The following is a 72,089-nucleotide window of genomic DNA, read 5'->3' as shown; positions in this document are numbered from 1 at the left end:
AATTTTCTAATGTCAAAGAAATCACAATTTTATATCCTTGCAGTCAAATTTCTACGATTTAATATGATGTAATTTGTTTATTTATAGGTTGTAAATTTGGCAAGGTATGCTTCTTTGTTTTTATTTAGTTTATTAGTTTTGAGAGAAACTATAAAATCTCATAATTTGTAGCGTTCTATATGATTCACTTCTTCATCAGCTCATTAGTGCCTCGATTTAATTGAGCTTAGAGGCTTATTTTAGAGCTCAGTATGATGTAATTTAAATTTTATAGTCTTATTCTATCATTCAATATGATGTATATGACTCTGTTAGTTGAAATTTTGTTTATGAAGACTAATTTTAAATCGAAAAGTAAAAAAACTAAATAACTATACAAAACATTTAAATATGATTCACTCATACAAAAATATTTGAGGGTGAAGAAATTGGATCTTTCTAAATTCATATTAGATCTGTGTTTAAGATAAATCTATGATAGTAATATTTGAAATTGATGCGCAGCCATTGGGACGAAGGAGGCATTGGATGGGCCAGGGAAAATCTTGTTGCTGATATTTATGTTATGGCCATGGGACTTCGAATCTTAAGGCTGCATGGATACAGTGTATCCTTAGGTAAATGAAAATGTTGACACGAAGAGCTAAGTTTTAGCTGTAAACTGTGCCAACAGTGAAGGATTTGAGTTCTTTCATTTTGTTGAATCATCTGTAACCATCATTCTTGGAAGATGTTTTAAAAACTTTTAGAGATGAGTATGGCGAGTTCTTTCGCTTCCCCGGTCAAACAGAGAGAGGAGTAAAAGACATGTTAAACGTCAATCATTTCTCACATGTTGCATTTCCAGGAGAAGCAGTCATGGAAGAAGAAAAACTCTCCACCCAAAGATATCTTTGGAGTGCTTTGGAAAATGTGGATGAGAACACTCGGCGAGAGGTATATAGTATTTGCCGGCTCTTTTAACATCTCAGTCTTGCTGCTAACTCAACCTGACATCAATGAGTATATATTTATATATGTAATCTTATTTGCAGGTGGAGTACACCCTCAAATATGCATGGCTTAGGAGTCTACCAAGGCTGGAGGCCAGAAGCTACATTGAAAGTTACGAGGTAAACGATGTTTGGCTTGGGAAAACCATGTATAGGTAAGATTGTAAAACTTATAATATTTGTGTCCGATATAATACCGTTGAACCCAATAGTAAACCATTTGTATTTTAATATATAATTGAGGGGAGCAGCATGCCATATATTAACAACCGAAAATACTTGGAACTGGCCGAACTGGACTTCAATAATGTGCAGTCTATACACCAAAGGGAGCTTCGCGAGCTTCGAAGTTGCTAGTATTGTTTAATTCAACGTTTCAATCATTTAAGGCTATCTTACTTAATTTTTTATTCAATGTTTCATTCATGTGAGTATAAGCTAAGCTAGTGTATCTCGCATTGTTCAAAGGTGGTGGAAAACATCGGGTTTTGCGGAGCTCAATTCACGTGTCGTTGAAATATTTTTCTAAATCTCCTCTTCTATTTTTGAACCAGAGCTAGCTTCGCGTAGAGCCGCCTTTACCAAATCTACCACCTGCGCTATCATTTTAGGCGACCTATATGATGCTCATGGATCTATAGAAGACATCAGGCTATTCACAGAAGCAGTTAAAAGGTAGAGATTTAATCTATTAAATCTCTTTTGATCTAAAAGTAAATGAAAGTTTCTGCAATTATTGTGGCTGCTAAACTATGTATTCATGCCTATTCTTCGCCTTTGTTATAGATGGGATCACTCTCCATTAGACTGAATGGAAGACCACATTAAAATATGCTTCCCGGATCTATACAATCTGGTAAATGAAATAGTGGAAGAAGTCTGCAAGAGACAAGGGAGACAGGGGCATGAAGTGCTAGGCTACATTCGACACTTTTTTTTGTAAAGGTGGAAAAGCTTATCAAACTCAGTTGTCCAACCAACAGTTGATGCATCACTGTTATCAAGGAAAACCACGCCACCTGGAATAACCCGCTGGTGGTCTGTATGGTAGCAGGGTTTCACTCTTGCCAGATGCCTCTGGGTCCTGGGCCGTTAACCTGTTTTCTTACGTCCGAGGAAGACAATCTCTTAGCCAAGCAGAAACAGTTTTAGGGCAATGTCTGTTGACGCATCACTGTTATCAAGGAAAGCCACGCCGCCTGGAATAACCGGCTGGTGGTCTGTAAGGTAGCAGTCTTTCACTCCTGCCAGATGCCTCTGGGTCTTGGGCCATTAACCATTTTCCTTACGTCCGAGGAAGACGATCTCTTAACCAAGCAGAAACAATTTTAGGACATACTCCAAGCCCTCACTACATTTGGCACTTAGTACGTACTATGTTTACAATTTTGATGCTATACAAGTTTTTTTTTTATTTTCTACAAAGATACAATTAAATACAGACAATGAATTTATGGGTTATATAATATACGGTAGTTGGAGATCCAACTTGAAGCATATACGAAAGAAATAGAATGGTCTAACCTGAATATGTGCCGTCCTGCGATGAATACATAGAGACTGCTAATGTGTCAATACCACTGGTAACCATCGTTCTGATTGGTGTTCTTTTTATTGGAGAGGTTCTTACAGATCACATACTCTCTGAAATTGGTTACCGATCCAAATTTGTATATCTCATGTGCTTGACAGGGTGTTTGGTGAACGATATCAAAAGTTACTAGGCAGGGTGCTCAATCTCTTGTAATCTAATGTAGGGTCTATGTTTTGAACGGTTGCTAATTATTTGTAGGCGGAGAGAGGTCGAGGAGAGGTGGCTTCTGCCATACAGTGTTACATGAAGGACCATCCCAAATTGTCAGAAGAAGAATCTCTCGAAAATATTTATAGTCTCATGGAAAACGCCCTAGCAGATTTGAAGTGTGAATTCCTGAACACAAAAGACGTGCCAGACAATTGTAGTGTGAATTCCTGAACACAAAAGACGTGCCAGACAATTGTAGGAGAATCATTTTTTACAGTGCTAGATCAATGCAACTGTTTTACGCGGAAGAGGTCAGTTTAACACTTTCACAAACGAGTATTAAAGAACATGTCAAAAAGATCCTCTTCGAAATAGTTGCGTAGAATAAATTATTCAAATAAAGGTGTGTGGTGTTCTATTCACGGTGTAGTAACGCATGCGCTTGTTGATCAACAGTTGTTATAACTATTTTTTTTTTTTTCTCTTTCTCATGCCGACGATGAAATTCATGGTTGCCAACATGTTTTTGCTTTTCCCCATTCGTTAAAGCATATTAAATTTCATTGTATGTTAAAGACAAATTGTTTATCAATCATAGCCGAAGATCCTGATGAGAATCGTTTTGGGAAAAAGTTATTTGTAAATAATTAGGTGACCAGCCATTTTTATGATTGCAATTTAGATTTGACAATTGATATATCGTGTCGATGAGGTACATAGATTTTAAAACCAAAAATTAATATAGAGAACCAGATTCATTTACACAATCCATAAAGTTTATTGGTGGTATATATTATGGATGTAGCAATCTAGAGTTGGCCATTGATATATCGTGTCGATAAGGTACACAAATTTTAAAACCAAAAATTAATATAGGGAACCAGATTCATTTTACAAAGTCTATATGAAAAAGTTTATTGGTGGTATATATTATGGATGTGGCCGTCTATTTGCTTTATGTTTAATGTGATACGTAAATGGGAAAGTAACCAGGTTTTAAATCAAAAAGTTTATTAAGGTATATATTAGCACAATTACATTTACTAATGTGATTGATATAAGTCAATAGACATATATGAAGTATATATACAATCACATTTTCCAATGTGATTGATATAAGCCTATCACGTATATCAACCAAATTAATAATTATTATGTGTATTTTTTAAAAAACCAACTATTTGTAATAATTAATAACTATATAAATAATAACAAACGTATTCTTATATATTTATGATTATTATATTAATATTATAATAATAATATTAGCTCATAATAATATTAGTAATATTAATTAATAATAATAATATATTGTTATAATAATAATAATAATAATAATATAGTATTAGAATAATACAATATAATTATTATTATATAATAATAACATTAATTGATAATATTAAAAATATTAACAACAATATTTTAATAACGATAATTATAGAAATAAGACTTTTTGCTTCTTCGTTCAAGAATGGAGAGATATCAAATTGGAATCAGGTGATTTACTGGTTAGTTTTGACGACGTTTGCTTATACACCAAAATCCCCATCCAAGAAGCCATTGATATCATAAATCACATCACTCACAAAGACACTGCCAAGTTGGTTGGCCTCTGCCTCACCTCGACTTTCTTTAGTTTCCAAGGCGAGTTTTATGAGAAAACATGCAGTGTGGCGATGGGCTCCCCTCTTTCCCCTATCATCACTTACTTGTTTATGGAATATTTTGAGGCCAGGGCCTTAGCCACTGCTCAATTTTGTCCTAAAAAGTGGAAGAGGTTTGTTGATGATACCTATGGCATCTGGCCTCATGGTTGGGAGAAACTCGACCTGTTTCTCAACCACCTTAATTCTCTATATTACTCCATCAACTTCACGAAGGAAGTTGAGGTGGATGGGTTCCTTCCCTTTCTCGACATTCTCCTTTTGAGGATGGATGATGGTTCCATTTGTCACCAAGTATTTCAGAAAAAGTCTCACATGGAATAGTATCCCCATGCCAGTTCCAATCATTTCCTAGCTCAGAAATTCAAGGTTCTCAGCACTCTTGCTACCCGTGCTCTAAGAGTCTCTGATGATAGCCACCTCGAAAAGGAGAAATGCCATCTTCTTGAAGTTTCCAGAAATAATGGGTATAATAGATCTCAAAGCCTCAAGGCCTTTCACAAGGCATGTAAAATGCCTGGAGTTAAATCTTCTTGTGACGATCCTATCTCTAAGGTTCATCTTCCATATATCCAAGGAACCATTGATAGGATTTCCCATATCCTCAAGAATATTAATGTATCTTCTTCATTCAAGCTTCTCAATACCATTAAAAATTCTCTTAGATCTGTTAAAGACCCTATTGACCCTAAGGCTTTGAAAGGGGTCTACCTTGTTCCCTGCTCCTATGGTATCCCCTACATTGGAGAAAGAGGTAGATCTATTAAACAAAGGATCAATGAGTATGCAACAGACATCAGACACAATCACTCCCGCTCATCAACCTTAACTAAGCATGCAAAAAAATTGAAGCACCATGTCTGCATTGAAGAATCCAAAGTTATGCTAAGATATATCATTTCCACCAGAGGAATGTTAGTTAGGCGATTGAGATCGAAAGGCAGGCCGAAAATCTTAATAGGGATGATGGTTGGAAATTGAGTAAGAGTTGGATTCTAGCTCTCTCATCAGAATTCATCATTCCTTTTTATCCTTTCTCCTCTTTTTTTATTTCTGGTTTATTTTCTTATGTTTCTACCTAGTTCCCCTACTTTTATTTTTATCAATTTTTATTTATTTATTTATTATTATTTTTTTCCCCTATTTTTATTTTTAATATCAATTTTTTCTATTTTTATATTATTTTATTTTCTATGTTTTTATTTATTTTTATATCTTTTTTATTTTTTTTATCCCCTATTTTATTTTTATTATTATCAAAATTTTTCTATTTTTATATTCTTTTATTTTGTATCTATTTTTTTCACATTACAAAATTTTAATTTTCCTTTGACTCTGATTTGTTTTAATTTATTTTGGATTCCTTTTTTAGGGACTTAAGTGCCCCTCTATTAGATAATTTAAACATTATATTATTATTAAATAATCCGAAATTAATATTATTAATAATTAATGAATTATTTTGGATTAAATATATTTTCCAAACAACTAGTTTTCTAATATGAATAAGTCAACCCATAACAAACACGATGTTTTCTACATCAATCCATAATATTGAAGCTCTATTTTTATTTAACAACTATTTTTAACTAAATATAGAATATTTTTCCTTACCTCTAATCCCAAAATAATTAATTTCTTTACCTACTAACTAATCCACCAACAACTAATTTTTAATGGCTAACTCTGGGCAATGTTGCATCCTTACAATTTATTCCTTCTGATAAATGGATTTCTCACCTTGTCCTGAGGATGAACCACATTAGTTTGTTCGAAACGTCGACCAAATCCTAACAATGTGATTAATCCGAAAGACTTATTTCTACATTATAGATCAAAAAATTCTTAGATCTAACAACACTAATTATTTTAGTAAATGTAGTGGATATACCTATAAGGCTTTATTTCTCTATGACAGAAACAACTCATAAATAATAATAATAATAATAATAATAATAATTGTTTAGTAATCTTTGGCAAAATCACATAATCAATCTTATGTCGACGCGTTTCGAACCAACCAGTGTGGTTCATCGTCAGGACAAGTTGAAGAACTAATCTGGCTTAGCTTGATTAAATAGAGTGTGCAGAGACTCCAACGGCTATATTGCAACGACTAATTTTGACCTGATGATCAAAGTCAAACTAATAATTTTATTATTAATAGAGACATATTAATTAGTTAATTGAATAATACAATAAATTTATTGTTTTAAATATAATGGTCATTAAATCTACATATTTATTAAAAACCTATATTTATTATTATTCCTAAATTATTTAATTACAAATAAATAGTATTAAATTACTATCTGTGTATTTATTTTATAATAATTGTTTATATCTAGGGATCCAATGGTAAACTAGATACAATGGTCATTAATAAATTATGGTAAATTAATAATGGTAAACTAAATATAATGGTCATTAATCAATTATATCTTCCTAAAACCTATATTTATTATTATTCCTAAATTATTTAAATACAATCAAATATTATTAAATTACTATTGTTCTTAGAATTTAGTTACCATAGGTAAAAGTTTAAATCCAATAAATCATTTTAATTTAATATTTAAATGTAAAGGCCCATTCGAAATTAAAATAATAAGTTCTATACAATAATCTATATTTACTTAATAATTTATAGTTCTAATACTATTAAAAATAATAAATAGCATTCTAGTTAAACCATTAATATTCCTAGAATATAGTTACATTAGGTAAATTAAAGTACATGTTTATTAATAGTATACCCATTATCTCAATGTTATTGGTTTATCATATATTTTTAATAATTTCTTGTTTAGTAATCTTCGGCAAAATCACATAATCAATCTTATGTCGACGCGTTTCGAACCAACCAGTGTGGTTCATCGTCAGGACAAGTTGAAGAACTAATCTGGCTTAGCTTGATTAAATAGAGTGTGCAGAGACTCCAACGGCTATATTGCAACGGCTAATTTTGACCTGATGATCAAAGTCAAACTAATAATTTTATTATTAATAGAGACATATTAATTAGTTAATTGAATAATACAATAAATTTATTGTTTTAAATATAATGGTCATTAAATCTACATATTTATTAAAAACCTATATTTATTATTATTCCTAAATTATTTAATTACAAATAAATAGTATTAAATTACTATCTGTGTATTTATTTAATAATAATTGTTTATATCTAGGGATCCAATGGTAAACTAGATATAATGGTCATTAATAAATTACGGTAAATTAATAATGGTAAACTAAATATAATGGTCATTAATCAATTATATCTTCATAAAACCTATATTTATTATTATTCCCAAATTATTTAAATACAATCAAATATTATTAAATTACTATTGTTCTTAGAATTTAGTTACCATAGGTAAAAGTTTAAATCCAATAAATCATTTTAATTTAGTATTTAAATGTAAAGGCCCATTCGAAATTAAAATAATAAGTTCTATACAATAATCTATATTTACTTAATAATTTATAGTTCTAATACTATTAAAAATAATAAATAGCATTCTAGTTAAACCATTAATATTCCTAGAATATAGTTACATTAGGTAAATTAAAGTACATGTTTATTAATAGTATACCCATTATCTCAATGTTATTGGTTTATCATATATTTTTTTATTTTTTATTTTTAATAATCTAATTATTAAAAATATATGATAAACCAATAAGATTGAGATAATGGGTATACTATTAATAAACATGTACTTTAATTTACCTAATGTAACTATATTCTAGGATTATTAATGGTTTAACTAGAATGCTATTTATTATTTTTAATAGTATTAGAACTATAAATTATTAAGTAAATATAGATTATTGTATAGAACTTATTATTTTAATTTCGAATGGGCCTTTACATTTAAATATTAAATTAAAATGATTTATTGGATTTAAACTTTTACCTATGGTAACTAAATTCTAAGAACAATAGTAATTTAATAATATTTGATTGTATTTAAATAATTTGGGAATAATAATAAATATAGGTTTTATGAAGATATAATTGATTAATGACCATTATATTTAGTTTACCATTATTAATTTACCATAATTTATTAATGACCATTGTATCTAGTTTACCATTGGATCCCTAGATATAAACAATTATTATAAAATAAATACACAGATAGTAATTTAATACTATTTATTTGTAATTAAATAATTTAGGAATAATAATAAATATAGGTTTTTAATAAATATGTAGATTTAATGACCATTATATTTAAAACAATAAATTTATTGTATTATTCAATTAACTAATTAATATGTCTCTATTAATAATAAAATTATTAGTTTGACTTTGATCATCAGGTCAAAATTAGCCGTTGCAATATAGCCGTTGGAGTCTCTGCACACTCTATTTAATCAAGCTAAGCCAGATTAGTTCTTCAACTTGTCTTGACGATGAACCACACTGGTTGGTTCGAAACGCGTCGACATAAGATTGATTATGTGATTTTGCCGAAGATTACTAAACAATGTTATGGATCACAGAAGTCTAAATTCCTTAATAATAATAATAATAATTACTCATTTTTATAAAATGTAAATAAATAATTACTTATTTTTTAAAATAAAATAAGAAAATTACTATTGTTTTTAGAAAAAATATAAATATAAATATTTATATTTTATTTTATTTTATAATAATAATAATAATATTTAAATAATTATTTATTGTTAAATTTTTTTTCCGAAGGAAAAAATCGAAATTTTTTATTAAGTAGATAAAAAATTTACATTGCACATGCAAAAGCATCACTGTTTGCTCAAAGAGACTGTCAAATACGGGTTCAAAAATAGCTGACTGCCGGTTTTATATGTCCCTGTTTTGGAAACTGTAGCTGTCTGCCTGTTTTATCTGTCCCTGAATTGGAAACTGTAGCTGTCAAAGGAAGAGAAGCTGACGTTGAGGTCTAAAGCCAAACTATGACAAAAGAAAAGCACATGCGGCTGTCCAAAACGGATCTCCTCATGAGTGAGGAAAACAAACCGAGACTGATAAAAGAGTTAAAGAGCCATTTGTTTTGTGATATATATACACAGAAAAAAACGAGATAGCAGCAAAAAGAAATAAAAAACCCCAGCCATAAGTCAAGGCGGATGATAATATGGATGCTGATCTGATCTGCTAATTTGGCCCTGATCTTCTTCTTCTATTTGCCAACTGCCCAAAGCCTGTTGAAGGCCGTCTTTTGATAGCTTGTCTGCCACATCATTTCTTTCCCTGTAAATATGACCTATGGAGAACCTGTTAAATCTTGATTTCAGGCTTTGAACCTCACCCAGAATTTGAATTAAAAATTGATTGTTGCAAGCACGATGACCAGTTACCCATCTGATCACAATTTGAGAGTCCCCAAAAATTTGAACAGAGAGGATGTGCCTTTGAATGAGCCAGCATAAGAGGTGTTTGAGAGCAAGTAATTCGGCGAAATTATTTGAGCCAGAACCTAAACCCACAGAGGCTTTTAAGGAGTGGGTGTGAGATTCATGGATAACAATTCCAGCTCCTGCTTTGTTGTTTTGGGATGCACCATCAAAAAACGCCCAAGGGATTCCTTCTGCAATCAGAAGTTCAGGAACAATTCGATGGGAGGAAGAAACCTTTGGTTCAGGAATACTAGAGAAAATGGCTGCTCCCTGAGCTGCAGTGATTTCTACCGGAGTCTCTTTATCCTGAAAGATACTTTTGTTCCTTGCTATCCAGATCCCCCAGCTAATGATGAGCGGGAGATTTCTAAGGTTCCCGTCCGGATGCTCATTCCACCACTTCTGCCAGACTTCTTGGATATTGTCCCCTTCCCAGACAAACTGTTTGTTCAGGAGGTTCCTAAACTCGCCCCAAATCTTTTGAGCTTCCGGGCACTTTAAAAAAAGGTGGTTTATGGATTCTTCGTCTGCTTTACACAATGTGCATCGCCCAGGCCCGATCATAAATCTAGTCCGAAGAATGTCCCAAGTTGGGAGTTTGCTCCTTAGCAAGCACCAGAAAATTTTTTTTGCTTTTGGTGGGCACTTTAGTTTCCAGAGCAGTTTTGACCACCACTCCGGATCTCCCCAACCCTTCCTTGACATAAGGAAAGAGTATCCATTTTTGGGGTCATATGATCCGGAGTCTGCATGCGCCCAAATTAATTCATCTTGCCTGTCAGACAATCTTACATTTGATCTGCTAAGTTCCTGAGTGTAGATATGCCAATCATTCCACCATCTCTGATCCAAATCCAGCTCTTCTCCATTCTTCCATGCCTGCCCCCAGATGGATGAGTGGCCAATCTTCTCCACTTGGCTGAGGAAACGAAGGCCTTTCCTATCCAAATGCTGGATCAGATCAGGGGAAAGGGCAAAACTCTCATTGCAGCCCACCCAAGGATCCTTTCCAATCTTTACCTTTTCGCCATTCCCAATCTTCCATGCAAGGCCTTGCTCTATCACCTTAAAAGATTCAAGAGTGGCTTTCCAGATAGCAGAAGCCCGCTTTTGAGGCTTGATTGGGGTTCTGATCCAGTCTTCGAGAGGAAAAGGGTCAATGTATTTCCTTTTCACTGTTCTTGTCCATAGGTTCTCCATCTTAATGAGGCGCCAACCTGATTTGGCAGCTAAGGAGAGTCTGAAATCTGGAAGATTTTTGATTCCCCATCCACCCCATTCCTTAGGTCTCGCCACTTTCTCCCATGCAACCCAAGGGAGAACCGAAGAATCCTTGTTCCCAGCCCAAAGGAATCTGCTGCATATCCTCCTTATTTTCTCCAGAGTTCCTTTTGGAACCCAGGTTAGCGCTACCCAGTATACTGGAATGGCAAGAAGCACGGATTTGAGAAGGATTAAGCGCCCTGCTCTGGAAAGCCATTTGAAGCTCCAGTGACTGATTTTAGCCTCGATCTTGGCAATTAGCCAAGACCAGTCCTCCTTCCTGTAATCATTTGGCTTCAGCCAGAAACCCAGATACTTGAAAGGCGAGCCCATGCTGCACATTTCATATGGAAAATATGAACTGAACTGTTCCCTGTCATTTCTATTTAGGCCCTCTTCTAAAATTTGAGATTTCCTGGGATTGATCTGCATACCTGTTGCTTTTAGGAACAGCTCCAAAATCATTTTTAACTCCTTGAGTTCATTGAGGGAGCCATTTGTAAAGATCAGAATATCATCTACAAAAAGTAAATGAGTAATGCTCAAGTTGACAGCTGCCTCAATTCCATTTACCTTGCCTTCCCTTTTGCTTTTATGAATCAGCTGACTGAGCCCTTCAGCCACTAGGAGAAAAAGCAAAGGTGACAGAGGGCATCCTTGCCTCAGCCCTCTCTGTCCTTTGAAGAAAGGGGAGGCAGCTCCATTAATAAGGATAGCATAGTTGACATTTGTAATACACCCCATAATCCATCTGATGAAAGCCACTTTGAATCCCAGGTGAGTTAAGAGCAAGCGAATGTAAGACCAGCTTATCCTGTCATAAGCTTTCGAGAGGTCAATTTTAATTACCCCTCCCTTTTTATTTTTCAGCTTTATACTGTGAAGAACCTCCTGTGCCACTCCTATTGCCTCATGGATTTGTCTTCCGTTCAAAAACCCAAATTGCTCAGGAGAGATATGCCTTGATAGAATTGGTTTGATCCTGAGAGCAATCACTTTGGCAATGATCTTATAGATACTATTGCACAAAGAGATAGGTCTGAAGTCCTCAAAAGAGTCTGGGGCTTCCTTTTTAGGAATGAGGGCGATGAAAGTTGCATTGAGGGAGCTGTAGACTTCCCCCTTTAATCTCGACTCCTCCACCACATCTGTGATTTCTGCTCCTATCTGCTCAAAGAAGTGAGAGAATAGCTCTATTGACCAGCCGTCCGGTCCAGGACTTTTCTCTTTTGCCATAGACTTTATTACACTTTCCACTTCCTCCTTAGAAACTGGCTCCATTAACTGGTCCGCTTCTTCCTCCTCCACATATCTAGGGAAGCATTGAGCAGTTTGAATGACTTCTGCAATAGTAATCTCACCAGGATCTTTGAAGAGAGATTGGAAATGGTTTACCCCCATGGATGAGAGAGCCTCGAAAGTCTTTGCTTCCCTTCCATCTTCAGATTTAAGACTCCATATAGTATTGGCACTCTTCCTTCCTTTGGCATAATTATGGAAAAACCTGGTGTTTTCGTCCCCTGCTTTGAGCCAGATAGCCCTGCTCTTGAGCCTCCATTCTTCCTCCTTTGCCAGCAGGATTTGGTACTTAAGCTTCTCCAGACCAACAATTTTCTCCTTTGATTCTTGGGAAGAGTAGCTGTCTGCCTCTATGCTTTCAAGTCTTTGGAGTTCCACATTTATCCTGGTTTGATCCTCGATCTGTTTCATATGCCGCTCCTTTGCCCAGGATATTGTAGCCTTTTTCAATCTTTTGAGGTTTTCCATGAAAATGAACCCTTTATTTTCCTGGGCATCTCTGACAGGGTGAACCCAGGTTTCATTAAACAGCTTGTTGTAAGATTCCTCTTGGAGCCAGGAGGCATTGAATTTAAAAGGGGAAGGGGGTTTCGATGGACCCTTGGAGAGCTCCATATAGATCGGGAAGTGATCCGAGGACCCCCTTTCTTCTGTCCATTGCCTGAATAAAGGGATATCAGCAGCCAGATCCTCATTGATTAAGAAGCGATCTAAGCGTTTTGCCACCCTAGCTTCACCAATTCTTTTATTCCTCCAGGTAGGCTTCAGCTTGATGTAATTTGCTTCTATAAGATTGTTGGAGGCTAGAAGGTTCCTAAAGAAATCAGATTGTGGATCCTCTCTTGCATTAGGCCCCCAGGACTCCGCTCTGCCAATAGAAAAGTTCAGATCGCCCCCCATCACCACAGGTTTATTCTTTACAAGGGAACTCTCCATCAGATCATTCCAGAAGGGGATCCTTCCTTGACAAGGCCCGTATATGTTAATTATAGAAAAGGGGAATTCAAACTCTAAAGATTGGCACTCAATCCCCAGTGCATGTTTCCTTCCCCATTGATTCAGAATTTTTACTCGGCCTTCCCTATATCCCAAGGCCATGCCACCAGAGTGGCCATCGACGTCCAGTGCTGAGAAAACCCATCCTGGGAGAAGGCTTTTGAGCAAAGAAACCACCTCCTCCCCTTTCCCCAGAGTCTCCTGGAGAAGAATTACATCTGCTTTTGATTCCATTACTAACTCCCTCAGAGCCAATTTTTTGGGTTTATTGGCTAAACCCCTGCAGTTCCAAGAGAAAAGGATCATTTGGGAACATTGCCGGGGGCTTGCACTGCTCTAAGTGCCCCTGTGATGGAGAGCTGCTTACCATCTGCCACATCATAAATAGCCTGAACTTTGGCAGCTGAGAGTTTTGACTTCCTGCCCCTCTTTTTTCCTGGCTGAGACTGCGGAGGGTGAGGGTCAATGCCCCCAACAGCAGGGAAGGAATCAGGTTTTGAAGCCAGAGAGCGAAGGTTGTATGGACAAGGGGGAGGCTGTTCCGAGAGAGAAGGATCACGGCAGCACCCCTCTCTATTCAAAACCAGAGAAGGAATGGCATCCGACAGGTTTTCAATGCAAGTTTCAATACAGTTTCCCATCGTACCATCAACCAAGGTTTTATAATTAACTGATATTTCGGGAACATTTTTGGCCAGGTCCTCTTCCCTAAGCTTATCCAAAAATTCACCATTTTTTTCAGAAATAGAAGAGGGAGATGGATTTAAAGGCACTCCCTTCTGGTCCTCGGCTGCGCTAGGAGATATGCCTGGGGTTTCTTCAGCCACGGCCTTTTGAGCATCCTCATGAATCGCTCCATCTTTTGGCAGATCCGTCGCTGGCTCCTGATTGTCAACTTCCTGCACATGGATCCCCTGATCCATTTCCGAATCCCTTGATTCCTTCTCCATATTTGCAGTGGCTTCTTTGAATTGATACTGAGACCATGTAAGCGATGATTCCAGCCTTTCCTTTGTTCGCTGAAACCTTCTACGTCTTTTTCCCAGTGGACAGTCCTTAGCCAAATGCCCATATTCATGGCATCGATGGCAGCGGAACGGCAAAAACTCGTAGTCTAGGATTTGTTCAAAAATGAGCTCCTTATACTGAAGAATGATTTTCTCTGGCAGTCCTCCTCTAGGGCTTAAACTTACCAGAATCCGAGCCATAGATCTGTTATTTGTTTCCAAGAAAGACATGTCAGTTTCTAGATAGGTCCCCAATCTGTTTCCGAGCGCCATGAACACTGATTCCACCCATAAAAAAGAAGGAAGGCCTGGAGCCCTAACCCAAACCGGAAAGACATCCATTTTTTCATGCATTGGATCGAACATAGGGCTCCAATTTTTTAGGAGTACTGGTATGTGCCCAAGAGCCCAATTCCTCTGCAAAACCCAATCGGCCGCTTCTTTGGATTCGAACCGGACCGAGAACCAGCCTTTTGGGAGAGACAAAACCAGAAAGTCTCTGATAAGATCCGAGTTCCAGTTCCGCTTCCCCCATGATTTGATGAACTCCGAGGAGAAAGACTTCCCTCTAACTCTACCAACAAGGGTGCAATCGGCCACCACCAGAGCTTCTTCGATTTTAACATCCATCCCGAGAACAAGATTTCCTTCAACACCTTGAGATTTGACTAATCTATGTTTCTTCCGTTGCCCCTCGGGGATTTTTGGTACCCTGGGATTGTCCCCTAACCCTTCGGATTCCTGCCTCACATAACATGCACTGGGGCCAGAGGGATGAAGAGGGACACAGTCCTCCAAACGATAGTCCCTTGACGAATTTTGATGAAAAGTATCCTGAGTCCCTTTTGCAGGCCGCCTATCTTCCCCCTTCGACTCTTGAGAGACTGCTGTAAGCTGTTCCGGCCCTCCTCTCTCTTTCACAGTTTGTCTGCCTGCCGCGATTGAAACCCTTGTGACGGGGGCCGAAGCTCTTGCATTGCCTCCCGGACTGTGCCCGAGCTTCGTACCGAGGGTTACAATGTCTTCCAACCCGCCAGAGAGAGCTGGATCATCAAGCCCTAGAAACCCTTTGATGCCTCCGGGAAGCTGGATCAGGTTCTGCGAGGTCTCCTGGATTATGGGAACATTCAAAAGATCACCCTTACCTTCATGACGAGCCTTTTCCGATTTACCTAGACTCTTCGGCATAGGGAGAGGTGAAACCGCCTGTTTCTCAACCTTCGAGCAGAACGGACTAGGGTCTAGGGATTTTACCGGCCCGAAATAGTGTGCAACGTTCTGGGGAGTCGGGTCTTTACCCCAAACAGAAAGGATGTCTTCCATTGACGGGTTTAGATCGATTCCTTCCTCCACATTAATCATGGTTACGAGCTGGGAGACCGTCGCTATTGAAATGACGGGCGGTGAAAAAAACCCGTTCGTAAAAACCCGTTCTGTTACAGATTGCAGTAAAAACTTCCGTAAAACGAAAACCCAGGTGACTGGCTTTGCTGGAAAAAGCTAAACGCTGCCTGTTGTTCACGGCTTCTACCTGGACGAGGACTTCAGGCGAAAAACTATACTCCGGCCCTCGTGACTGGGCCCTAGCCGCAGCCCTAAGGCCTAGGTCTGGCCCTGCGCCAGCTACCCTGATCTCCCCGTCACCTCGCTCCATGCTCCAAGCTCCCTGTCACCGCGCTCCATCCTCCTCCTTGTGGTATTTAGATATTTATATTTATTGTTAAATAATAATAATAGTTTTTTAATTAAATATTGTTAAATAATAATAATATGAAAATAAATTAATTAAATAAAAATAATAATAAGTAATTTAATTTTACAAAATAATACTTAATGAATTTAGACTTCTGTGATCCATAACATTGTTAAGATAGTCTTCGGCAAAATCACATAACCAATCTTTTGTCGACGCGTTTCGAACCAACCAGTGTGGTTCATCGTCAGGACAAGTTGAAGAACCAATCCGGCTTAGCTAGATTAAATAGAGTGTGCAGAGACTCCAACAGCTATAATGCTAACGGCTAATTTGACCTAATGAACCTGGTCAAACTACTAAAATAGTTAATTAATATTTCTAGAAATAGTTAAAATAGGTAAATAAAGGAATTCATTTGTTAATTTAAAAATAAATAGATATATTATTATTATTATTTCAAATATTAAGAGAATCTATAGTATAATATTAATATTTTAATTATAATGGTCATTATATCTCATAATATATATTAAATGATTTATTATTATTCAATTATTATTTAAATACAAGTGAATGGTAATAAATCACTATTATTTTTATAATTTAGTTACATTAGGTAATTATGTAATAATTACTTAATGGTCCATTGGTAAGTTAGATCTTCATTATTTAGTTCTTTAAAATATATCATATTTATTATTTAAATATAATGGTCATTAAAATAATAAGTTATATAAAATAATATATGTTTACTGAATACTCTATAACTACTTAATAATTTATAATCCCAAACAAATTGTTAAAACATTATTATTCCTAGAGTTTTGTTAACATAGGTAAATGCCATAATTAAGGGTAAAGTCCAAGTTAATTCAATAATATTGGTAAATCAAAATTTATCCTTTAAACTTAATGGTCAAATAATCCATATGAGTTCAATATCTTTTATTCAATAAAAATATTAGAGGTAACTAAGACCTTAGGTAAATAAACTATTACCTATAGGGTTGAATGTTTATTACTAAAAGAATAACTAAAATTATTGGTCTATCATAATTTATCCTTTAAACCTAATGGTCAAGTTTCTATTAATAATCTATATTTATTCAATATTTATTTATTCAAAAAATATTGAAGTCAACTTATGTCATAAGGTAAATATTATTATTATTTATAAGGATTAAAAAAGGGGGTTTTTTAGACATTAGTTAAAGGGAAACTCAATTTATAATAGAAATAATTATCAATGTATAATTAATAAATTTAAGACAAAAATAATTATAAAATAATACTTAATAATAATAATTAATTCTTTGTCACAATGTGACGTTGGACCATGGTTGACTATGATTCACCATGTTTGACCCAAAGGAATAGCAAACCATTGGGATTAATACAAAAAAACCAAATATTGAACATGTTTGATTCTATAAAACATGGTTGGCCATGGTTGGTTATGGTTGATCATGGTTGACAATGATTGATATTATAAAACCAAGTTAATAATAAACCCAATGGATTGATCTTATGAACCCAAGGGAAAAATAAACCAAAGGAAATAATATTAACAAAAGGGACTAATATTATCAACCCAAGATATAAAAACAATAAGATAAATATTAAAAATACTAAAATAAACATGGTTGAGCATGATTAATTTTCATATCGAGACAATCATTGTCACAATGCGACATTGTACAATGGTTAACCATGGTTGATTATGGTTAACCATTATTGAATAATATTAAACCCTAGGAATATGAACCCTTAGATCAATAAACCCAAGGGATATATATTATAAACCCAAGGGAATAATAAACCTAAGGGATAACAATTATAAACCCAAGGTATATAAACCCTAACATCAATATTATAAACCCTAAAATAAACATGGTTGACCATGGTTGATTTCCATATAAAGACAATCCTTGTCACAATGCAACGTTGGACCATGGTTAACCATGGTTGACCATGATTGATTTTCATGTTGAGACAATCTTTCTGAGAACACAATGTTAGACCATGGTTGACCATGATTAATTTCCATATCAAGCCCTCTCGTCCTAGTCATTTTTTCATCCTCTTTGTTTTTGTCGTTTTTCGTTACTATTATTTTATTTTATATATATATAATTATTTTATTTATTTATTTATTATTTATTTATTTATTTTTATTTTATTTTATTTTATTTTATCTTATCTTATTTTATTTTATTTTTATTTTTTTTATTTTTTAATTCATTTCTTTATCATTTCTATTTTTATTTTTAACTAATTTATTTTTATTTTAATTTTAGTGTCGTTTCTATTTTTTGTTTTCTCCTTTCTTTCTATGTCTTCTGATATTTTGTAGCCCTCTTATTTTGATGTCCTTCTTTTAACTAATTTTGTCCCTTAGATTTTTAACCAATTTTGGCCTTGTTGTTCTTATAAGGTCCTTTTTTACCTTTTCTGTATGATTCTTCTAAATAATATTAATTTATTTTATTATATCCTTTTCCTTTAACTTATGGTAATAATTTCCTTTTATTTATTAATGAAATTTAAATTAAATTATTATTTTTATATTAATAAAATGGAAATAAAATTATTATTTTAGGTCATTTATTTAACTAACTTTAAATTATTAATCAAATGATTCTTTTAATTAACATTATTTTATTTATATATTCTATTGAGGCATTTACTAATTTTCCCATTAACTTATAATAGTTATCTTTGATTTTCTAACTTAATTACCTTTTATCTATTAATAAAAATTAAATAAAATTATTATTATTTTTTTTATATTAATATAATTTAAATAAAATTATTATTTCTATATTTATTTTTAGGTATTCTATTATTATAATATCTAGTCAACTTATAATATGAATAAAAATACTAGTCAACTTATGATTTTAATTAAATATATATATATACATATATATATATATATATGTAGAATACCAATAATGATTATTTAATAATTTGAATAAAAAATAAAAAAATAAATAAATTATCTAACCAACCATTAAAATTATTAATCCTACCTTTATAACCTAAAATATATATATATATTTTAATTTAAATAAATAAATAGATTCCCTTTTTAAAACCAACCTTTTTACCTAATTTAACTTATTTCCATAAGAAAGATAATAATAATTATAATTATAATAATATCATTAAATTAGTAAATAAGAATTTGACCTGGGTCCTAAGGTCAAAATTAGCCGTTAATTTAGCCGTTGGAGACTCTGCTCAGACTATTTATCATGCTAGGCTGGATCTGTTTCTTCAACTTGTCCTGACGATGAACCACACTAGTTGGTTCGAAACGCGTCGACAAATGATATTCCATGTGATTTTCGCCGAAGAATCTTTCTTAACTTAATATTATAAACCCAACTGATGGATATTATAAACTCGAGGGATTAATATTAAAACCCCAAGGGATTATGAACCCAAGGGAAAAATACTAAATCTCCAAGGGATTATGAACCCAAGGGAATAATATTAAACCCAAAGGACTATTATTATAAACCCAACATATATGAACCTTAAGATAAATATTATAAACGTTAAAATAAACGTGATTGACCATCATTGATTTTGAACATATTGAGACAATCCTTCTCACAATTCGATGTTGGACCATGGTTGACATCATAATAAAGCATGGTTGACTCGGGAATAATAAACCCAAGTTACTGATATTATAAACCCAAAGGAATGATAAACCTAAGGGATTATGAACCTAAGGGAATAATATTAAACCCAAGCGACTAATATTGTAAAGTCAAGGTATAAAAACCCTAAGATAAATATTAACAATACTAGAATAAACATGGTTGAGCACATTCACTTTTCATATTGAGACAATCCTTTTCACAATGTGACATTGGACCATGGTTGACCATGGTTGATTTCCATATAGAGACAATCCTTGTCACAATGCAATGTTGGACCATGGTTAACCATGGTTGGCCATGATTGATTTTCATATCGAGATAATCTTTGTCAGAACACAACGTTGGACCATGGTTGATTTCCATATCCATATGGTTTGACTATGGCTGAACATGGTTGGCTATGATTGACCATGGTTTACCATGATTAATATTATAAACCCAATGGATTGATATTATAAACCCAAGGGAATAACAAACCCAAGGTATTAATACTAAAACCCCAAGGCATTATAACGCAAGGGAATAAGATTAAACCCAAGGGACTAATATTATAAACCCAATGTATTATACAGAACCTAAGATAAATATTATAAACACTAAAATAAACATGATTGACCATGGTTGATTTTCATATTGAGACAATCCTTATCACAATGCTATGTTGGACCATGGTTGACCATGGTTAATTTTAATATCCATACAATCTTTGTCACAATGCAACATTGGACCATGGTTGATCATCATTGATTTTCATATTGAGACAACCTTATCACAATGCCATGTTGGAGCATGGTTGACTATGGTTAATTTTCATATCGATACAATCTTTGTCACAATGTGACATTGGATCATGGTTGATTTTCATATCAAGACAATTTTTGCAATAATGTGGTGTTCAAACATGTTTGACCATGGTTGACCATGTTTGATTCTATAATACACGGTTGACCATCATCAACCATGGCTGACCATGGTTGACCATGATTGTCCATGATTGTCCATGGTTTTTATATGTAGAAAATTTTTGTCATAATGCGAGATCCAACCATGATTGACAATGGTTGAACATGATTGGTTATGGTGGACCATGGTTGACCATGATTGATATTATATACCCAAGTCAATAATAAACCCAAGGGATTGATATTATGAACCCAAGGGATTAATACCAACCCTAAGGGATTATGAACCGAAGGGAATAATATTAAGCCCAAGGGAATAATATTATAAAACTAACATTGGTAAACCCTAATATAAATATTATAAACACTAAAATAAACATTGTTTATTTTAATAGTGAGACAGTCCTTGTCACAATGTCACATTCAACCATGGTTGATCATGGTTGGCTATGATTGACAATGGTTAACCATGATTGATATTATGAACCTAAGGGAGTAATAAACCCAAGAGATTGATATTGTAAAACCAAAGGAATAATAAACCCAAGGGAGTAATATTATAAACCCAAGGTATAAAAACCCTTAGATAAATATTAAAAATACTAAAATAAACTTGGTTTAACATGGTTGATTTTCATATTGAGATAATCCTTGTCACAATGCGACATTGGACCATGGTTGAACATGGTTGTTTATTGTAATGTTCCCAATTTTTGTGAGTGCAAAATTCACCAAGGAGTTTTTCCAATTTTTCGTGATATTAAATAAAAAGGAGAAAATATTATTTTCTAGTAGAAAAGTGGAAATTATTATTTTAATGAATAATGGTGAAAAAGTAATATTTTATTAGTGGAAGGTGGGGAACACCAAGGGAGAGGATTAGCAATTATAAATAGAGCTCATAAGCCTCCATTTGGTATCTTTGACATTTGAAAACAACTAATCATCTATTCACTTTGATGTTTAGTGAGTCTACCAGTTGTTTTCCCACGAGTCTCTCAAGTGGGAGATTCAACCTCTACTTCGGGGGACCATCTGTTTCCACCCTAGGGAGATTGTTCCACAAGAATGTTCAGGAGTTCCAGAGCAGTGACATACACCAACAGCCAATGCAAAGCAAGGAGTGCGTATTTCTCGGCAGCTAGGAAACACGCAGAGGGAGATTGAGGCAAGCAAAGATCTGATTGCTTATCCGAGAGTTAGGGAGTTGAGGTAACATCATTAGACTAGCGTTCTTGCTGGTTTTACAACTAGTTGAGCCAACATTCCATCAGGTCAAACTGATGGCCTGAGGGATAGTGCAAAAGCCACTAAACATATTTTCGTGGTGCTTGGGAGCAGCTGATTTGGGCCAAGAGATCATCCATGAAGTTAGGGATTGGATAGCAGGGGTAGATTTACAGCCAGCTTCTAGTCGGCTGAGTTTTGTAGCTACAGCTAAGGGGAGGCTCCAAGGTGGTCGAAAGTCAGAAGTTAAAACTAGCCAAAATAGCTTCTGTCTTTTTCTGGGTTTTGTCCAAGGAGTCTAGGGTTAAAAGAATATGAATTTCTGGGCAATTTTAGTGCACTTTCTAGCCATTCGAACTTCAATAGAGTAGTAGTTTTCTAGGCAGCGCAGTGCAGATTGGTGCAGCAGCTGGGTGGCCTTCACCTCAGCCATTTGCCTACCTGGATTTGGTCCTGCTTATCCATTGTGACAAGCCCAAGTGCACCATTCCATCATATATTGTATTTGGCTTGCAGAAATTAAATAAAATGGCTCAGAAGTTCTTGATTTGCAACTTTATATGGGTGTTTGCTGAATATTTTGTTTTTGTAATTTGTTTCATATATTATTTTCTTGTTATCATTTGTATTCCTATTTAGGATCATTACATTTATTGTTGACCATCGTTGAATAATATTAAACCCTATGAATATGAACACTTAGATCAATAAACCCAAGGGATTGACATTATAAACCCAATGCATATAAACAATAACAATACTATTATAAACCCTAAAATAAACATGGTTGACCATGGTTGATTTCCATATTAGATTAATCGATTGTGATATTGACATAATCATAAATAGTTGGACAAATATTTAACTCTTACTATTGGGGTTTTATAAAACCAAGGGATTATTAATATTATAAATACAGGAGATCAGTAAACCCAAGGCATTATTAATATTACAAATCCATGGAATTAATCTTATAAAAAATAATGATTAATAAATGCAAGGGATCAATATACCCAAGGAATCAATAAAACCAAAGGAATTATTAATATTATAAACTTGAAAAATGAAAAAAACCCAATCATTTGATATTATAAACCCAAGGAATTAGTAAACCCAAGGGAAAAATATTAGAAACCCAAGGGATGAAAACTTGCAAGCGATCAATATTAAAAATAGAAGGGATTAATAAAGCCTAGGAATTAATATTTTAAACCCAAAGGATTGATAAACTAACATGACTATGAATATTATAAAGCCAATGGATTAATAAACCCCAGGGATTGTTAATATTATAAACCCAACAGGTTAATAAACTAAAGGGACAAACATTGTAAACCTAAGGGATTAAGATTAAACCTTAGGACTATTATTTAAACCTTAATATTGCGGATTAATAAACCCAAGAGATTAAATGATAAACCCAAGGAATTATTAATATTATAAACTTAAAGAACAAATAAACCTAAGCATTTAATATTATAAACCCAAGGAAATAGTAAACCCAAGGGAAATAGTAAACCCAACAAAATAATATTATAAACACAAAGGATTAATAAATCCAAGTGATTAATAAACCCGAGGAATTAATAAACCCAACAAACTAATATAAAAATTGAAGAGATTAATAAACCCTAAGACTTAATATTTTAAACTCAAGGGATTAATAAACCAAAGGGATTATTAATATTATAAACCCAACAGTTTAATATTATAAACCCAAAGAATTACTGAACCCAAGGGATAAATATTAAAAACCTAAGGGATCAAGAAGCACAAGGGATTGATATTACAAACACAAGAGATTAATAAAGCATAGGAATTAATATTCTAAAAATAAAGGATTGATAAACACGCATGATTATTAATATTATAAACCCAAGTGATCAATACACCTTGGAGATTGTTAGAATTATAAACCAAAAGAATAAATAAACTAAAGGGATAAATATTATAAACCCAACGGATTAAACACTTAATGTCAGGGTTTAATATACCAACAGGATTAATATTATTATAAATCCAGGGGATTATTACTATTACAAGTACAAGGGATGAATAAACATGATGCATTATTAATATTATAAACCCAATTCATTAATATTATAAAAACAAATGATTAATAAACCCAAGGAATAAATAAACCCAACAAACTAATATTAAAAACCTAAATGATTAATAAACCGTAGTGATTAATATTTTAAAGTCAAGGGATTAAAAAACCCAAGGGATAAAATCATAAAGCAAAGGAATTATTAATGTTATAAACTCAATGAACAAATAAATCCAAGAGTTTAATATTATAAACCCAAGAGAAAAATATTATAAACCTAAGGGATTAGAAAATGCAAGGGATCAATATTAAAAAGAGAAAGGATTGATATTTTAACCCCAATGGATTAATATTATAAACCCAAGTTGTTTAAACCCCACGATAAATATTATAAATCGAAATATAAATATCAATGACCATACTTAATCATCGCTGATTTTCATATTGAGACAAGATTTGTTACAATGCAGCGTCAGACCATGGTTAATGATGATTCACCATGGTTGATTACGGTTTTCATTTGAAGACAATCTTTGTTATAACACAATGTTCGACAACGCTGACGATGATTGGTTTTGAAAATGAGAGAATATATGTCATATTAAATATTGTAAAACCCCTAAGCCCTAAATCGATGACATCAATATTATAAATGTAAATGATCTTATAATACAAAATAATAATAATCAATATAAGAACCATATTGTAAACCATTAAGACACTAGGAAAAAAACATTAATATGAATACATTAATAATAATACACTATAAAACATTAAAACATGATAAATCATCAACACATTAATAATAACACATTTATATCACTACATTATAGACAATAAATAATTTTTAAAGAATAAATACATTAATATCAATACATGAATATATTAATAGTATAATAATTATTATTGCATATATACATAATAATTATTATAATAATTATATTGTAATCTAGAGTTGACCATTGATATATTGTGCCGATGAGGTACACAAACTTTTAAACCAAAAGTTAATATAGGGAACCAGATTCATTTTACACAATCCATATCATTTTAATATGTAGAATGATCGTAACATTAAATGTGATAGGTAAATCAAAAAATAACCAGGTGAAAGATCAAAAAGTTTATTGGTGGTATATATTATGGATGTAGTAATCTATTTGCTCTATCTTTAATGTGATAGGTAAATCAAAAAGTAACCATGTAAAAGATCAAAATTTTATTGGTGGTATATATTATGGATGTAGTAGTATATTTGCTTTATGTTTTTTAAATTTTTGTGGTCTATTTTCTTCTTTAATTTGTTTATAATTTTACAAGGATTTATTGCAATTACAAGTTTGAGTTGTAAGCTCTCCACAATCAGATTGTTTTAAGGGGTTTTTGAAGGTGTTGAATCCATGTATGTAGTCAAAAACCCATTTTAAATAACAAAAATGAAGATTTGGGGAAAACAATTTCCCCACATTCCAGCCAAAAACTGCAAAATGTAACATGATTACGCAATTCCTATTATAGATTACATGATTGTATTAGATTACTTGATTGTATCATGAAAGCTTTAGGATTTTTTCATTTGCAGCAATGAAGCAAAGTTTTAAAAAGATATGATGTAATACATATTGATAAAATTATTTTTTATTGTGAAACATTGTGTGTCATGGGGAAAGGTTTAGTATAAAATGTGTTGCACTATTTTTTCAATTATGGGTAAAATGCACCATATTACATGAAAAATATATTTTGTGCAATATGAAATGAAGAGTTCGTTGTGGAGATAAAATCTTAGGAGAATGCAATGTGTTACATACAATGCTATTGCATGGAAAGATTTTTTTTTAAGAGGGTGTTTTATCATGTGGAAAATATTATGGCACACCAGAAAGGAGAAAAGTGTTTGGTTCATGCAAAATGTAGTGAAGCAAATATTTTTGACGAGATGTACTGTGTCACAACCAAAATATCTTCACTGTCATCCAATGTTTAACAAGGGAAGTTTTTTTGAATTCAAAGTGGTGCAAGAAAGTGTTTTTGCTATAAATGAAAAGTTGTTGTAGACAAAAAAGAAAATTTATCTTTGTTGTAGCAAAGGGAAATTTCCATCTCAAAAAAAGAAAAATTATAGTGATGAGATGTAGCACACAAAGATAACGTTTCAAGTGATGCATTATATCATAGATATGGAAACTTCTTGGAAACTTGATACTACATGAAGAAAGGAAAATTCAGGTGATGTGATGTTTTGTTAGTAAAAACATGATGGACATGAAACAACGTAGATGAATAAATTTTGGAAGACATGTATATGAAATTATGGCCAAGTTTTATGGAAAAATTATATATTTGATGTGCTTTATTGTGAAAATAAGATCTCTGGTGAGATATGATATGTTCCACGAAGAAGAGATTTATGTTCAAGCGACCCATCAAAAAGTATAAAATCTTTGCAATATGCCTCTTACATTCATTCTCCACTTTTTCACAAGACCCAATGCAACAATCTACTAAACTCTATCAATAGCATGCGAAAAGAAGTCCTTGAAAAGTGCTCATATTCATGTTTATCCTTTCATCTTTCATATACCCGAAGAAATAAATCACCTCTTCTCCAAGGCCTCGTAGGAAGCACATGAATTAAATAGTTCCAAGAAGCAAAATCTTGTCAAAAACATAATGTTCTTCCTACATGCATACACATTTATCACACATGTCAATGATTTTATTATCCAATAAAATTTTGGGCATAAAACCCATTTATAATGATGTGATTGTGCACAATCCTCCCCTCTTATAGTGCCCTCAAATTCAATTCATGCAACAATACAGAATGCAAACATGAATTTCATAAAATACATAAAATCCTTGTTGTAGTATATTTTTAGAGGGCTACATGGATTCCTTCAACATTCTCTCATAGATGCAATCCCAAATCCTCACATTGGTTGTCATAGTATTAGAATTATAATAGTTCTGCATTTTACCATGGAGATAAAGTTGTGAATAGGACTAACAAATATGTTGTCCTAACTACAATGAAATAGTTGGCCTCTTTTGGTGTCATAGAGCTTAAAAACTTAGAAGACTAAACATGGGTGTGATCATATGGTCCAATTGTTTACCTCTTACTCTTGAAAGGGTCATTGACTATCTCAACCTTCTTATGCTTACAACATTCATACCACATGAAGAAGGAAAAATTGATCTCATCTGATTTTTTGCTAGTAAAAATGAGATGGGCATGAAAATCATAAAGGAATAATTTTGGAAGACATCAGAATGAAATTTTAGCCAATTCTTTTGGAAAATTTGTATATTTGAAGTGTTGTATTGTCATAAATATAATATATTTGATAAGATGTGATATGTATCATGAAGAAGGGCTTCATGTTCAAGTGACACATTACAAAAAACAAAACATTTGCAAGATATGTCCATTAGGGGAATTTTGAGGTAAAAAATGGGCCTCAAAACAAAAGATGTTCTAACAAAATCAACTTTGAAATAACAAATAATATTCAATATGGTGATGTGATCTCCAATGGTAAATATTTCGGAGGGAAAAGAAGAAAACTATTTTGTTTAATTGTATTTTTTATTTATCTCTTTATAGGTTTACTCAAATTTCGAGTGTAGACACCTTGAATTCTTCATCCAGCTAATACCCACTTTTCATACTTTTGAGCAAACCCATATAAAAAATGAAAATACATGAAAAAAGCGTGTTTAACACGACTTTTATAAATTACAGTAATAAGGTTATTGCAAAGTAGTCTAATAAGAAAAAAAGGTTATGATACTTTTGATGGTAAATAGGTTCATAGAGGATCATCATTCTGATGGTAAATAGATTCATAGAAGATCATCATTCTTGACACCAAACATAGAATGAAGTTTATATGGAACTAGGGGATTCCATTAGGTTTCCTTCCTATTTTATATCTTTTGAGTTTTATAAAGAGATATTTTGTGATTAATGAGGAAGGATTGTGTGATGGATCACAAAAGAAAAGGAACTGACTTTAATGGTTATTCACATTAATTGATATGATTCACATTAATGGTGATTCATCATTCTTTTGATGGTAAATAGGTTCATAGAAGATCATCATTCTTGACACCAGACTTAGAATCAAGTTTATATCGAACCAAGGGATTCCATTAGTCTTCCTTCCTATTTTAGATGTTTTGAGTTTCAGAAAGAGATATTTTGTGATTAATGAGGGAGGATTGCATGATGGATCACAAAAAGAAAAGGAGATCACTTGAATGGTGATTAACATTAATTGATAGTGTCGAAATATGGATGGATTTGCAAGGAAAGTTTGTATAATGAATTGCAAAAAAAAAAGGAACAAAATTTAATGAGGATCTTTGTTAACTACACTTATATCATGAAAGGTATGCCTGTTCAGTCTATTAAACCCAAATGCCAATATTTTCTTTATTTTATTAGGCACTTTTTCTGTATCATTTCCACTTGTTAATGGTGTTTCTTCACTTTAAGCTAAATCTTCCATTTTATTTACTTAAAGTTTGTCACAAGAACCTTGAGCGATCCTTATTTAATCATGGGTTAATTTGAATGTTGGTTAAACATTATTTGGCTAAATCTAGGGATTCCTTGGAATCCTTCCCATGGAGGAATGATTTCAAAAATCTTAAGGTTAATTATAGACAGGAAAACCATTGTGGGGTTTCAACCAGTTCTAGAACAATGAACTCAGAACCTGTTGAGTCCGATATTGTTGATGATTTTGGCCCTGATAATTTTTCCCATTTTTCCCATTTAGATATTTAGTATTAATCTGATGAAAATATGTTCAAAAATATCATTTCGACACTTGCTTGTGTAATGTGAAGCATGGTAAAGAAAATGAAGTTTCAACACATTGAAATGTAACCTGAGTTCAAAGATGAGGTTGAGTCAACCCTCTCAAGCCAACCCATTCAAGCCATAATCTCCATTATAATTCTACACAGCAGGAAGAAAATAATTAGGCAGGTCCTGAATCTCAATCTAGAATTAAGAAAAAACATATAACGCTTGTTGGGATTATGGTACATGCGTTGTCCTTGATGGAAACCCACATACAAGTCAGTTTAGAAATGATAAAGGGAAACTCACATTGTAGTCTATTCAGAGGTAACAGAGTAACGGTATAGAAGAATAGGATGATGGGACAAAGGATTATAGATCAAAATCAAGAAATTGATGAAAGAGAATGTTTTAGGTTATATACATTGTTTAACCTAGTCCAAGTAGCATATACACGCGGGTACATAGAATAAAATGAGCGTATACGTATGCATGCAGTTTCACAGAAGGAAAAACACGTATGTGATGGAAAATTAAGGTTAAAGAACACCAAGGGTCCATACCATGGTATTAGCCTACAATATTGAGTGGAATAATGGTTACATGATCTTGTCTAAGAATACCATAGGTTCAGAGTGTTGTTTTGGTGCATGGTATTGACAAAGGGTCTAAGTATATAAGAAGGAGAAGATCAAAGGGCCAAATGTGCAAGTGAAAGGGTTTTTCATGAATACTTCTATGTGAAGTATAGTTTGGGTTGTAATGGTTATGGTTGTGATTTGAAACCTCTTGTGCACCCTTGGATACAATGTTGGATCAGGATCATGAGACCTAAAATGACTTATCATTGTATGATCTGATAATGGATAAGCTAGATCTAAGTGCTAACACATGTGTTATCATTTAAATTCAATGATCTAGGTATATCTGAAGTCTTGAAAAGTTGTGAATTTATAAGTCATTATTTGCATATCTATACGCAGGTTCGCCTTGGTGAAGGCGCATATACATGCAGGTTCGGCACTTCCAAGTAGCGTATGTAGAGGAAGGGCTTGTTGTTTAGAAATTACTGATCTATCATATCATTATTGTTGTTTTACTGTTGTTTGTCAATCATGTCTTCATTAGATCTGAAGTAAAACTGATTGTATAAGGCAATTGAGCCTGACTAACTAATTGATTGAGTAAGAAGGGTGATCTTTGTTTCTATCTGTTTAGAAATTTGTAATATGAAAGTAGATGTTCATAATGTCTTTGGGTAGTACAATTTTTGGTTCAGAAGTTTTATGGTTCAATATATTTAGAGGTATACGTAGGTTGGATTACAGAAAGTAGTGTATACACACAGATTGTCCTCATTGAAGTAGCATATATATTTTGACATATGATTTTTGAGGTTGCAGTTGGTTCTGGTTGTTGATGTAGTGTTTTGTGTTTAGCTCTATGTTTTGTTGACAATGATATGACTATTTAGATAGATTAATTGTGTTTTTCTTTAGAGTTGATGGGTTTCAATGATTAGTTGACGCAGTTGTATTTGATGGTTGTAATATAGTTTTGGTGATTGATTTTGATCTTCAATGTTACTGATGGGTCCATTATGAACATTTGTTGAAACGTGGCCTACATATTGTGTTGATGTGTATGAGGAGTATCAAGTGTAAAAATTTATGAAATGTGGTCCCTGTAGGGAGAGTGGAGGGGGTAGCCTTCTATAAGTTGGCTCCTATGTATTGGGACAAGTTTACACTATTACAAGAGCTAGGGGGTTGTACCTCCATTCAAGTAGCAGCTGGAGAACGAGTAAAGGTTGTAGCCTTCTGTAGATCAGCACCTACGTACTGGTAAACATATCAGCCAATACAAGGGATAGGGGGTTGGAGCTCCCTTCCAGTAGAAGCTAGAAAATGAGTGAAGGTTGTAGCCTTTAGTAGGTAGATGCCTACGTACTAGAAAAATTCTACACCAGTACAAAACTTATAAAGACTTTTTATAGTAATAAGATTGAAGATTGAGACGACAATAATAATGGTTTCTTCCCACATTGGGTTTCCACCTGAAAAATCATAGTGTCCATGTGTGCTACTTATGTGTGTTGATTTATTCTATTCTTACTGCATCTGTTTACTGCTTAGTAAGTGCATCAAACACTAATTTAAGTTCAACAAACAATGAATTAGTTGTTTTACAAGTTTATTATCTATATGCTGGTTTCATTCATTATAGTCATGGACATATGTTGTTTGATTTCTAAAAAATCGCGTATACAGATTGAAAAGGAAAAATTATTATTGTCAAAGTTTAAACACTGAGTCACCCCCCCACCCCCTCTTATTATTTTTCCCAACAACCCAGAGAATATCTAGAGCACAACGAAATAGTGGAAATAAAGTCCTTGCTGAATAAGTCCATGTTGATGTCAAGTCTCTAGACAAGCCTATGCTGAAGAAAAATAAGCACCAACCAAATCATAATTTTTAATTTTTTTATGATAATACTCGAACTCATAAGGATGATGATAATTGTGATAGCCATTGTCAACACAAGGCTAATAAGGATGTATTTACTCAAAGTATGTATTGGGAGCAACATTATACTATTATTGTTCCCTATGTAGAGCATAGAAACCGACAACTTCATTAGGAAAATGACCAATTAAGATTGATGAATAAGCTTAGGGAAAGTCAACAGGATAAAAATACTTATTGGTTGGAGGAAAAGCCACAGTCATAAGATACACACATTATCATCAAATTTTCTAATGTCAAAGAACTCACAATTTTATATCCTCATAGTCAAATTTCTTTCAAATAATATGATGTCATTTGTTTATTTATAGGTTATAAATTCGGCAAGGTATGCTTATTTGTTTTTATTTAGTTTATTAGTTTTGAGAGAAATGATAAAATCTCATAATTTATAGTGTTCTATACTATTCACTTCTTCATCAGCTCATTAGTGCCTCGATTTAATTGAGCTTAGAGGTTTATTTTACAACTCAGTATGATGTAATTTAAATTTTAGAGGCTTATTCTATAGTTCAGTATAATGTATGTAACTCTGTTAGTTGAAATTTTTCTTATCACTGCTAAATATTATTTATTTTAAATCCAAAAGTAAAAAAAGAAAAGAAAAAGTATACAAAACATTTCAATATTATCCACTCTTAAAAAAATTTGAGGGTGAAGAAATTGAATATTTCTAAATTCATATTAGATTGGTGCTTAAGATAAATCTACGTTAGTAATATTTGAAATTGATGCATAGCGATTGGGATGAAGGAGGCATTGGATGGGCTAGGGAGAATCCTGTTGGTGATATTTATGTTACGGCCATGGGACTTTGAATATTAAGACTACATGGATACAATGTATCTGCAGGTAAATGAAAATGCTGACACGAAGAGCCAAGTTTTAGTTTTAAACTGTGCCAACAACCAAGGATTTAAGCTCTTTCATTCTGTCAAATCATTTGCAAGCATCATTATTGGTAGTTGTTTTAAAAACTTCTAGAGATGAGAATGGTGAGTTCTTTCGCTTCTTGGGTCAAACAGAGAGAGGAGTAAAGGACATGTTAAACGTCAATCGTTGATCACACGTTGCATTTTCAAGAGAAACGGTCATGGAAGAAGAAGAACTCTCCACCCAAAGATATCTTTGGAGTGCTTTGGAAAATGTGGATGAGAACATTAGGGGAGATGTATATAGAATTTTCCAACTCTTTTAACATCTCATTCTTGCTACTAACTCAACCTGACATCAATGAGTATATATATATATATATATATATATATATATATATATATATATGTTGGCATTATGATACAGGCATGACTCAAGTGTTGTCCTTGATGGAAACTCACTCAGATGACATATCACAGTTTAGATTCATGGAATGAAGAATAAAGGTATACGCAGGTTCACTATATACCAAGTAGTGTATACACAAAGTTTCACTATATACAAGGGCGCGTATAAAGTACACACACACTTTCACAGAAGGAAAGGTGCGTACATGTTAGAAAACTAAGTTTTGGTCTGTGGTATTTGGTCCATGGTATTTGTTTCGAGGTATTGACCCCAGGTATTGGGTCCAAGGTATTGGTCCTATGTGGTTTTGGACCATGGTATTGAGAGAGGCCTAAACCTATATAAGGAGAAGAAGATCATTAGGCAAAAGTACAAGGGTGCAAGGATTGAATATTTGATGAAGTGTGAGATCTAGTATGCTGGTTATGGGTTTGTGATGCTTTGCTTGACCTGAACCAAGGATGCACCTATGTGGTTGATGATGGATGATGGATCGGGATCATAAGCCTTGGAATGCATTATCATTATGTGGTTTGATCATGGATAGACTAGATCTGAATTATTGACGCATGTTTTATTGTATAAATGTTATGATCTGGGTATGACTGATGTTTGGAATAGCTACAAAGTTATGAGTAAATATTTGTAGATCTGTATGTGGGTTGGCTTTGGTAAAAGCATGTATACACGCTGGTTTGGTTCATCATAGTAGCATATACATTCTGGGATATGATATTTTAAGTAGCAGTTGGATCTAGTTGTTGTTGCAGAGTTCTGTGTTTTGCTTTGTGTTCTGGTGACTGTGTTTTGTTGATAGGGTTTCAGTGATTTAGTGTTCGGTGATTCATAAATGAATGATGCAAGTGTAGTTGATGGTTGTATTGCAGTGGTGATTGATTTTCTGCTTCAATGTTGTTAATGGGTCCAGTATGAAAATTGGATGAAATGTGGCCTTCATATTATGGTGTTGTGATGAATCAAGAAGGTTGTAGCCTTCAATAGGTCGGCGCCTACGTACTAGTAAACAGATCGACTAGTACAAGAGCTAGGGGGTGGTAGCTCCCTTCCAGTAGTAGCTGGAGAATGAGAGAAGGTTGTAGCCTTCTGCAGGTGGATGCCTGCGTATTGGTATGAGTCTGCGCTAGTACAAGATTGTAAATAGGTTTTTCTTATCTTAAAGAAAATAGCAACAAGTGGTTTTTGTCCCGCATTGGGTTTCCACCTTATATCATGGTGTTCATGTGTGCTTCTTAAGTGTGATGATCTATTCTATTTTACTGCACTTGTTTACTGTTCATATGGTTAATGAAGTTCTGATGCACTGATTAAAGATCAACATATAATGGATTAACTAAATCATAAGTTTACTGGATATACACTAGTTGCATTAAACACAGTTGCGTGTACACGTAGGTTCCCTTAACTAAAGTAGCGTATATGAATCTAAGTATGGAAATGAAAAAGTTAGTGATTTTCTAATACTGATTCACCCCCCTCTCAATATTATTTCCAGCAATTGGAATCAGAGTAGGTCCTTTGCTAGAATCTTGATCGCTTGAAGGAGATCCGTAGAACCATGGGAAAGAAAGTGCATCAGAAGAAGAAGATAGCTCAAAGGAACAATGACAGCCTGCCGTTGAGTGGAAGCAAGTATTTAGATTCTGAAGCACCTCAGATTGAAGATGAGCAAGAAAATGAGGCATTAGATAAACTCATAGATCAACAAGATCTATTTAACAAAAGGGAGAGTGCCCTCAAAGAAGAAGTTATCAGCTTAAAAGCTTGATTGGAGTGTGCCTTTAGAGTACGTCAAATGTTGTAGGAGCAGAATGAAGAACAAGAAAATGAGATTTTCAAACTAATGCAACAAGTGGAAGAAGGAAGAAAGTCTGAAAAAATCTTGAAGAAGCAATATTTGGAAAAGGAAAAACAACATTAGGTTGAGGTAAATATCTTGAAAGGTAAATTAGAAGAAAAAGATAAACTATTACGATTTCAAGACAGTACTAAGATTTTGGATGATATCCTTAGTAGTCAAAGGTCACCTGCTATCAAAATTGGTCTTGGTTTTTATGAGTCTATTGAAGGTGAATCTAGCTCACAAGGTGAGACAAGGAACTCTAATGCAAAATCTGAAATCCTCAACAAGGAGATGAGAGGTCAAACCCATCAACAAACAAGGAAAGGTAATCTTGAAAGAAAATCTTTTGCTCCTAAATATGGAAGTGATAGATGGTTATTTCCTCCGATGAATAATGTTGAATGTTATGTATGTCATAATTTTGTACATGTTGCAGCCAAATGCAGAAATAGAATGGTTCAAGACCATCACAGAGAAAGATCATCATGTTCCAGGTACTTTAAGGGATATTGTTTTTCTTGCAATATGTTTGGTCACAAAGCTGTTGATTGGTACAGAAGGAATATGAAACATGTAAGATGTTATGCATGTAACAAGCTTAGACATATAGCAAAGGAATGCAGGAACAAAGTACGGGCACCATACCAAAAGGAGAAAACATCATCATGATCGAAGATATGGAAGAAAAAGGAAGTATAGTCAGTAAGATGTGGCATAGCAGAGTATACAGACATGACATACTCAGAGGGAGATGTAAGTGTGGAACCTCAATGCTCTAAATCTCATACGCAAGTTTCATGAATACAAGTCATGTGTATACACGAGTTAGAAGCTGCATAGTCACGTATATGTTGGTTTGAGGAAAAGCAGTGGGATAGACTCAGGAAAAAAAGTCTGATATGATTCAGTCCATTATTTGCTCTGTTTGATAATGGTTACAATCTGCTGATGATGTGTGGAAATGTGTTGGTACTCATAAGATGTTGTTTAGAAGTGTTTTTCATCCCAACTTGATGAAGATTATGCCTTGATACTTCTTGCTGGTATATGCATGATTAGATCTGACACTGAAGAGATGGCACAGGTTCAGGGGGAGCATATGCTTCGAATAATGAATTGTTGGCATTATGGTTAGAAGTCTTTGGTGATAATTCTTATGTGGCTAAATGATACATCTTGCTACTTATCGTTGGTTGGTCAAAAGAATGGTATTGCAGGTTACAGGTTGCTGATGTTGATGAGAGATGTTTATGGTGCAGATCATATGGTGTATGATAGTTGTTGATGACTATCGTGGTCTTGTTTAGGTCGTTGGTCTTTGTTAAAAATGTCATGTATTTATTTTAAAGACCCATGAGTTATATGATGTAATTTGTAACCCCAGTTTGCATGGGAAGGATGATGTAATAATGTCTATTTCAATCATGTATAAACATTTCGTATATCCCCACTTGCTTGGGTGGATGAGTCAAAATGGTGTATCCCCACTTGGTTGGGAGATTGATGTATGTATGAGCCATTGGTGATAGGAAGAGCATACTCACTTAGTTGAGTTATAGAGTCATGTTATTCTTTTGAAAAATATCTTTGCAGACTCTGCATGTGCTCAGGGGGAGCATGGATAGATTGGTACATCTTGGCATGTACAAAGGGGGAGTTCGATTAAAATGTGCTCAGAGGAAGCATGGACAGATTGGTACATCTCAGCATGTACAAAGAGCTTAATCAGAGATTTCAACATGTACTCAGGGGGAGTATGGACAATAGAATGTATATCAAGGGAGAGAATATCTTGGTCTGCCCTTTGCCCTTGATGTCAAAGGGGGAGAGTGACTTGGTGTGGTTGTTGCCATCAAGTCCAAAGGAGGAGATTGTTGGCATTACGATACAGGTATGACTCAAGTGTTGTCCTTGATGACAACTCACTCAGATGACAGATCACAGTTCAGACTCACAAAATGAGGAAAGAAAGGTATACGCAGGTTCACTATATACCAAGTCACGTATATACGCAGGTTCACTATATACCAAGTAATGTATACACACATTTTCACTATATACAAGCGTGCGTATAACGTACACACGCACTTTCATAGAAGGAAAGGTGCGTACATGTCGGAAAACTATGTTTTGGTCCGTGGTATTTGGTCCATGGTATTTGGTCCGAGGTATTGACCCTAGGTATTGGGTTTAAGGTATTGGTCCTACATGGTTTTGGACCATGGTATTGAGAGAGGCCTAAACCTATATAAGGAGAAGAAGATCATTAGGCCAAAGTGCAAGGGTGCAAGGATTGAATATCTGATGAAGTGTGAGATCTAGTATGCTGGTTATGGGTTTGTGATGCTTTGTTTGATCTGAACCAAGGATGCACCTATGCGGTTGATGATGGATGATGGATCGGGATCATAAGGCTTGGAATGCATTATCATTATGTGGTTTGATCATGGATAGACTAGATCTAAATTATTGACGCATGTTTTATTGTATAAATGTTATGATTTGGGTATGACTAATGTTTGGAATAGTTGCAAAGTTATGAGTAAGTATTTGCAGATCTGTATGTGGGTTGGCTTTGGTAAAAGCACGTATACATGCTGGTTTGGTTCATCAAAGTAGTGTATACATTCTGAGATATGATATTTGAAGTAGTAGTTGGATCTGGTTGTTGTTGTAGAGTTCTGTGTTCTGCTCTGTGTTCTGGTGACTATGTTTTGTTGACAGGGTTTCAGTGATTCAGTGTTCGATGATTTAGAAATGAATGATGCAAGTGTAGTTGATGGTTGTATTATAGTGGTGATTTATTTTGTGCTTCAATGTTGTTGATGGGTCCAATATGAAAATTGGATGAAACGTGGCCTTCGTATTATGGTGTTGTGATGAATCAAGAAGGTTGTAGCCTTCAGTAGGGCCACACCTACGTACTAGTAAACAGATCGGCTAGTACAAGAGCTAAGGGGTTGTACCTCCCTTCCAATAGTAGCTAGAGAATGAGATAAGGTTGTAGCCTTCTGCAGGTGGGTGCTTGTGTACTGGTATGAGTCTGTGCCAGTACAAGATTGTAAACATCTTTTTCTTATATTAAGGAAAACAACAGTAGGTGGTTTTTGTCCAGAATTGGGTTTCCACCTTATATCATGGTGTTCATGTATGCTTCTTATGTGTGATGATCTGTTCTATTTTACTGCACCTGTTTACTGTTGATATGATTAATGAAGTTCTGATGCATTGATTAAAGATCAACATATAATGGATTAACTGAATCATAAGTTTACTGGATATACGCTAGTTGCATTAAACATAGTTGCATGTACACGCGGGTTCCCTTAACTGAAGTAGCATATATGAATCTAAGTATGGAAATGAAAAATTTAGTGATTTGCTAATACTGATTCACCCCCCCCCCAACCTCTCAATATTATTTCCAACATATATATATATATATATATATATATATATATATATATATATATATATATATATATATATATATATATATATATAATTTTATTTGGAGGTGGAGTATGCCCTCAAATATCCATGGCTTAGGAGTCTACCAAGGCTAGAGTTCATAAGCTACATTAAACATTACGGGTCAAACGATGTTTGGCTTGGGAAACCATGTATAAGTAAGATTGTAAATTTAAAATATTTATTTCTAATATAATACTGTTGAACCCAATATTGGTTCCAACATGCTAAATAGTAAACCATTTGTATTTTAATGTATAATTGATGGGAGCAGGATGCCATAGATTAACGACGACAAATATTTAGAACTGGCCAAACTGGGCTTCAATAATGTGCAGTCTACACACCAAAAGGAGCTTCGTGAGCTTCGAAGGTGCTACTATTGTTTAATTCGATGTTTCAATCACTTAAGGCTAGTATTGTTTAATTCAATGTTTAATTCATGTAAGTATAAGCTAAGCTAGTGTATCTCTCATTGGTCAAAGTTGGTGGAAATCATCAAGTTTCGCAGAGCTTAATTTCACACGTGATCGTGTTGCTGAAATATTTTTCTCAATCTCCTCTTCTATGTTTGAACCAAAGCTAGCTTCATGTAGAGCCGCCTTTACCAAATATACCACCTACCCTATCATTTTAGGTGACCTATATGATGCTTATGGATCTATAGAAGACATCAAGTTGTTCACAGAAGCAGTTAAAATGTGGATATTTAATATATTAAATCTCCTTTGATCTAAAAATAGATGAAAATTTTTGCATTTATTGTGGTTGCTAAACTATGTATTCATGCCTATTTGTCATCTTTGTTATAGATGGGATCACTCTCTGTTAGACCGAATGTCGGAACACATTAAAATATGCTTCCTGGGTCTGTAGAATCTGGTAAATGAAATAGCGAAAGAAGGTTGCAAGAGATAAGGGCATAATGTGCTAGGCTACATTTGGCACTTAGTACGCACTATGTTTACAATTTTGATGTTACACAAGTTTTTCATTTTCTACAAAGATATAATTAAATATTGATTATGGATTTATGGGTCATATAATATATGGCAGTGGGAGATCCAGCTTGAAGCATACACGAAAGAAGCAGAATGGTTTGAAGTTGAATATGTGTCATCCTTCGATGAATACATAAAGACTTCTAATGTGTCAATACCACTAAAAATCGTCATTTTGATTGGTGTTCTCTTCACTGGAGAGGTTCATACAGATCACATACTCTCCCAAGCTGGTTACTGATCCAAATTTGTATATCTGATATGCTTGACAGGGCGTTTGGTGAACGATATCAAAACTTACCAGGCAGGGTACTCAATCTCTTGTAATCCAATGTAGGGTCTCTGTCCTTAGGTGCTTGTAATTTATTTGAACGGTTGCTAATTATTTGCAAGCATAGAGAGGTTGAGGAGAGTTGGCTTTTTCCATACAGTGTTGCATGAAGGACCATCCCAAATTGTTAGAGGAAGATGTTGGAAAAATCACCGCACCTCTATAGAATCTGTAATTTCCACCCTGGGGATCCTAGTTACTGGTTTGTAACGTTTACCAACCACCTACAGGTTTTGGTGTAACAACAAACCTCCAAATGGTATCAGAGCCCACAGGTTGCTAGATAAAAGGTGCACCAGTACTTTATTTTGCAGGTATTATAGCTTGGAGATCGAAGATCGATAGAAAAATGGAGTTTCCCAAAGCATCGATCCTAACACCGTACAACTATCACGAATGGAAGGACCAAATGGCTCGATACCTTTGTCAAAAAGAGTTGTATAGGATTACCATGGCCGTAGAAGTGAAACCCACTTCAGCCATAGAGAAATCCAAGTACCTCAACCGTATGGATGAGGCCCATGGATCCATATGCATTTGCATCTCTCTAGAGTTACAGTTTCATCTATCTGCCTGCAATACTCCCAATGATATTTGGAAAAAGGTTGAAGAACTCTATGAGAAATGGGATCAGATGAAAGGACATCTGCTCGAAGTGGAGCTACTGTCATTGGATCCATAGAACTATGATAGAATTCAATACTTCTTCTCCAAATATAATGATCTATTGCTACAACTCAAGGGTTGTGGAATTGACAAATCCAAGGAGGCGAGTCGCCAAGTTCTCTCTATTATGTCAAAGCTCAGACCGGAATACTTCGTCTTTGTGTCTACATTTCATTTATTAAGGTTCGTAACAGGTAAATCCTACACTATGCCTTCTCTCAAAGAGTTCATGGTGTCCCTTACTTTTGAGCAAGATAAACTCATTGGCATGGGGAAAATCAAACTTCCAAAATTTCATGCACTTGTTGTGCATGATGGCAGCCATAATAAAAATCACAGATCTAATTCAAATCAGAAAAATCAGCATCAAAAAGACAAGGGAAATGCGCATTCCCATCCAAAGAAGGAAGGATACACCAAGCCCTTCAATGACTCCTCTGGCTCAAGAAATGAGAAAGGGAAGAAAGGAAACAGATGCACCTACTGTCAAAGAGGATTCCATCCAGAATCCTCTTGCATGAAGAAAAAAATTGACCAAATGGCAGAAATCCTTTAGAAGCACAACCTTGGGGACCACATCCCTCATGGCGCCAAGAAGAAAACTGAGGATCCGCCAAATAGGAAAGGTAACAATTTTCATGCTTTAGTTGCAATTAATTCTTCCCTTGATGCATGGATTATAGATTCTGGTGCATCACATCATATGGTTGCTGCAAAGGAAGTCTATTCCTCTTTGGATGCATGCAAAGGACCTCCCATCCTCATGGGAGATGACTCACCTATTGAGGTCACTGGAAAAGGTAGAGTGGAACTTTTACATGGAAGCTTTGAAGATGTGCTTCATGTTCCAAAACTTTTGGTAAACCTTCTTTTAGTTTAGCAGAGCACTCATTCTGGCACCGAAAAGAGAGTGGAATTCACTCCAGATGCAGTGAACATATATGATCTACAAAGCAGCTCCAAAATTTCAACCAATGAGGTAAATAATGGAGCTAGACTGTATACATTTTCTGAATTTATTGAATCTGAATCCTCCTTATTGCTTACACATGCTGATGATAGTAGTAGGCTTTGGCACGAGAGGTTTGGTCACTTAAATTACAGGTATATGCAACAGCTAAGCAAGCATGAGATGGTGGATGGCTTGCCAAATATCAGTTTCTCCAAAGGAGTTTGTGAAGGGTGTGTCCTTGGCAAACATCCCAGAGAAAGGTTTGACACTGGCAAGACTCACAGAGCATCCTCTCCTCTAGATCTAATCCATAGTGATCTCATGGGGCCTTTTCCTCATCCTTCCATCAACAGAGAAACGTATGTGCTCACATTTATTGATGATTTCTCACGGTATACTTGGGTGTATCTTCTCAGGAACAAATCTGAAGTTTTTACGCACTTTGAAGATTTCGAAGCACTAGTTGAGACACAGTGAGAGAGAAATATCAAATCCCTCCATGCAGACAATGGAGGGGAATATGTTAACATAGCACTTCAGAAGCTTTGGCTTCAGTCTGGCATACAGTTGCAGTACACAGTTCCATACACTCCGCACCAAAACGGAGTTACTAAGAGAAAGGACCGATCTCTCAAAGAGATGGCTTCCTACATGTTGCATGCTAAGTCACTACCTCATAAGCTATGGGTTGAAGCACTTAATTCTGCTAACTACTTCCAAAACAGATCTCCTCATAGGTCTGTCTAGGATCAAACCCCCTTTAAGGCTTAGAGCGGCACTAAACCAGAGGTCACTCACTTCCGTGTTTTCGGCTCTCGAGGGGCCAGGATCCCCTCTGAAAAGAGGAAAGCTCTTGAACCATAGAGAATTGAGTGCATCTTTGTTGGATACCTTGATGGTGTGAAGGGATACCGACTCCTGATTTCCTGTATGGACAAGCTCATCATTGAGGGAAGTGTTAAATTTGAGGAAAGTCTCTTGCATGCACCTCAATTACCGCATGCAGATACCTTTTATATACCTCATGTCCGAGATGATGACTCGTTGCACTTAGATGCAGATACAGAGCATGCAGATACCATAGTAGAGCATGAAAATGCTGAGACAGAGTCTTCAGATACAAATCCAGTGCATGGATATGATGATCCACATCCAAGCCCAGATCGGGCTTCCAGTAATGAATCAAATTCCCCTGTCATAAATCAGAGAACATGTAGCTTACGTGAGATATATGCACAAGACCACACAGGTGCTATAAGTGGTCTTGTGGGGGATAATTCTAATCTGCAGAGGACTAGCTCAGAGTTTATTGAGCCTCCTCTTGCCCTCACTGCCACTGAACCATTGCCATCCTGACATTGTCATTTGGTTTAGTCTTTTGATCCACAGTCTTATGCTGAGGAGGTTGGGTATCCATCTTGGGAGTCCACCATGGAGGAGGAGTATAACTCCCTCCTCAAGAACCAGACCTGGGATCTGGTCCCCCTTCCTTCAGGAAGGAAACTTGTTCGATGCAAATGGGTCTACAGGACCAAGAGTGCTACAGATGGACAAACCACCAGACGGAAAGCAAGGCTAGTAGCCAAAGGCTTCCAACAAGTGCATGGCATTGATTATGACGAGACCTTTGCTCCAGTAGCAAAGATGGATTCCATATGCCTTACGCTTGCCATTGCAGCTGCCCAAGGATGGGAAGTACATTAGATGGATGTGAAGAATGCCTTTCTTCACGAAGACCTATCAGAGGAGATTTACATGGAGCAGCCACATGGTTTCATTCAAGATTCATCTTTGATCTGCAGACTAACGAAATCTCTCTACGGCCTTAAGCAGGCCTCGAGAGCTTGGCATGCGAAGATGGATTCTTTTCTCTTATCACAAAACTTTGAAAGATGTAAGTCTGATCTGAATGTTTACATGCTCAGGACACATGATTCTCTTCTTATCTTAGTTTTGTATGTGGATGATCTCTTGATCACCGGCAGCTCATTTTCAGCCATTGATGTAGTCAAGAGGGCCTTGCATGATAGGTTCTTGATGATGGACATGGGTCCATTACACTTCTTTATTGGTCTTGAGATCAGCCAGGATGCCACAGGCATCAAACTCTCTTAGGCTAAGTATGCACGGGATCTCCTTGAGAGATTTCACATGACTGACTGCAAGCCAACACTGACTCCTTTTCTGTCTGGGGTCCACCTTGAGGATGGAGGTGACACTCCATTAGTTGATAATACCAACAGCTAGTGGGGAGCTTATTGTACCTCACCCACTCCAGACCAAATCTCTCATATGCAATAGGGGCAGTTTCCAGATACATACAGGAGCCACATGAGCTACACTGGAATGCTGCCAAGCGCATCCTCCGATTTGTGTAGGGCACCATCAACTTCGGGATTCACTATGCAGCAGGCACTGCATTGAATCTCCTTGGCTTCATAGATTCTGATTGGGTGGGAGACAACATTGATCACAAGTCCACCTCTGGATATTCACTTAGTCTAGGATCTAGCCCTATCTGTTGGTCGAGCAAGAATCAGGCTACTATTACTCTCTCTTTAGCTCGGGCTGAGTATAGAGGAGTAGTCAACATCACCATTTAGGCTCTGTGGCTACAGCACTTCCTCACTGAGTTGGGTGTCCAGTTTTACCAACCCATTGTTATCTGGTGTAACAACCAGAGCACTCTCAAATTTTGCAGGGATCTAGTACAGCGGCAGCGGACGAAGCACATAGAGATCCATATGCACTACATCAGAGACTTAGTACATGATCGGGTCATTGATTTGTAGTTTTGTCCTTCCGCAGAACAGACTACAGACATCTTCACCAAGACATTCACTGAGTAAAAGTTTCACTCTCTACACAATCATCTTGGAGTGAAGGACACAGTTGCTTAGCAACTGTCTTTTCTTCCTCTTTTCTTTTGATTACATTGTATTTTGAGGGGGGGTTTTTCACATGAGGTTTTCACTCTTTCCTCAATTTTAGTATAAGTTGCACTGTATTTTGGGTGACCTTTGGCCTTAGTTGCCAGGGCCCATTTTCTATTTTTCCCCATAGTGGTGTTTAGGGGGGTGTTGGAAGTATTACACACCTACATGCGGACACTTAGTTAGAGCATGGGACTACATGCAAGATTCCTTCTGCATGATTTACTCCCTGATTTGCTCCTTCTTTAACTCTGCAACTGGTTAGTTCTTCTGCATGATTTACTCCCTGATTTGCTCCTTCTTTAACTACACAACTGGTTAGTTCTTCTGCATGATTTACTCCCTGATTTGCTCCTCCTTTCACTCCGAAACTGGCTAGTTCTCTCCGGAACTTGTTATAGGTGTTGAGTCTTCAAATTGATCACCACTATGGTGCATTACCTTGGGATCTTCACCCAGTAATGCTATATCATGAGCATTGTAACCTATTTTCTAATGAATCATTCTTTTATTCTTTCGATTTTCTTTTAGTGTTTTTGCTCTGCAAAGCTGTCAGTACACTCAGATGTAGATACAGAGCATGCAGATACAGAGAATGAAAGGAAAAATGAGGTGATGCAATGCTTTTTTAGTAGAAACATGATGGACATGAAACATCACATATGAATAACTTTTGGAAGACATATAAATGAAATTATGACCAAGTTTTATGGAAAAATTATATATTTGATGTGCTCTCTTGTGAAAATAAGATCTTTGGCAAGATATGATATGTTGCATGAAGAAAAGATTTATGTTTAGGTGACACATCAAAACGTATAAAAGCTTTACAATATGCCTCTTACATTCTTTCTCCACTGTTTCACAAGACCCAATACTCAAATCCACTAAACTCTATCAATAGCATGTTAAAAGAACTCCTTGAAAAGTGCTCATATCGATTGTTATCCTTTCATCTTTCATATACCCAAAGAAATAAATCACCTCTTCTCCAAGGCCTCCTAGGAAGCCCACTAATTAAATAGTTCCAAGAAGCAAAATCTTGTCAAACACTTAGTGTTCTTCCTACATGCATACACATTTGTCACACATGTCAATCGTTTTATTATCCAATAAAAGTTTGGGCATAAAACCCATTTATAATCATGTGATTGTGCACAATTCTCTGCTCTTCTCGTGCCCTCAAATTCGATTCGTGCAACAATATAGAATGCAAACATGAATTTCATAAAATACATAGAAAATCCTTGTTGTAGTATATTTATAGAAGGCTACATGGATTCCTTCAACATTCTTTCATAGATGCAATACGAAATCCTCATATTGGTTGTCATAGTATTAGCATTATAAGAGTTCCCCATCTCCCTTGGACATAAAGTTGTGAATAGGACTAACAAACATGTTGTCCTAACTACAATGAAATAGTTGGCCTCTTTGGGTGTCATAGAGCTTAAAAACTTAGAAGACTAAACATGGGTGTGATCATATGGTCCAATTGTTTACCTCTTACTCTTGAAAGGGTCATTGACTATCTCAATCTGCTTGTGCTTACAACTCTCTACATCACTACAATCAAACTTACCTCCGATTATGTTGCCTAAATAATGGAAAAAAAACTTTTAACGAAAATTGGTGAAGGAAATAATTTTTTTGAAAAGTGAAATAAAGGAAAAGTTTCCGTAGAAAAAATAATTGTCTTTGTTGCGACAAAAGAAAATTTCCATCCTAGAGTAAGAAACATTATGGTGATGTGAGGTATATTATTGAAAATTAAGTTTCAAGAAATGCAATATATCATAAAGATGGAAAATTATTGGAAATGTCATACCACATGAGGAAGGAAAAATTGATCTCATGTGATTTTTTTCTAGTAAAAACGAGATGGGCATGAAAATCATAGAGGAATAATTTTGGAAGTCAAGAGAATGAAATTTTAGCCAATTCTTTTAAAAAATTGTTTATTTGAAGTGTTGTGTTGTCATAAACATAATATCTTTGATAAGCTGTGATATGTGTCATGAAGAAGAGCTTCATGTTCAAGTGACACATTACAAAAAACAAAACCTTTGCAAGATATGTCCATTAGGGGAATTTTAAGGTAAAAAATGGGCCTCAAAACAAAAAATGTACTAACAAAATCAACTTTAAAATAACCAATAAGATTCGATATGGTGGTGTAATCTCCAATGGTAAATATTTTGGAGGGAAAAGAAGAAAACTATTTTGTTTAATTGTATTTTTTATTTATCTCCTTATAGGTTTACTCAAATTTCGAGTGTAGACACCTTGAATTTTGCATCCAACTAATACCCACTTTGCATACTTTTGAGTAGACCCATATAAAAAAATGAAAATACATGAAAAAAGTGTGTTCAACATGACTTTTATAAATGATAGTAATAAGGTTATTGCAAAGTAGTCTAATAAGCAAAAAAGGTTATGATACTTTTGATGGTAAATAGGTTCATAGAAGATCATCATTCTTTCAATGGTAAATAGATTAATATAAGATCATCATTCTTGACACCAGACTTAGAATCAAGTTTATATGGATCCAGGGGATTCCATTAGGCTTTCTTCCTATTTTAGATGTTTTGAGTTTTAGAAAGAGATATTTTGTGATTAATGAGGAAGGATTGTGTGATGGATCAAAAAAAGAAAAGGAACTAGCTTCAATGGTGATTCACATTAATTGATATGATTCACATTAATGCTGATTCATAATTCTTTTGATGTAAATAGGTTCATAGAAGATCATTGTTCTTGACACCAGACTTCGAATCAAGTTATATGGAACCAGGGGATTCCATTAGGCTTCTTTCCTATTTTAGATGTGTTGAGTTTTAGAAAGAGATATTTTTTTATTAATGAGGAAGGATTGCTTGATGGATCAAAAAAATAAAAATAACTCACATCAATGGTGATTCACATTAATTGATAGTGCTGAAATATGGATGGATTTACAAGGAAAATTTGTATAATGAATTGCAAAAAAAAAAAGGAACAAAATTTAATGAGGGTTCTTTGTTAACTACACTTATAATGTGAAAGGTATGCCTATTCAGTCTCTTAAACCCAAATGCCAAGATTTTCTTTATTTTATTAGGCACTTTCTCCGTATCATTTCCACCTGTTAATGGCGTTTCTTCGCTTTAAGCTAAATCTTCCATTTTATTTACTTAAAAGTTTGTCTCAAGAACCTTGAGCGATCCTTATTTCATCATGGGTTAATTTGAATATTGGTTAAACACTATTTGTCTAAATATAGGGATTCCTTGGAGTCCTTCCCATGTAGGAATGATTTCAAAAAACTTCAGGTTAATGATAGAGAAGAAAACCATTGTGGGGTTTCGACCAGTTCTAGAACAACGAACTCAGAACCTTTTGAGTCTCATAGCGTTGATGACTTTGACCCTGATAATTTTTCCCATTTATCCCATTTAGATATGTAGTATTAAGGTGAAGAAAATATGTTCAAAAATATCATTTCGACACCTGCTTGTGTAAAGTGAAGCATGGTAAAGAAAATGAAGTTTCAACACATCGAAATGTAACTCAAATTCAAAGATGAGGTTGAGTCAACCCTCTCAAGCCAACCCTCTTAGACCATAATCTCCATTATAATTCTACACAGAAGGAAGAAAATAATTAGCTAGGTCCTGAATCTCAATCTAGAATCGAGAAAAAACATATAACCCATATTGGCATTATGGTACATGTGTTATCCTTGATGGAAACCTACATACGGGTCAATTCAGAAATGATAAAGGGAAACTCACATTGTAACAAGTCTATTCAGAGGTAACACAGTAATGGTATAGAAGAACATGATGATGGGACAAAGGATTACAGATGAAAATCAAGAAATTGAGGAAAGAGAATGTTTTAAGTTATATACACTGTTTAACCTAGTCCAGGTAGCGTATACACGTGGGTACATAGAATAAAAGGAACATATAAGTATGCATGTAGTTTAATAGAAGAAAAAGCATGTATGGGATGGAAAATTAAGGTTAAAGAATACCAAGGGTCCATACCATGGTATTAGCCCACAATATTGACCAGAATAATGGTTACTTGATCCTATCTAAGAATACCATAGGTTCTAAGTGTTTTTTTGGTGCATGGTATTGACAAAGGCTCTAAGTATATAATGAGGAGAAGATCAAAGGGCTAAATGTGCAAGTGAAAGGGTTTTTCATGAATACTTCTATTTGAAGTATATTTTGTGTTGTAAGGCTTATGGTTATGATCTGAAACATCATCCGCACCCTTGGATACAATGTTGGATCAGGATCATGAGACCTGAAATGACTTATCATTGCATGATCTAATAATGGATAGGCTGGATCTAAGTGCTAATGCATGTTTTATCATTTAAATGCTATGATCTGGTTATATTTGAAGTCTTGAAAAGATGTGAAGTTATAAGTCATTATTTGCAGATATATACGCAGGTTCGCCTCGGTGAAGACATGTATACACGTAGGTTTGGCACTTCAAAGTAGCGTATGTAGAGTAAGGTCTTGTTGTTAAGAAATGATTGATTTATCTGATCAATTTTTCTTTTTTACTGTTGTTTGTCAATGATGTATTCATTAGATCTGAAGTAAAATTGATTGTATAAGGCGATTGAGTCTAGTTAACTGATTGATTGAGTAAGAAGGACGATCTTTGTTGCTATCTATTTAGAACTCTGTAATATGATAGTAGATATTCATAATTTCTTTGGGTAGTAGAGTTTTTGGTTTAGAGGTTTTATGATTTAGCATATTTAGAGATATACGTAGGTTGGATTATAAAAAGTAGTGAATGCACACAGGTTGTCCTCATTGAAGTAGCGTATACATTCTAACATATGATTTTTATGGTTGCAGTTGGTTCTGGTTGTTGATGCAGTGTTTTGGGTTCAACTCTGTGTTCTGCTGATAGTGATCTCACTATTTAGATTGATTAATTGTGTTTTTCTTCAGAGTTGATGGGCTTTAGTGATTGGTTGATGTAGTTGTATTGGATGGTTGTATCATAGTTGTGGTGATTGATTTTGAGCTTAAATGTTACTGATGGGTCCAATATGAAAAAATGATGAAATGTGGTCTACATATTTTGTTGATGTGTACCAGGAGTATCCACTTTGAAAATTTATGAAACGTGGTCCATGGATGAAGAGTGAAGGGGGTAGCTTTCTATAGGCCACCCCTACGTACTGGTACAAGTTTATGCCATTATAAGAGCCAAGGGGTTGTAGCTCTCTTCCAGTAGCAACTGGAGGACGATTAAAGGTTGTAGCCTTCTATAGGTCAGTGCCTACGTACTGGTAAACATATCAGCTAGTACAAGAGCTAGGGGGTTGGAGCTCCCTTCCGATAGAGCTGGAAAATGAGTGAAGGTTGTAGCCTTCAATAGGTAGATGTCTGCATACTCGAAAAAGTCTGCACCAATACAAAACTTGTAAGCACTTTTTATAAGGAGAAGACAACAGTGGTGGTTTTTTCCCACATTGGGTTTCCACCTGAAAAATCCTGTTGTTCATGTGTGCTACTTATGTGTGTTGATTTATTATTTTCATACTGCATCTGTTCACTCCTTAGTAAATGCATCACAATCTGATTTAAGTTCAAAAGACAATGAATTAGTTGTTTTACAAGTTTATTATCTATACGTTGGTTTCATTCATTATAGGTGTGGGCATACGTTGTTTGGTTTCTGAAAAATCGCATATACAGTTTGAAAAGGAAAAAATATTATTGTGAAAGTTTAAATATTGATTCACTCCCCCCCCCCCTCTCCCCCCTCCCCCCCTCTCAGTATTTTTCCCAACAATTGTTATCAGAGCAGGTCCTTTAGAAGAAGCTTGATTGCTTGAAGGAAGATCTCTCAAGATGAGTAATCACGAAGGAATGGGGTCTATCACACTACCAATTTTGAATGGAAATAACTTAGCATATTGGAAGATAAGAACTAGAGTCTATTTTCAGTCACTTGGAGTTGATGTTTGGGAAACTGTAGAATGACGATACAAATATACAGCAGCAGTCCCCATAGATCCAACAGAAGGTAAATCATATGAAATCAATGCCAAAGCCATCAATTCATTATTGGGAAGTCTATCAGAATCAGAATTCATCAAAGTCATGCAGCTCAACACAACCAAAACAATATGGTATAAAATCATTTAGAGCTACGAAGGAGACTCCCAGGTAAATTGTGCTAAGCTCCAAACTCTCAAAATTCAATATGAAAGTCCCAAGATGCATAGTGATGAAAGTATTTCTAGTTACTTTTTACTAGTATATGTGATTGTAAATCGTATGAAGAATCTTGGTGAAGAAATAAAAGAGGCTACTAAAGTAGAGAAAAATTTAAAATCTCTATCTTCCAAATTTGAGTCAAAAGTATCTACCATTGAAGAGAAGTAGGATCTAAAATTTGTTATTGTTGTTCAACTTCATGGAATTTTAACTGCCTTTGAAATGAGGAAAGGAGGTCCATTAGAAATCTGAGAAGCCTCTTTCAAAGCCTTTGCGAAGGGAAAAGAAAAGGAAGATCTCAAGGAATCAGGATATATATCAGAAGAAGATGAGGTAAATTTTGTGAAGAAAATTCAATTAGGTATTGGAAGATTCAAAGGTAAGCTTCCCTTCAAATGTTTTGCTTGTGGTAGAGTTGGTCATTATGCTACTAAATGTCCTCATAAAGATAACCATAACAAAGGAAATGATTCTATAAAAGGTAATAGGAAACAATTTGTTAATAGAAGAAGTTATTATACTCGTGAAGATAGTGATGGCCTGTCTAATAGTGATGAAGATGAATCTGAGTAAGATATTAAACTACTCATGGCTTATGAAAATGTTAAGTTCATGGATGCCTTAGAAGAAGAAGATTTTCTTGAAGAAATCACTCAACTCAAAATCTACTTGGAAGAAAAGAATATAATCATAGACACTTTGACACATCAACTCACGGAAAGGGAAAAGAACAATGAAAAATTAGAGTGCGAAGTAGTGGGTCTAAGAAAGGAACTTGAGAAGAAAAAATCTTTGAATCTTAGATTTGCTAAAGGATCAGAAACCTTAGATGAAATCATCAAGGTTCAACGTTCTCCTCTTATAAAGACTAGTTTTGGATACACTAGAGAAACATCCCAATCAGAAAAGTCTTCAGCCATCACCAGAATCTATCTTAATGCAGCAAAAACCAGCCAATAATGCATCAATCCTCAGCAATAGCCTAAAGGTACTCCCCAGGTAAATCATGCTCATTTTACTCTAAGGGTGCACATCAATAGAAGCACTAACCAAAAGGTGAACAATACAAAAGATTTATGATCACAGAAATTTCTCCTTTAATGGACAATGCTTTTCATGCCATAACTTCGTTCATAATGTTACTAAATGTGTTGCTTACAAAACTATCATGACTAGAGAAGCAAAAAAACAAAGGAGCATGATAGGAATCAAGAAGAGCTCTTATAAAAACTTTTCACCTCTTGAAGATGAAATTGAATGTTCATTTTGCAATAACTTTGGCCATGAAAAATCTAAATGAAGGAGAAAATTTTGGCCAACATATCAAAAGGAGCAAACAACATCAAACTCCAAGGTATGGAAAAAGATGGAATTACAGGCAGAAAGATGTGGCATAGCTCTATTTGCAGAAGGACAAAAAAATCAATGGTACATTGATAACGGATGCTCAAAACACATGACAGGTGATAAAGATAAACTCATTTCATACAATGCTCTAGAAAAGGACAAGAATGTTTCTTTTGGAAATGGCAGACAAACTGTCATTAAGGGTAAAGGTTCTGTTTATCTAAAAGAAAAGGTTAAAGCTAGAGATTTTATGTATGTTGATGGTTTAAAGAATAAATTATTGAGTGTTAGTCAAATGTGTGATCAAGGAAATGAAGTTGTGTTTCAATCAAAAGAATGTGTTGTTCGTGAGATTGACACAAAAAATACCATAATCAAAGGTACAAGAACTCCAAGCAATCTATATATACTAAAAGGAGGCCAAGAACAATGTTATCTAAGAAAAATATAAGAGAACTGGTTATGGTACAGAATATTGGGACATCTAAGCTTTTTTCAAATAAGAAAATCATGCAGGCTCAAGGTTGTTTGATCTTCCATATATCATCATCACAGAAAATACCATCTACAAAATGTCAATTCGGTAAGAAAACCAGAGTTCAATTCATTGCCAAAGAAGGATCAACAAGTAAGCCTCTTGAACTCATTCATATTGATTTGTGTGGACTAACAAGGAAAAAGTCACCTTGTGGAGAAGAATACTACATTTTATTCATTGGTGATTTTTCTAGAATGTGATGGATTGGTTTACTAAAACATAAAGATGAATCATTTGGAAAGTTTAAAGTCTTCAAAGCTTTAGTTGAAAATGAATTATATTTAAAAATCAAATGTCTCAGATTTGATCGGGGAGGGGAATTTATATGAGATGAATTTTTTAAATTTTGTGAACAACATGGAATAAAGAGATAGTTCTTTGTTTCTAGAACTCCTCAACAAAATGGCATGGTGGAAAGAATGAATATAACAATTCAACAAATGGTTCAATCTATGATTGATGTGTCTGGAACTTCTGACAGCTTCTGGGGTGAAGCTGCACATATTGTAGTAAATATTCTCAACAAAGCTCATGTACATGTAAATAGTGATAAAACTCCATATGAAATTTGGTATGGTAAGCTTCCCACTGTAAAACACTTCAGAGTTTTTGGAAGCAAATGTTTCATCAAAAATACTGATGAAAAACTTGGTAAGTTTGAATCTAGAGTAGAAGAAGGAATATTTCTTGGTTATTCATCTAGAAGTAAAGGATACAAATGTTATAATAAGAGACTTCAAAAAATTGTTGAATGCATTGATGTTGTAATCGATGAAGCATGCAGAAATCTGAAACAGGTGACATCAACAAAAGAAGAAGATAATAATGAAGATGGTGAATGATTTCCCATATCAAATCGAAATGATATAGAAGAAGAAACCAATGAAGCCATAAGAACATTTCTTTCTCTTTCAAGTTTTCTAAAATTCAAAGTTTATCAAATGGATGTAAAATCTGAAATTCTTAATGGAGATTTAGAAGAAGAAGTATACATTGAAAAACTAGAAGGATTCATTTTGGGAAATGATGCAAATCTTGTATGCAAACTCAAAAAGGCTTTATATGGACTGAAACAAGCTCCGAGGGCATGGTATTATCATCTTGACAAATATCTTCAACAACAAGGCTTCACAAAAGGATCTACAGACAACAACTTATATACAAAAATTGAGAATGATAAACTGCTAATTATTGTTGTTTATGTTGATGATATCATCTTTGGTAGTAATGAAGAATTTGAGTCAAAACTTTTCTTCTGTTATGCAACAAGAATTTGAAATGTCTTTACTTGGATAACTAACCTATTTTCTTGGTATACAAGTGTAACAAACAAAAGATGGAATCTTTCTCTCACAAATTAAATATCTCAAGTAGATTCTGAAAAAGTACAAAATGGAAGATTCCAAATCAGTATGTACTCCAATGGTAACAAGATGTAGTCTCAGTTCTAATGATGATTCTCCTACAGTGAATCAACCAGAGTACAGATCTATGATTGGAAGTCTACTTTATCTAACATGTACCAGACCAGATATCATGCTTGCAGTAGGAATTGTTGGAAGATTCCAATCCAATCCGAAGGAATCACCTATTTAGGTAGTAAAAAGAATATTCAAATATCTCCAAGGAACTCAAGACTTTGGTCTATGGTATCCTAAAGATATAGATCTCACTCTTCATGCATATACAGATGCAGATTGGGCTGGAAATGTTGGTGACCAAAAAAGCACTAGTGGAGGTGCATTTTATATGGAATCACGAGTAGTATCTTGGTTCAGCAAGAAACAAAGTTCAATTTCCTTATCTACAACGGAAGCAGAATATGTGGGTGTTGCATCTTGCTGCACACAACTTCTCTAGATGATGAAAACATTACAAGATATTCAAATTAAATGTTCTCCACCCATCTCCATCCTATGTGATAATACAAATGCTATTAGTATTTCGAAAAATCTTGTTATGAACTCCAAGACCAAGCACATACCCATTAAGTATCGCTTTCTATGAGAACAAGTGCTTGAACAAAAGGTTAAATTAGAGTATGTTCCCTCTAAATATCAAGTTGCTAATATATTTACCAAAACCTCTTCCCAAAGAAGCATTTGAATATCTCAGAAAAAAACTGGGAGTTGTTTCTGCCTCATCTTGCTGTTACAACAAGTTTGTTTAGATTCAGAGGATTGTTTTATATACATGGATTTCATGAAGTAGAGTCGCGTATATACGCGTGTTTTTGTGCTGGGAGTAGTGTATATGTTTTTCTGATAGAAAAACAATGGGTCAGACTCAAAATCAATTTCTGACATGGCTGTTTAGTCTGATGTTGATGTATACAGTCTGCTCATATGCTTTTCTCATTGATGTTTATTTAATTGATAAAGATACTTTGATGAATGAATTGTTGACAATGCATAGGTAGCACAGGTTTAGGGGGAGCATTAGCCTTCAAAATATTATGCATTGTTGGCATCATGGTTTTTGAATTTAGCTATGGTCTCAGTTATTTATGTCATTTGATGAAAAGGTCATGTAAAGACCTATGATGTAATGATATGTCTCTTTTTGTCATAGTTTATTATGAATGAGTCCTTTTGGACATATGATGTAATTTGTATCCCCACTATGCATGGGAAGGATGATGTAATAATTTCAATTTTCAGTAATGTATGAGCATTTGATGTATCCCCACTTAGTTGGGTGATTGATGTATGTATGATTCATTGGTGATAGGAAGGTCATACTCATATAGTTGAGTTATAGAGTCATGTTATTCTTTTGAAAAATATTTATGCAGACTCTTCATATCCTCAAGGGGAGCTTGGACAGTATAGTGCATCTCATCATGTACTAAGGGGGAGAATATCTTGGTCCACCCTTTTCCCTTGATTTCAAATGGGGAGAGTATCTTGGTGTTGCTTGATATATCTAACATGTTCTACAACTTGAAGTGATTAACACCAATATGGTTGACATCAAGTCCAAAGGGGGATGTTGTTGGAGTTATGGTACATGTGTTTTCCTTGATGGCAACCCACATACAAGTTAGTTCATAAATGATAAAGGGAAACTCAGATTGTAACAGGTCTATTAAGAGGTAAAAGAGTAATGGTATAGAAGAACATGATGATGGGACAAAGGATTATAGATCAGAATCAAGAAATTGAGGAAAGAGAATGTTTTAAGTTGTTACGCTGTTTAACCTAGTCCAAGTAGTGAATACATGTGGGTACATAGAATAAAATGAACGTATACATACGCACGCAGTTTCACATAAGGGAAAGCGTGTATGGGATGGAAAATTAAGGTTAAATAATACCAAGGGTCCATACCATGGTATTAGCCCACAATATTGAGTGGAATAATGGTTACTTGATCTCGTCTAAGAATACCATAGGTTCTAAGTGTTATTTTGGTGCATGGTATTTACAAAGGCTCTAAGTATATCAAAAGGAGAAGATCGAAGGGCTAAATGTGCTAGTGAAAGGGTTTTTCATGAATGCTTCTATCTGAAGTATATTTTGTGTTGTAAGGGTTATGGTTATGATCTAAAACATCTTGTGCACCCTTTGATACAATGTTGGATGAGGATCATGAGACCTGAAATGACTTATCATTGTATGATCTAATAATGGATAGGCTAGATCTAAGTTCTAACACATGCTTTATCATTTAAATGCTATGATCTGGGTATATCTGAAGTCTTGAAAGGATGCTAAGCTATAATTCATTATTTTCATATCTATATGCAGGTTCACCTCGGTGAAGGTGTGTATACACACAGGTTCGTCACTTCCAAGTAGCGTATGCAAAGTAAGGGATCATTGTTTATAAATGACTAATCTATCTGATCAATGGTGTTGTTTTGTTGTTGTTTGTCAATTATGTCTTCATTATATCTGAAGTAAAACTCATTGTATAAGGAGATCGATTCTCATTGATTGATTGATTGAGTAAGAAGGGTGATCTTTGTTGCTATCTATTTAGAACTCTGTAATATGACAATAAATCTTCAGAATGTCTTTGGGTAGTACAGTTTTTGGCTCAGAAGTTTTATGATTCAATATCCTTAGAGGTATATACAGGTTGGATTACAAAAAGTAGTGTATACATGCAAATTGTCCTCACTGAAGTAGCATATACATTCTCACATATAATTTTTAAGGTTGCAGTTGGTTCTGGTTGTTGATGCAGTGTTCTGGGTTCAACTCTGTGTTTTGGTGACAATGATCTGATTGTTTAGATTGATTAATTGTGTTTTTCTTCATAGTTGATGGGTTTCAGTGATTAGTTTATGTATTTGTATTTTATAGTTGTATTAAAATTGTGGTGATTGATTTTGATCTTCAATGTTAATGATGGATCCAATATGAACATGTGATGACACATGGACTACATATTGTGTTGATGTGTACCATGAGTATCAGGTCTGAAAATTTATGAAACGTAGTCCCTAGAGGAAGAGTGGAAGGGGTAGCCTTCTGTAGTTCGACGCCTATGTACTAGTACAAGTTTACGCCAGTACAAGAGCCAAGGGGTTGTAGCTCCGTTCTAGTAGAAACTGGAGAACAAGTAAAGGTTGTAGCCTTCTGTAGGTCATCGCCTACATACTGGTAAACATATCAGCTAATACAAGAGCTAGGAGGTTGGAGCTCCCTTCCAGTAGAAGCTAGAAAATGATTGAAGGTTGTAGCCTTCAGCAGGTAGATGCCTACATACTGGAAAAATTCTGCACCAGTACAAAACTTGTAAACACTTTTTATAATAAGAAGATTGAAGACTGAGACGACAACAACGGTGGTTTTTTCCCACATTGGGTTTCCACCTGAAAAATCATAGTGTTCCTGTGTGATATTTATGTGTTTTGATTTATTCTGTTCTTACTGCATCTGTTTACTGCTTAGTAAATGCATCACACTCTGATTTAAGTTCAACAGATAATGAATTAACGGCTTTACAAGTTTATTATCTATACTTTGGTTTCATTCATTATAGTCACGAACATATGTTGTTTGGTTTCTGAAAAATCACGTATACAGTTTGAAAAGGAAAAATTATTATTGTGAAAGTTTAAATATTGATTCACCACACCCACCTCCAATCCTCCCTTCTCCGCCTCTCAGTATTTTTCCCAACAACCTAGAGAATATCTAAAGCACAATGAAATAGTGGAAATAAATCCGTGCTAAACAAGGCCATGTTGATGTCAAGTCTCTAGACAAGCCAGTGTCGAAGAAAAATAGGACCCAACCAAATCATAATTTTGAATTTTTTTATGATAATACTCCAACTCATAAGGAAGATGATAATTGTGATAACCATTGTCAACACAAGGTTGATAATGATTTATTTACTCAAAGTATGTATTGGGAGAAACATTATATTATTATTGTTCCTTATCTAGAGCATAGAAACCGACAACTTCAATAGGAAAATGACCAATTAAGCTTGATGAATAAGCTTAGGGAAAGTCAACATGATAAAAAGACTTCTTGGTTGGAGGAAAAGCCACAATCATGAGATACTCACATTATCATCAAATTTGCTAATATCAAAGAGGTCACAATTTTATATCCTAATAGTCAAATTTCTATCAAATAATATGATATCATTTATTTATTTATAGGTTGTAAATTTGGCAAGATATGCTTATTTGTTTTTATTTAGTTTATTAGTTTTGAGAGAAACTATAAATCTCATATTTTGTAGCGCCTTTATGGTAATTTTATTATCAGTTATTAATGTCATGTTTTGGTTTGGTAATAAGTACTCCTTACCTTATAGGAGTTGGAATTTGTATTCCCTTTATAGTAATTTTATTATCAATTATTAATTTCATGTTTTCGGTTTGTAATAGGTACTTCTTATCTTACAGAGTTGGAATTGGTTCTCCCGAGGGTGGTTACTATGGATATGGCACAACATTTTCAATTCGCTTGTGGATACCCTATTAGATAATTGTGTCACTTTTCTTCAATTCTTAATGAGCTCATTAATGACCTAATTTAATAATATTTAAATTGATGCAGAACCATTGGAACGAAAGAGGCATTGGATGGGCGATAGAGAATCCTATTGTTGATCTTGAAGTTTAAATTGATGCACAACCATTGGAACGAAAGAGGCATTGGATAGGCGATAGAGAATCCTATTGTTAATCTTGAAGTTATGGCGATGGGACTTGGAATGTTGAGACTATATGGATACAATGTATCCGCAGGTAAATGAAAATGTTTATGTAGAGAGATATATTTAGTTGGCAATTATGCGAACAACCTAGCTCTTTGAATTCTTTCACTCTGTTGAATCATCTGCAACCATCATTCTTGGCAGATGTTTTAAAAACTTTTAGAGCTGAGAATGGCGAGTTCTTTTGCTTCCCGAGTGAAACGGAGAGAGGAGTGATAGGCATGTTAAACGTCAACCGTTGCTCACACGTTGCATTGCGGGGGGAGAAACAGTCATGGAAAAAGAAAAACTTTGTACCGAAAGGTATCTGTTGAATGTGTTGCAAGACGTGGATGCGTTAGACAAATGGGGTCTAAAAAGCAACATCCGGGGAAAGGTATACAATATCTTTGACTCTTTTTAACATCTTATTCTTCGTCCGGCTTAAAGCTCAGATCAATGAGTATATATATATGCACAATTTTATTGGTAGGTGGAGTACACCCTCATATATCTCTGCCAAGGCTGGAGGCTGAAGCTACATTCAACGTTACGAGTCAGACGATCTTTGGATTGGGAAAACTATGTATATGTAATATTGTAATATTTGTAATTTTATTACCCAATGTAACATCCTTGGACTCAATATTTTAATGTACAAATGACTAAATCAGGATGCCATATATTAACAACAACAAATACTTGGATCTGGCCAAATTGGACTGCAATAATGTGCAGTCCATACACCAAAAGGAGATTAGCGAGCTTCGAAGGTGTTGGTGCTTATTAATTCGATGTTTCATTCATTTAAGTCGATCTTACTTGCTATTTCTTTTTATTTAATGTTTCATTCATTTTAACTTTATCTTAACTCTAACCTAAGCTAATGTATATTGCATATGCATCTATTGTAGACTTTGCCCAAGTTGGATTGTAGACTTTGTCCAAGTTGGATTGTAAACTCTAGAATATAACCAAAAATTCATCATTGATATGCCATCAGAACATCACAATAAGACTACCAAAAAAATTACTCACACTGAGAGCAAAAACATAACAAAACATGGTTAGACATACAAAGTACAAAATTTATGGAAAAAATTGAAGTTCTGAAAAGGGCATAAATAGATTGGAACGTCTCTCCTTCAGATCTAAAAATAGCCTTGGACACAAATGATACCATCAACTCTATATTCATAAACCATATGACCATCAGAGAGAGCCACACCGCGCTTGGAAAGAGTGTCTACCTCCAGGTTTTGTTCCCGGTATACATGCTGAAATGACACATCAGGTAAGGAAGACTTTAGGTCTCGGATTCGTTGCATCCAATTGCATAGAGGAGGGACATCCAGATCACTCCTACCATGTATCCACTGAATTATAGAGAGGGATTCGCCAATGATCACAACCTTCTCAATGCCTATCCAAGAGACACATTGAAGAGCACCCCATAAATCAATCATCTTTGCCCTGCAATTGTCTCCAAACCCATGAGACTAGAAAAAATGATATAAAGAAGAGAGATCAATATGAAGATATACACCGGAGCCACATATTCCCCCTAAAGATGCACCGTCAAAGAAACATATGGGGAATATACCATCCAAATCAACCAATGTGACTAATCGAGAAGAAGCCTTGAGATGCCATGGACGAATTTCATTGAAGTATGTAATAATCTTGAGGGCCACCATCTTGATATCTAGGACTTTACCCTAAAAAATGAGGTTGTTCCTAGCTCGTCAAATCCCCCAAAATGTATAAAATGGGATAGTGCTGTAAGGCCTGGCATGTTGGGCCCATGATATGGGACGATCTGTAATAGAAGATACTTCATAAGAAACATTTACTCCAAGAAGATGGGAAACCTCCTCCCAAACAACACCGACAAAAGGACATTTCACAAAAACATGATAGCAATCTTCCCCATTCTATTTGCAAAGAATGCATTTGCCAGGACCGATAAATCCCAATTTGATCAGCCTATCCCAAGTCAAAATATGGTTGTGTATGGTCAACCAAATAAATCATTTTAATTTCAAAGGGACATGTCAAAAACACATATGTTTAGTTCAGTTAGCATAAGGAAGGGGCGTGATGAATGAAGAGATGAGTGTATATACTACTTGGAACAAATCCTCCCATTCACTATGTGACCATTCCATACAAGTTTAGCCCTACATTGTGACAGAGTGATGCCCACTTGACAGAGTTGGTTCTAGTAGCTTTCCCACTCCTCTTCAAAGAGATGAGGAGTACCAAGATATCATACATGGTACCATACCAGGGTAGATAGTGAGGTATAGTGCCCCATCCACATGCAGGCCAACATATTAATCCCTTGTTGATTTAGGAAATGAATCAATGCGGCTGAGATAATATGGCATTCAGATACAGCCTTAATGGAATCCCTTCCAATTAAAATATTTTATCCATTCCCCACTAGCCAATGAAGGTTACTGCATAACCATGGCATCACATTCTTGAGGCTTCACCATATGATAGAGGAATGAGCATTTGAGGGTGCTCATGCTCTAACCCATTTCTCCATGTTATGCTGGAAGATGTATTTACCAAAACAAATTCTATGCCATAGGCCATCTTCATTGAATACCCTCCATAAGTTTGTTTCCAAAAGAGCTAGATTGAAACTTTTGGAATCCAAAATGCCCCATCCACCCAAATGTGTCAGCTTAGAGATCTTAGATAGCCTCATAAAATGTATCTTTCTAGAGCTACCAGAACCATATCAAAGAAATTTTGAGATTAGGGCGTCTTTCTTGTGTATGATTACTTGTGGGATGTGAAAGATGTGCATCCAATATATAGCAATACCTTGTAAAAAAACCTTAATCATTATGAATCCGCCTCTAAGGGAAAGCCACTTATGTTCCCAATAGTGAAGTTTCTTTTCAAATTTTGAAAGCAACCAATCCCAATCTTCATTTTTGTGCTTATATGCTTTTAAAAAGCATCCCAAATACTTAAAACCAATGTGTCGGGGGAAAATTCTCACTCCAAATAACACTACAATATTTTTCATATTTTCTGAGTCAACCTCATCTGTGATAATCTCTGATTTGCTATTGTTGATGTGAAGATCAGAGGATTTTCCAAAATGATCAAAAACTTTGTGGAAAGATGTCCATTCCTCTATTTTTTCCATCCTCGTACAGAGGACACCATCCACAAATAATATATGGGACATTGTGCAATTGTTGGCAACCTTATAGCCCACAATAAGAATAGATTCCATCTTGGCTTTTATATCTCTACTGAATGCATCCATTACAAGTATGCAGAGTAAGGGAGACAATGCACAACCTTGACAAATCCCCCTATGTATCTTGAAGAATGAAATGGGTTCACCATTGATAAGGGCAACCATTGAAGGAGTGGAGAAGCATGCCTTAATCCATTGAAAATTCCTATGTGAAAAGCTAATTTTATTTAAGATCATGATCAGAAATTCCTAATCCACGCAATCATATGCCCAATTGAGATCAATTCTTAGGAGACATGCTTTTAATTTTTTGGATTTTATCAAGTGCATGCACTCTTGAGCAATAGAAACAACATATTGGATTCTTTTGTTAGACAAAAAGTCAAATTGCTCCAATGAGATATGAGGGGACAATATTTGTTTGATTCTATTAGCTAGCAGTTTGGATATCATCTTATATACAAAGTTCCATAATGAAATGGGTTTGAATTCATCAAATGAAAGAGATTTATATTTTTGGGGGACTAATGTTAGAAAAGTAAAATTGAATGCACCTAGAATTTACCTAGACATTGTAATAGGTTCCTCCATTATGACCGGCTCAGGACCCATCATCTTGAAAAAATGCAGGAATATGTCAACAGGCCATCCGTCAGGCCCTCGACTCTTGTCCTTGGCCATTTGCTTAAGATTTTGATCTAGCTTCTCACTCGATAGTGGATCATCCATCATAGTTGCATTCTCCTCACTTACCAACCGTGGGAATAAATTGAGTAGCTCCATTTTTTCTTCCATGTGATTGCCTTCTACTTCCTTGAAATGATTTCTGAAATGTTTAAAAGCTTCTCTTTTTATTCCTCCAAATGTGGAGAGAATGGTCCCTTTGCCTTTTTTTATTTTCCATGTAGTATTCTTTTGTTTCTTTTCAGATGCCACTCGGTGGAAAATTTTGGTATTCTTGTCTCCACTTTTTATCCATACTAGCCTTCTTCTTTGATGTCATTCCTCCTCTTGTATTTTGAGAATTTTCTCTTTTATTGTTACTAGGTTTAGTATAGATTTCTGCTGATGGTCAGAGAAATAACCAAGAGCTATTGGGTCCATTAGGATAGCAATTTCACTTTGAATATCCAAGAGTTCCTAATTATACTGCTTTTGTGTTTCCTCAACCATTCCCTTACCTATGTTTTCATTCTCTTAAGCTTGAAATGAATCTGTTGTATAGGATCAGTAATATGTAATGGCATTGATTGGGAGCAGTTCATGTTGACCAATTCTTCTAAATCAGGTTCATTTAACCAAACAGGGTTAAATTTAAATGGAAACTTGGTTGGTTCTTGATTGACTTTCCATTCTAGTATTATTGCTTCATGGTCCAATGCCTCTGAGAACGAGTTCCAAGATTGTAAGTTCTTCATCCTCTAGCACCATAATGAATCCACAAAACTCTATCAATTATTTTTTCTATGCCCTCTTCTCCAATGTTTCCAATATGCCAAGTCGAGCAAAGGGTAAAGAGGACAATGTCTATAAGAGATTTGTGGTCAAAGAGCTCCTTGAAATAGTCTGCCAAGGGATCCAGGATTACTTTCTAACCCCAAAATTCCTTCTCACCAGTAGTAAAATTTAAATCCTCGACAATAATAATTGGGTGAATATCTAGCGTGCCACTTGAATCTACTCACTCCCAAAAGGCCTTCTGATTATTGTGTGGTGCATATATATTCAAAATATGGAATCTGTGCATGATACCCATACCATATCCTGACAATAAAATCCCAGAACATGGCTGATAGGTCTGAAAGGAAACTACATAGGGATCCCATAATGATGCCAACCCCCCCTGAGTTTCCATTCACACTTATAGTACACAGACACCATGAAAGCAAAATTCTGAGGAGAATATCTAAAGCTTTATCTTTCGATATCATTGTTTCTTGAAGAAGAACAATAGATAGATCTTTTGATTTGATGTTGTGTTTTGGGGATCTTATTGTTTGGGAAGATCCCAACCCTCTGATGTTCAACAACATAATTATCATTGGGAAGAGTTTGTCGCAGGAAACACTGCTCTAAGGTCCCGGAGGGTAGTGAATATAGGAGAGTTGAAAGATGCAGTTGAAGGGCCAGGATCAATGGTAGTTTGTAGTGCCTCTTCCAACAATTCGGAGAATCGAGAATTTAATTCAGACTCCAACTCTTCACTTGGTGTAATCTTCCTCTATTTTGTTATCCTTTTCCTTCTATTGCTAGGTTCAGCTTTGTCCCTTCCCCTGTCAGCTGCCAACTCCATGTTATGGAATAGAGTTTTCCTTACTATTATAGGTTCCAACTCAAGTCTCAGATCTTCTACGAGGGCTAATAATTCCATATCAGTCGATATTGGAGATGAGGAATTTTCTAGCTCCATTTTGTTGCATATTGGAGATAGTAATGAGCATCTGCTGGATTTCTTGGCCAATTTATCACTAGCAATGCCTTTCCTCTTTGTTGGAGTTCGAATGGCCATATGTTTGGATTTTTCACTTACTTGATTTATTCCTTTGTCCACATTTGGCTCTAAAAATACACCATGTGCCACCCATGTCTTGCTTTTTGTATTTGTTTCGCAATAGGGGAACCATTAGAAGAAATATTGTTAGATGATCCAAAAATAAATATTATCATAGGTTATTAAGTTAGAATAAAATAATTATTAATCTAGAATATTTAATTATTTAATGGAGACATTTAGAATTAGTATATTGTTGTAAATGATATGACTCTACAAATGTGTCGTATCTTAGGCTCTATCTTAGGAGAATTGTTAGTAAGATTGTTTGAATAGCTTTTATTGTAAGTGGACACTTGTTATTGGATAAGTGATCCATAATTAGAGGTAGTTAGGACATTAAGCTTATAAATAGCTCATTGCAAGAGTGTTTGGTTGTTCAGGTGTAAACTCTTGTAAAATTCCAGATGTAATTGTAGATATTTGAGGTATACCCTCTTCTATCCCGATGTTGTGTTGTCAAGTAGGCAGCCTCTATTCAGGATTGAGTTTCTCTGTTATCCCCCTCTTACCTCTAAATCTGAATGGGCAATTTTCCAACAAGTGACTAGTTTGATAACATTTCAAACATCTAAAGGGTATTCCCTAGTAATCAACTTGTTGATGCTTAGAGAAAGTAGCCCAATAGATGTCAATTTCCGCTGGTAATCAACTTGCAAGGTTCACCTCCATCAGGAACCATTCTTCTTTCTTATCAAGCAACCCCACACCCTTCATCTACATAATATACTTTACTTATTTTGCTAGTAATTTCTAGAATTTCCCCCTTTGTCCATAGTTATATAGGAAAGCCAGGCAGTTTGGCCCAAATTATTTCCTCTTGGGAACCTCCATCACTAGATCAAACCCAACTTTCCAATTTTTAAGAACCAAAAAACCTCTTCCTTTGACCTAAGGCAATACGACAATCTCTGTTGCATCTTCTTCTTTGAGAAAATGAAATACAAACCACCCATTTACTGTAACACTAACTTTGGGTCTATATCCCAGAAGGGAAGACCAAATGTTTTGAATCCACTCCTTCATTTGAACCTCGTTCATCATGATAAACTCCCATCGCCATATCAACATCCTTTTTCTTAGACGGACCGCATTTTCCTAGTAAATGTCAACTCCTAATATTGATTTTTGAACTTCCTCCATTTCTTTGATAGGCTTCTTGCCCTTGTCTCTATCTCTGGCAATCAAATAGTGGATATTCTATGGAGGGAGCTCTAAAGTTGTGTTCAAATTATTAGAAAGGAGGATTCCTTTGTCCAATTCGTTTATGGGTATTATCTTTGGATTTTATTTCCTTCTTTCTATTAATTGCTTCACAAAAATGCCCTGTTTTAGCTTATACTTATGACCTTGCATGGAAGAACCATGTTCGACCGCCATCGTAACTTCGATTAAGTTGTCCACATCAAATTCCATTTCATCAAATGGAAATTGACTCTTGATTTAGTGTAAAGGTCTATCGATAGGCACAATCGGTGTGGATTTATCCAAATCTGGTTGGTGGAGCTCCCTATAAATAATGTCTGATGGACAATCCTCTAATCCAATTCAATGCAGACGAACTCGACAGTATGATTGAGCTAGGGTATGGATGTTTTTCCTTGATTAAGCGAATGCCAATCTTTGTATAATATGGATTCATATAGTTTTCTCTTGTCTGTATTATATAGAGAATGGATAGAAAATTAACTAGTTATTATCCTCCACCCGACATTGGAGTTAGATGGTCAACTCCTCCCCCCATAGAAATTTCATTGGGCAATTGATATGCCAACCCATATGGCGATATTTCTCGACAAGTGATTGGGACACCTAGATGGTGGGGAGTAGAAAGATATATCCCAATTGGTTGGGTCCTCGAAGTCTACACCTAAACCATTCTCTGTCACTATCTACAATCTTCTTTTAATTGGTCGATTAGACCGAGGATCCCACCAAACTTCTGTAGCTATTGAATGTCAGCAGTGAAAGATCCTAGGGGGACAAGCTCCAAGGAGTCAACCAACCAACTGTCAATCAACCACTCCTTAGATATAGTAAAGATTTACTAGGGAGGAAAGAAGAATCTTATGGTCAATCCAGCCATGATGGGGTTTAGATTTGATTAGCCCTACGATCAAAGAGTAGGGGTATTTTCAGGCTGTATTTTAATTGTTATCATATTCATCCACAATCGCTATCTATGAGAATCTCTTGTTAGTATCAATTTCATATGTATTGACGACACTCTTTACTTAGCCATAGTAAATGAAAAAACCCTGCAAAAAATTAAATTTATCTAGTCCACCAACCAGTGTTTATTGCATATGGAAGCCATGGAACCTGCAAACTTCACAGATTGGGTCTGGCAATGGGAACCTACGTTTCATATGCAATCTAAAAAACAAAAATTGGTTGTATAAAGCTTCCATATAATTCCACTTGTGATCTATTATTAGAGATCTTAAATATCTTTTTTTAAGAACATATATCCTGAAGCCAACAACACCATATTTGACACCACCAAAAACTGCATTTGATCTACTTATCTACAATTCTATATTTAAAATTGCCAGTACTCTGTTATTCAATTTTCTCACCCTCCTACTTTTCTTCTAAGAATTGTTTTATTGTTTTAATTGGTAGCATGTCTGACAATTCACATGTTCCATAAAATATTTGTCTTGAATATTCTTTTATGAGTGGAGCCAACTCTGTCAATAACTCAAAAAAGTAGTTCGAAAAGCTTCAAGAGTTCAATAGTCTCTTACATTGTAGCTTTCTTAAATCTTAATGATTTCAGTGATTGTATAAATATCTAGTAATTTTATGCAAAATTATGATAGTGGAAATAACCAAAGCTGCCAACCATATATATATTCGACTATTTCATTGTTGTCCACCAGAATCAGTTGGGTGACTTACCACCTTTCTAGTAGTTTTGGTTGGAAAACCTTTCAGCACTTTACTTGTGCATGATATCCCCTTTCATTGCCTGATAGTCATTGCCCACTCTGATATCACCCACATTTAGCTAATCTCTCCGAGCCAAAGACTGTTTCTATTCTTCTGCACTTTGCAGCCTTCACCATGGGTTACTTGCATTGATAAGCCGAATCTTGGACTTGCGCCCGCCTACTCGCTACTTGCCAAGGAAAGCTTTCACTCCTGCATGATATCCCCTTTCACTGCCTAATAGTCATTTCCGACTCTGATATTACCCACATTCAGCTAATCTCTCTGACACTAGGAGTAGAAGACTTTCATCTTCTCCTGTGTGAATTGGTTGTGTTGTAGCTTATAACAGAGCCTCCCAAACTTTTAATTTGCGGCTGAAAAATGTGTGCCAAAAACTCAAAACACAATTCTTGGATGCCACCATTGTTTATGTCAATATTTATTCCATCAAATACAATCTCATAGCTTGCTCATATCATAAAAAATTATGTTGCAATAGGCTCACCAGTAGGACTTTTTTACTTCGTGTAGAGTCATATATACCAAATCTATGTCTTCCACTACAATATAGAGGGGGTTATGAGATATTTTTTAAGTGAATTGTCTTAACTTAATACAATAATAAAAAAATGTGTATTGTCTTAAATATTGGCTTTAAGCTGGTGTCTCCAATTATTGTCTTAAATAATTGTCTCTATAAAGACAAATTATAACACAAGCATTTTTGTCAATGACAAGGCAATTTCATTTTTGTCTCTCAAGAGACAAAATATAACACAAGAATTATTGTCTCTAACAAGACACTTTCATTTTTGTCTCTCAAGATACAATAGTTGGGATTAAAATACATATTGTATTTATAGAGACAATAAGTCTTTATTCTTAGGTATTGTCTCTATAGAGACAATTACAAATTATATTTAAAAACAATATAATATCACTTTTGTTTTTTTAGAGACAATATAAAACAAAGAAACGAAAAAAATATCTCACCATCGAAATAAATCAATATAAAATGTATTTAATTAAAATAAAACTAAAATACCATTAATTAAATCATGTAAAGGCATATTGGAATCAAACCACCAACCTATTTCTTACAAGGCAGGTGCTCTTCCATTGAGCCAACACCCTTTAAAGAATTACGTGAGGAGTTATGGCAGTTCTTGAAATTGCATATATACGCATTGATTTTTAAAAAATGATCTACACATAATGGCATGATCTTTATAAAATATATAATTATGCATCTCTCATGTTGACTGAATGACACAATTAGGTCTGATGCTAAATCCTGAACTCTTTTAAGCCTGTCCCAAGATAGTGATTCATGAAAATTCTCAAGACAACTAAACAAAAAAGTGACATGAAATTTTTAATATTACTTTCTTACAATATAAAACAAAGAAACCAAACAAATATCCCACCATTGAAATAAATCAATACAAAATGTATTTAATTAAAAATAAAACTAAAATACCATTAATTAAATCATGTAAAGGCATGGTGGAATCAAACCACCAACCTCTTTCTTACAAGGCAGGGGCTCTTCCATTGAGCTAACACCCTTTAAAGAATTATGTGAGGAGTTATGGTAGTTCTTGAAATTGCATATATAGGTATTGAATTTTAAAAAACGATCTACACATAATGGCATGATCTTTATAAAATATATAATTATGCATCTACCATGTTGATTTAATGTCACAATTAGGTCTGATGCTAAATCCTGAACTCTTTTAAGCTAGTGCCTAGCAAGACAGTGATTCATGAAAATGCTCAAGACAACTAAACAAAAGGTGACATGAAATTTTTAATATTACTTTCTTACAACATAAAAATTTCCATATCAAATGTCCAAAACATTGTATATTATTCAATAATATAAAAAAGTCTTCCTGCCTTCTACATGACCAACACCTGCATGTCCGAAACTTGAATCTATTTGGACTAAATGCATGACATTCAAGCAACTATTGTTTTTGATAATATCAGTGACAATAGTAGTAGTGGGAATGAGGGTTTGAGAATTTTTGATACCTAAGTTTCCAAATGATCTCCATCATCATGCCAACTCTGACCAATGTGATGTGTATTAAATCCTTGCACAAAAGATTTATCATTTCCCATTCTAAGTGTATTAGATATCATTGTTTTCATAGTGACATTTCCATTATATCACTATAAAAAATTATTTTCTTTGTTGTAACCAAGCTTGAACCATTCCACCAAAATTTCCTCCTACATACATATCAGTCTTTTATGCATGAGAGCGCTTAGCGTTTACCCCCTTTTCCTTGTCCTCCACGTTGATGGGTTAGGGAGGAACACCAAGAATGTGATTCAAAATGATAGTCCAAATTCTCATTAGTTTACCGCATTTCTCTGTACTTGTGCATACTTCTTCACAAGCATATTTGATGATATTCTACAATTCCTCATAAATGGCAGAGTCAGGATAGTCATATTTAAAATTAGGAATCAAGGGTCTTCTATTTCCATCTGCAATATAAGAAGCATTTCATCTCCTTTAATTTTCTTCTCATTCATATCTTAATCTCCTGTAAGAGGGCTATGATAATGTAATGTGGCCTTTTTGTTAGATAATGTTGCAAGTAAAAGAAGCTATATTTTTTTTGAGTGTCATTATGCTCATTCCTATCAACTAACATGTTAGAAGGAAACAATATGCACTTCTAAGTTCTCACAATTGAAATCATTCTTGAACAAAAAGAAACCTTGCATCAAATTCATTAGCACATTATATTTATGATAAAAGAATTCTCAATATAACTTAGAAATTCTTGCTACAAAATTGAAGAAATTGAGTATCATTATGCTCATTCCTATCAACTACCAGTTTAGAAGGAAACAATATGGACTTCTAAGTTCTAACAATTGAAATCATTGTTGAAAAAAAACCAAGAGGGCATCAAATTCATTAGGACGCTATATTTATGACATAAGAATTCTCATTATAAGCTAGAAATCCTTGTTATGAACTTCAAGAACTAATCCTTGTAAATGACAACAAGCACCAGTTAATGTTCTTTTATCTCTTCTATAATAGCTAGTCTTTAGACAGAAATATTTTCTTGCTTGAAGTATTCATACTACAGTGACGAGTGATCTGCAAGCTACACTGTACATGCAGGTCCCTTTCTCAAAATAACATGAGAAATGGGAAAAATAATTAAAGATAACTCATAGAAGGAGAAATTAAAAAAGAAACAATCAGATTAAACTCATAGATTTCTAATTGCTTACCAAACTGGGCAATGGAAATATTTAATGTTTCTAGATGAAGAATAATAAAAAAGCCCATATAAAACCAGATTTCACATATCAAATCATCATCCCCACCATCTAAGGAAGAAAATTTACTTCACACCAACAATCCTCAATTATCTTCAAGACCTTGAAAAGGACCCAAATAAAAATGGGAATGACACATTAAGAAAAGAGGAGGCTGTGATAATGAGATTATAACCTTTGGTGCTCAATTTTTTTTGTTATGCTGCTTCAAATAGAAGCTTTGGTGATCGAAAGATTTATGATAGTTCTTTGCATAAACCTCATCCTACACATTGTTCACGTCAACATGACACCTGCACCATTCATCTTTCTTTTGGTGAAGACGATTCAGTATCACTAGCAAAGAAACAAATAGGTATTTTTGTATAAGATCAAGTACATCAATTCCAAAACCCCCATAAATACACTCAATGCATCAATGCATTGTAAATTTATAGCTTTCATTGCCAACAATTGAATGATTCATATCACTAGAAAGAAAATAGTTGGGTCCTTTCATAAAATATCAAGTACATCAAGTCCATGATCTCCAGAAAAGTGCTCAATGCATCAACACATCGTACATTTATATTGATGATTCCCAACAATTGAAATAAGCTGCTTAGAATAATTCTTCTAGTTTTGTGAATGAAATACTACACAATCTTAGAGTAATAAATAGAAATTTTGTCAAGTGGTTTTTTATTTAGATAGTACCATCTCACTTTATTGTATTATCTTGCATCTTTTCCAACAAGTCTTTTACACACTAAGATGTAGTTGTTGTGGATTCTATGGGTATATCCAACTCAAATCTAAAAATTCACATTACAAACATTCATTAATATATATAAAATCATGAAAGATATAGAAATACTGAACAATAAATAATCAACTTTGACTCCCCCATACACAACCTTGATTTTTTCAAAACATGAATGTTCTAACGAGATCTATACTAGCTCACCATTCCAAAAACACATCTAGTTACAATATATTAGTTTGTAACTATAACATAGCTTTCAAATATCAAAGAACTAATACATCATCATCTACATGACCTTGATCTTATTAACATAATTAATTTCTTATCTGCATGACCTTGATCTTATTAAAATAATTTATTGGTTGGTTAAATTCAATCAGCTATTTCCTGTTGGGAGTTCCTCAGAAGGAATTGTAATTCCATAACCTTAAGTGATGCACGAGCATTCAGCGCAACAATATCATTGTATTTTAGTAGACATAGGGGGTCTTGTGTTTTGGGGGAGTTGGTTTCCTAAGTCTTGAATTAATGTAAATATTTGGGCCTTTGAGTGATTTTCAATGAGAATAGGAATTAATTAGATATTGTGAGACATATTTGTAAATGTTCTCAAATGTAGGAGAGCATGAGAGGATTAGGATTAGTTAGGAATTAGTTTAAAGAAACTATTGAACAACTGAAAAGTAACTGAGGAACAGTTCCTCAACTGTAAAGAAACTGCTAGTAATGTATTGAAAAGAAAAAAAGAAAAAGGTTAGAGGGAATTAGATAATTAGCTGGTTAAGATAGTTAGAGTGAGATTTAAAAGCGTACGGGAAGATTGTAAATACAGGCCATTGAAATCAGAAGATCAAACCAGAGACATAGAGTCTCGATATGTAATCACTATTATATGTTTATATATATACAGGGATTGATTCGAACCTGTATAAATGTGTGTTTCGAATACAAAATGATGAATTATGTGTTATGAGAGATTTTCATAATATAAATATATGCAGGTAGGTCGAGGTGAATACATAGAGAAGTGTAAAGAACCATAGGATGTAGCTAGAAGACCAAGAGATGCTATGGAATGATTGTGATACAGAAATCACAAAGATAAGCTCAAGCGGAGATGAATTAAGTAGCGGAAGAGCCAAGGGACGAAACCCTGAAGGAAACCAAAAACTACAGAAACCTGAAGAAATGGTGTAAATTTAAGTGAAGCGGAAGAGTGAAGAAATGAATTCTGTGTGAATCGTAGCTGATGGATCTTTGTGATCA

At 34.7% G+C, this 72,089-nt stretch overlaps 2 pseudogenes; both read left to right on the top strand.

The window, feature by feature from the left end:
* The first annotated feature begins 496 nt into the window (after positions 1–496).
* On the top strand, positions 497–3,119 carry LOC149229591 (monofunctional isopimaradiene synthase, chloroplastic-like; annotated as a pseudogene).
* Positions 3,120–31,983: 28,864 nt separating this feature from the next.
* On the top strand, positions 31,984–39,363 carry LOC149229590 (monofunctional isopimaradiene synthase, chloroplastic-like; annotated as a pseudogene).
* The last annotated feature ends 32,726 nt before the right edge of the window (positions 39,364–72,089 follow it).

Source organism: Pinus tabuliformis, chromosome J, assembly GCF_031772625.1.
Source record: "Pinus tabuliformis cultivar Carrire ecotype Pingquan chromosome J, CPIR1, whole genome shotgun sequence".
Lineage (NCBI taxonomy): Eukaryota > Viridiplantae > Streptophyta > Pinopsida > Pinales > Pinaceae > Pinus > Pinus tabuliformis.
The sequence above is the reverse complement of the archived record's forward strand: the minus strand, read 5'-3'. Positions and strand labels throughout refer to the sequence as shown.